At 33.0% G+C, this 72,089-nt stretch overlaps 3 protein-coding genes across 7 annotated transcripts; all 3 read left to right on the plus strand.

Annotated features, from left to right (window-relative positions):
- The first annotated feature begins 5,453 nt into the window (after positions 1–5,453).
- Positions 5,454–13,936, plus strand: LOC133678935 (DNA mismatch repair protein MSH2). Its single transcript, XM_062101457.1, has 13 exons — positions 5,454–5,695; positions 5,780–5,829; positions 5,997–6,029; positions 6,685–7,758; positions 8,434–8,988; positions 9,061–9,171; positions 9,266–9,355; positions 9,452–9,523; positions 9,791–9,901; positions 11,307–11,433; positions 11,978–12,180; positions 12,752–12,904; positions 13,464–13,936. The coding sequence occupies exons 1-13, from the start codon at positions 5,641–5,643 to the stop codon at positions 13,662–13,664; spliced, it is 2,835 nt and encodes a 944-aa protein (XP_061957441.1). The 5' UTR covers positions 5,454–5,640; the 3' UTR covers positions 13,665–13,936.
- A 13,449-nt stretch (positions 13,937–27,385) lies between these two features.
- On the plus strand, positions 27,386–44,200 carry LOC133678930 (uncharacterized). 4 transcript variants are annotated; one of them, XR_009836063.1, is made up of 16 exons: positions 27,386–27,664; positions 29,349–29,439; positions 29,533–29,617; positions 29,782–29,866; positions 30,501–30,570; positions 31,082–31,151; positions 32,820–32,865; positions 32,997–33,246; positions 33,326–33,531; positions 33,667–33,741; positions 41,165–41,234; positions 41,441–41,521; positions 42,645–42,724; positions 42,817–42,950; positions 43,681–43,791; positions 43,907–44,200. XR_009836063.1 is itself a non-coding variant. In XM_062101452.1 (14 exons), the coding sequence occupies exons 1-14, from the start codon at positions 27,546–27,548 to the stop codon at positions 42,893–42,895; spliced, it is 1,407 nt and encodes a 468-aa protein (XP_061957436.1). In that variant the 5' UTR covers positions 27,387–27,545; the 3' UTR covers positions 42,896–43,321. The 4 variants fall into 4 exon arrangements, 1 of the variants encoding a protein (XP_061957436.1); XR_009836062.1 differs by having other exon boundaries at positions 43,684–43,791; XR_009836064.1 differs by having other exon boundaries at positions 43,715–43,791.
- A 16,006-nt stretch (positions 44,201–60,206) lies between these two features.
- LOC133678586 (uncharacterized) lies at positions 60,207–65,071 on the plus strand. 2 transcript variants are annotated; one of them, XR_009835999.1, is made up of 5 exons: positions 60,207–60,569; positions 60,856–62,598; positions 62,740–62,932; positions 64,241–64,614; positions 64,703–65,071. XR_009835999.1 is itself a non-coding variant. In XM_062100954.1 (4 exons), the coding sequence occupies exons 2-4, from the start codon at positions 60,977–60,979 to the stop codon at positions 64,460–64,462; spliced, it is 2,037 nt and encodes a 678-aa protein (XP_061956938.1). In that variant the 5' UTR covers positions 60,207–60,569; positions 60,856–60,976; the 3' UTR covers positions 64,463–65,071. The 2 variants fall into 2 exon arrangements, 1 of the variants encoding a protein (XP_061956938.1); XM_062100954.1 differs by having other exon boundaries at positions 64,241–65,071.
- The last annotated feature ends 7,018 nt before the right edge of the window (positions 65,072–72,089 follow it).

The following is a 72,089-nucleotide window of genomic DNA, read 5'->3' on the forward strand; positions in this document are numbered from 1 at the left end:
TATTATATGCTCTCTCACTTTCAAATTTTCCCTTGAGTAAAAATTTATAAAAGGAAAATTTCAATAAACTAACCAAATTAACATAAAAATATTTAAGTTAATACTAACCTTGAACCTTAAAAATCATGCATCAATCTATGGTTTTCATTTAGGATGTTTGGAAAGCTGGCTCCATTGAAACAATGGAATTTCCATTGACAATTTAAAGGTCGATGTTATTATTATCGCAGCCTCAATGCTTGTAAACCTAAAATTGTATTCATCAAATGAAATTATTTTCTAAAAAATTATTAAACATGTTGATATGAAAGCAAAACAAACTTACATTGAAAGGTCTTCTTTCCACTATGCCTCATACTTGTGGATAAATAGATCTTGCTGTGAAGGGACCTCTCTCGACGTTGCGGCATCACACTAGATGAACCTACATCGTGAGTCAATTTTTGTGCCTCAAGTGCCTGTTCTTGGTTAGCACATAATGACTCATGAACGTCAACATCGCTACTAGAAGAACTAGTAGCAATCATGTTCTTGCGACGTGCAATAAACTTTCCCCTAGGCATCTACACAAATTAATGGATAAAGAAAATTGAATGATTTTTATTTTAAAAACAAATTCGGCAGCACATTTCTTATACAGGAGACTGCCCAAAATTTTTAAACCTGCAAATACACAACATATATGCCACAAACTAGTTGATTTTATTCAATTTATTCTAACAATTTAGCATAATTCAATTTCTTAGAAAATTCCCATTTTCTATGTGATAATATTTTTAATTCTAAATTTATAAAAAATTATTCTAAATTTATAAAAATTCAAAATAATAATTAAAATTAATCCTATATATTTAATTAAAATTAATTGAATAACAAAATTGAAAGAAAAACAACAATCAAAATATTACAAAACGTATTACAACAACAACTAAAATTCAACATAATTATTTGTAAGTGATAATATTTTTAAATGGAATAAATACAAAAATAATAATTAAAATTAATCCTATATATTTAATTGAAATTAAACAAAAAATTTAAAAAAACAAATAACTAAAATTCAATAAAATAATAACAAAATTATCTCAATAACAACTAAAATTCAACACATTCAACAAAATAATTGTTTTTCCTCATCTTAATTAGCGGATGGATCGAGAGAATATATACAGCATATTTGGCATGCAAACTTTTCAGATTTTTTTACTTGATTTTTTTTATATTTGGAATCCTTATAATCAAGTATATATCTCTGTGAAATTATGTCAAATAAATACTAACATAGACGTCAAATTAACACGTCAGCTTGCTGACATCGCTATTGCGTACGTGTGCATGAACATTTCACTTTTATTTTTTAATTAAGTGTTTGTGTTTTTATTTTTTATTTGGGTGTCTGAGTTTTTATTTTGTAATCTTATGAAGGCGGCCATGTTTGTTATTAACTTTGGAATCTTACATAGCTCACGCGTGTACGACCGACCTCGTTCACTATGGTCAAGACTTAAAACAACATAATAATATTAATTTATTCAAATTAAAATAACATGACAACAAAATGTGTCACACAAATTAACCATAGCTAACAAGGTAAGAAAATAAAAATTAAAAAAACAATAAAATAACTAAAAGTTGTATGATTTTATTTTTGTTTTTGTTTTTGTTGTTATTGTTGTTGTAACTTGGAATATTTTTGTGTGAGTGAATTCGAAACATACGTAAAACTATAAAAAAAAAAAGGGGAGGGGTTTTCTTGTTTAATGAATTTCTAGAATTTCAAATTCTGTAAAAAACTTATTCCGTTTAATTCTAATTCTAAGTCTAATTCTGTAAAAATATAATTGTTTTTGTACCCTTTAAAATTAGTGGTGGAAATTTGTTTGATTTTGTGAGAAAGTGGAAGAAATTGAGGAATCTGAGTTTTTGTTCTTAATTTGTTTTCATTAAATTTTGTTGTTTTTAAATTTCTAATTTTATTTAACTCACGGACTACGTACATAATCATGCAAAATGGATATTTGTTAGCTTTTAAAATTACAAGTACTTAATTGATAACTACTTAAAATTATAGATACTCAAATAGAAAGAGTAAAAGTATATTAACAAAAATGCAAAATGGTGCAGTGGGCCTCTTTCTCAATTGTTTGTTTTTTATTATTTTTTTAAAGTGTTTTTTATTTGAAAAATATTAAAATATTATTTTTTTAATTTTTAAAATTTATTTTTTAAATAGAATATTAAAAAAATTTAAAAATAATTTAAAATAAAAATAAATAAATTTTAACAAAAATAAATTGAAACTCAGATGTGCGATGGTTGTGCATTTATTAAATGCACACCCTGCCTCGTATTTCCTTTACTCTTTCCTGTTCATTGAGAGAATGGGTGGGTTTTTTTTTTTTTTCTTTGATGCTGAGTTCGATTCTGACCGGGCTGTTCGATTCAGACCCTTCTGTTTCCGGCGAAGTATGGTCTCGGTATTTGTCTAGAATTGTTGCTGTCAACAGATAATCTGCGGAGTTGAGCTCTCGGAGCCACGTATTTGTCTTGATCACTCATGAACTGGTGACGTCTTTTCCTGCTTATGCGATGTAGAGTTAATTACACTTATCAAAAGACAAGTGTTCTTACAAATATTGTCAGTCATCTTACGTTGTTGTTGTCTGGTTTTTATCTCTCTCAGGTAAGAAACTGTAATAATTACTATGTGTTTTCTTTTGTTTTAGGGGTGTACGTGTCCTCCATAGGATTTCATCAGCGCTGGGCTGTTTTGTTCCCCGGCCTCACTAGTACTTTCCATTGATCTTTCAAGGTCCCTAGAAGAATTTGTGTTAGTGTTTTTTCTTCTGTTTTTTTATTTTATTTCCGCACAATTGCTTAAGTTGACATGATTCTCCTTCTTGCTCTCTAGCAGTCCCCATGCATGTACAGGTCCGTAACTTCTAGAGCAGTGATTAAAGAATTACAAGATTTTTTGCCGTAGATGGACAGTGCTTCTACTTCTTTTAAAGGCTAGCTTATAAGAGAAAATGCATGATTTATGCTGTTAAGATGGTTCCTTTTGAAGCAGCTAAAACGATCAAGTAGAGCAGTACCTAAGAAACTCGACAAAAAACTGAACAACTCTTTGTTCATGCATGCATGTGGTTTCTGGGCTTGCCTGTTTGCATGAACTTAATTGGGATTAGCTTGGGACTCGAGGCCTCAGATTACTTTGATTATGAGAGAAAACTCTTTCTGCGCAAAGCTTTTAGATAATGTATTCTCATGGGGGCATGTCTTTCTAGATACGGTAAGCATGTTATTTTTATTAATTAGTGTGGGTATTCGGATGAGATTGTATATATTTTAACTAATTTTATAAATTTTGAAAGTAATAATCATGTATACTTTTAATAGCATTGAAATGATTCAAATTTATAATTATTAAAAAATTAAATTTAAAATCTTACCGGCTACTTTATATTTTGTTAATCCAATCATCTAGAAAATGATTTCTCAAGACACGTTACTTCTTTCATCCGCCTCTCTTTTAGACTGCAAGTTCTAGTGATGCTGGCTGACGAAATATAGGAGCTCAGGCTGGCAAGCACCTAGACAACTACTCCATAGACATCAAACAGGTGCGTTAAATGGTTATTATAACATTAGATTGTTCAAAACTGAGATATCTTATAAACAAAGTTGGAAAAAAAGAGAGAAAAGTTCTTGTTATGGAGATGATACGAATGTTACTCTCTCTTTTTCCAACTAAACTAGCTAGGTTGTTTCCTGGTTTAGTTGGAAAAACATTCAATTCTTGGGCTACCTTTTTTTTTCCGGAAGTTTGTCCAATAGCCCAATAATTATAGTTAACAAAATGATTCTTTATTTTTTTAAAAGAAATATATTAAAATAATATTTTTTATTTTTAAAAAATTATTTTTGACATCAATACATTAAAATAATCTAAAAACATAAAAAATTTATTTTATACAAAAATAAATTTTGAATTTCAAGGGAACGCGGTTTGCACCGCGTTCCCAAACATACTTTAATGCTCATGCTAAATTGCGGTTGAATTATTAAGTAGGTTTGTTTGGGATTGTAATCGCGATGACGGTTCAAAGTTGTTTTTACTTAGAAATGTATTAAAATAATTTTTTTAAAAATATATTTTTATTATCAGCATATCAAAACGACCTAAAAAATTTAAAAAAATTATTTTAAATAAAAAATTTAAAATTTTTAAAAATACAATTTACTTCCTGTTGCCGAACAAACCCGAGTCATGAAATACTCTATTTTTTTTTTATCATCTGTTTGTAAAAGGAAAGGCTTGTACTAATAGGCCTTTCCCTTTTCAAAAAATTTATCCACTCAAATTTAATTTTATTTTATAAGGAAATAAACAGAAAATGCATTGGTTTTTTTTTTTTTCTAGTTCAGTTGACTACTCTCATGATAATTATTACTGCATTGTGCGTCGAACCAAAAACAATTTGGACCTAACAAAAGAATGTTCAAGTAGTGAATATATATATATATATATATATATATATATATATATATATATATATATATATATTATCATTTATCTATTTATAAAAGGAAATTAAGGCCCGTGCATATAGGTTTTTGTTTTTTTCAATTTTTTTCCGTCAGTTTTTTAACAATAATTATCGTTATTGAAATATAACCAATTAAATTCTCTTTCTTGAATGGAACACATCAACATTAAAATTAATTTTTTTATTATTAAAATATAGATAATTGATAACTTTTTCTTTTCTTTATATTTTTCTAGCGATTATCTTTCTCAAACTAAGAAATAATATGTAAATAAGATAAAGTTTTAGATTAAAATATAAAATATTAATATTGAAAGGACTAAAGATAAAATTGGCAATGCTACATGCCCCTTTTTTTAAAAAAGCGTTGAATAAACAATGCAAAATAAAATCTCATATTTTTTTATTAATTTTAATTCTTTTATTTTTAATTTTTTAAAAACAATTAAACATAATTTTTTTTAAATCAAGTATCAATCCAATATCATAATATTTTTTTACACTTCAATAACTCTATAAAAAAATTATAATAAATTATCAATTTTAATCTCCAATTAATATAACTTACAACTATAAAATTGATTTTTTTTTAACAATAAGAACAAAAAAGAGAATTATATAACCAAAAAAAAAAGAGACAAGCACCGTAAAAATAGTAACAAAAGGGAAAACCATAATTTTTGCCTCATTGTCAATTCTGATCTTCTTATTCTCAGTTTTTTTTTAAATAAAACTTTTGTTTATTAATATAAACTTAAACAAACTATCAAAATCTAATCCTCACTGCTCAATTTAATGTGTAAAGATAAATGTTTTTTTAAAATCAATTAAAAAAAAAAACATTGTTTCAATCTAATCTAAAATGCTGTGTGTTTATCAAAATCTTCTTATTCCCACGCTTTTAATTAATGTTTGGAAGACGAAGCAAAATTAGGGCCAATTCCGAGCGTGATTTACACGCGCCCACAAAAGCCCGCCAGTTTGCCCCTTCCTCTCCCGCCATTACAACACCAGATTATATAAGGCCACACTTCAGTTTCTTGAGCTTTTGTAAACCCCAACAACGAAACCCTAATTTTTTGATAATCAAATGGGTGAAAATAACAATTTTGAAGAACAGAACAAGCTCCCTGAGCTCAAGCTAGGTAAAATAATCAATGTTTTCGTTTTGCTGTTTTTTTTTTTTCGGGGCTGAGAAATGATTTGATTTCTTGGAATTTTTGTATCAGATGCTAAGCAGGCTCAAGGGTTTCTCTCTTTCTTCAAAACCCTACCCCATGTAAGTCCTAATTAATCTCTTAATTGCTCGGAAAATTAAGCGTTTCTTAAAGAAAATAATTTTGAGTTCTGGGTTATTTATTTATAGTTTTGTTTTAGTGTTTTGAATTTATTTATGAATTATTTATTTTATTTGGGCGTGTTTCGTTTTTGCGTTTGATGTTGCAGGACCCTAGGGCGGTTCGGGTCTTTGATAGGCGGGTCAGTTCATGTTTGGCCTCTTATTGAACCTCCGAATTATTTCTATCTTGATCTGATATGGAATGAGTTCATCTCCATTTGGCATTAAGTGTTGGATTTTCATCTTTAATTGTGAAACTTTACTGTTTTAGTATGGAATTAGTAGTATGATTTAGGGAATCCTTTAAGGGGTCAATGGATACTGTTTCCTTTTGAGGTATTCAGTATTCTTACAATGCAATGACGATACTGCTTTTATAGGAAATTTATCTTTGTTGTTTCTTGCATTCTATCACCTATTCAATTTTGTTTTGCCATCAATATTTCAACACCAAGACATTCACAAGGAAAACAATATGCCTGTGTTAGAAATGATCTTGATGTCCACCACTGGTGGCATCTCCGAAGAAGTTTGTTTCCTAAGTAAGGATGCTATTTCAAACTAGCTCAGATACACACATGTATAGATTATTAAAATGCAAGCCAGAATTATAAGGTTTTCTGTAAATGCTACCCTTTTTCTTATAACATGCATGTTTTTTTTTTGGTTATTGTGATGACTATGATCTCACAAATTATTGTTCTTCATAAGTAGAATTTATAAGCATTTCATTTTGGTTTCTTTGTTTGTCTTAACAATTGTCAACTTTGTTATTAATCTTGTTTAAACATGCAGGACTATTATACAGTTCATGCTGAAAATGCGACCTTCATTGCAAAGACATACTACCACACTACGACTGCTTTGCGCCAGTTGGGGAGTGGATCTAATGGTCTTTCTAGTGTGAGCATTAGTAAGAACATGTTTGAAACAATTGCCCGAGATCTTCTTTTGGAGAGAACAGACCATACTCTTGAGCTCTATGAAGGGAGTGGATCCAATTGGAAACTAGTGAAAAGTGGGACTCCTGGAAATCTTGGCAGTTTTGAAGATGTTTTGTTTGCAAACAATGACATGCAGGATTCTCCTGTGGTTGTTGCACTCTTGTTAAACTTCCGTGAAAAAGGGTGCACTGTTGGGTTGGGTTATGTTGATTTAACAAAAAGAGTTATTGGGCTGGCTGAATTTCTAGATGATAGCCACTTTACAAATGTGGAGTCAGCTTTAGTTGCCCTCAGTTGCAAGGAATGCCTTTTGCCCATGGAGAGTGGCAAGTCCAATGACTGTAGAACTCTGCATGATGTTTTGACCAAATGCGGTGTGATGTTAACTGAGAGAAAGAAAAATGAATTCAAAACAAGAGATTTGGTGCAGGATCTTGGTAGGCTTGTCAAAGGCCCCCTTGAACCAGTCCGAGATTTAGTTTCTGGTTTTGAATTTGCACCTGGTGCTTTGGGAGCATTATTGTCCTATGCAGAATTACTTGCAGACGAGAGCAGTTATGGCAATTATAGAATTAGAAAGTACAATCTTGACAGCTACATGAGACTTGATTCTGCTGCCACGAGGGCACTGAATGTCCTTGAAAGCAAAACTGATGCAAACAAAAATTTTAGTTTATTTGGTCTCATGAATAGAACTTGTACAGCTGGAATGGGAAAAAGATTGCTTCATATGTGGCTAAAACAGCCTTTATTGGAAGTAGATGCAATCAACTCCAGGCTAGATTTGGTGCAGGCATTTGTGGACGATACCGGGCTTCGCCAAGATCTAAGACAGCATCTGAAAAGAATCTCAGATATTGAACGACTGATGCACATTGTTGAGAAAGGAAGAGCTGGCTTGCACCATATTGTGAAACTTTATCAGGTGAAATTCAATTTTCTGTTTCCTGTACTCATTCCTTAATGCATGTGCTTGATGTAGGATGGCCGGGTTAGTGATTATTTGACTAGACAATTAGTTAAAACGCTGACTCTTCTCCATTTTCTACCAAGCTGGTTAATATTTCATGCCTATTTCTGCTTATTCTCACTCTCCATCTTTGGTTGAGGAGAATTATATGGTACTTTTAGAGTAGAGTAGCTCCTGGTATGGAAAGTGTAGGTTGTTTTCAGCTGAAAAGCTCGCTAGTGTTTGTATTCTTCCTTTTTTGGCACTCTCTTTCCCTTGATGCTACGGAGAAGTAGTATCGAAGGTGGCCTAGTGTTACATGGAACTTGTAGAGTGGAGTTGCAACCTGTTATGGAACTGAAATGCTGATCAATCTTCAGAAAAGAACTTGCTGGTGTCATCTGCAGTTCTACTTTTTGTTTGTTTTCTTTCTTTCTCGGATTTTTTTGCTCTTTTCTTCTTATGCTATGTAGTAGTGTCCATGCTGCGAAGTTCATACTATCCTTTAAATAATTATTCATGTTGCTTTTTTTAACTACTTAATTATCACATGCACTGTGTTCTACGCTATTTTTATACAATAATTGTATTTTAATCTCAGTTAATGTGCCTCTGTTTTTCTTTTTAACTTGATACATTTTTGGGATGCAGTCCATCATAAGACTGCCATACATTAAAGGTGCTCTGGAACGATATGATGGCCAATTTTCATCCCTTATCAAGGAAAAGTATTTGGAGTTCCTTGAGGTGTGGACTGATGATAACCACTTGAATAAGTTCATTGCTCTTGTGGAAACTGCTGTTGACCTAGATCAACTTGACAATGGGGAATACATGATTTCACCTAGTTATGAAGCTGCCTTAGGTGCACTAAAAGCTGAACAGGAGTCATTGGAGCACCAGATACACAATTTGCATAAACAAACTGCTTCCGATCTTGACCTTCCTCTAGATAAGGGATTGAAGTTAGATAAGGGAACGCAATACGGTCATGTCTTCCGAATTACAAAGAAGGAAGAGCCAAAAATACGGAAAAAGCTGACCACCCAGTTTATTGTCCTTGAAACTCGTAAGGATGGGGTAAAATTTACAAACACGAAACTTAAAAAATTAGGTGACCAGTACCAAAAGATAGTTGAGAACTATAAGAGTCATCAGAAGGAGCTTGTCAGTCGAGTGGTTCAAATTACAGCAACTTTCTCTGAGGTATTCATCCTTTATCATGTACTGACTTCGACAGAGCTCTTATTCTTGATTAATGCAAGTTCTATGCTGCAGGTGTTTGAGAAATTATCTGGCTTGCTTTCTGAAATGGATGTCTTACTTAGTTTTGCTGATTTGGCTTCTAGTTGTCCTACTCCATACACAAGGCCTGACATCACTCCATCTGTAATTATTTGCTTCATTTACTTCCTTCCTTTAATCTATCTTCTTCTTTTGGAAAAGCTTTATGGTATGATATTTACCCTCTTTGCTGTTATAGGATGTGGGAGATATTATATTAGAAGGGAGTAGACATCCATGTGTGGAAGCTCAGGATTGGGTGAATTTTATTCCAAATGATTGTAAACTTGTGAGTATTCAATTGATGAAGGAGAGCATGCTCCTTCTGGACTTCTAATATCCAAGTGCCCCATTAATGTTTCTTTGTTATCTTTCCATGAATCAGGTCAGGGGAAAGAGTTGGTTCCAAATAATCACAGGGCCTAATATGGGTGGGAAATCCACATTTATTCGGCAAGTATGGATGTTTTTATGATTCGGTTTGATGCCTCTATTCGTTACTTATTTTGTCTTTCATTATATCACTCTCACCTCTAGAATTTTTAGATCTTATTGATATTTCAGTCTGTCAATGCATTTGACTCAACACAAATTGAGTTGATGTTCATCAATGGGAGACACCGAAGTCCCTCTCAATTTCTTGTTTCACAAGATCTTCAATCTATCAAGTTAATCGACAATTTTCCAGGATTGCTATATCTGTATATTTTGGTTTCATTTGCAGATAGGTGTGAATATTCTCATGGCCCAAGTTGGTTCTTTCATTCCCTGTGACAAGGCTACCATTTCTGTACGTGATTGCATTTTTGCACGTGTGGGTGCTGGTGATTGTCAAGTGAGTCAGTGAAATAGTCTTTTAAAGTTCAAACTATTGAAAATGAATGTCATGGATGCAATGAATTTGGAAGTTATCTGCTTTTGCTTTTTAATCCCCTTTTGCTCTTTTCTGCATATTTATTATCTTGATTTTTACTCCAGGATTGTAAAGTTCTATGCTCAATAATCACCAATTTCAAAGTTCCTACACGCTTCATGTCTGCTGTTGAAATGCTCATGTACTCATCCTATTATTTGGCTTAGGAAACCTATTATTTGCCTTAGGAAAGGTCACCTTTGCAGGATGTAGCTGTGAACCTATGTTATGTTGTATCAATGCACAAGATTAAATCTAGCTGCTTTACCCTGCTCTGCTATTTTAAAATGTAATATGTTTGTGTGTTTTGATAGGGAAATATTTGATAACGAGATACAATCGGAAACATCAGCTGTAGCATGATTTATGTGTTGCATCGAGTTTTAACTACTTGTAGAAATAAATTAGAGTGCATCACAGGAAGAGCAGAAAAAAATAAATACCTGAATTGTTGATACCATTTACATCCAAATGCTAAGGTACAGAGCAAATAGATCTGCTTTCCTTTTGTGCTTCTGAGGATGTAAACAATAAGATTTCAATCTCAAATAGCAGTCTATTAATGCATCGACAGCAAAAAATTCAATTTGAAATCTGTTTGGTATAAAACTGTCTTAGCTCAATATTTTTATTAAGCCACTAATTTGATTCTCGTCTCCTCATCCATCTAAATCTATATTCATCCTAGACTAGTTGAAAAACTTGAGCTAAACCCTCTACTCTTTAGATCTTTTTTTCTGGCATTAGTCATTAATTTGAACATGTAAAGTATTTGTAACACCATTAGATATTGGATTATTTTAGCAGCATAGACTTCAAGATATATAAAATCTTTGGACCTAATCAAAACATGCTACAAAATGCCTGTCAGATAATAGATGTAGTTGATAACGACTTAATTCCAAAAAAAAAAGTCATTCTGTTGTCATATGCTGATAGTATCAGGAAACTTTTACTAGTATATTTGCTAGTACACTTAAAGTAGTTTAACCATGTGATAAGCATGGACCAATTTGATTTATGCCTGTAAAATTTACCTGATTAGTTTTTGTGCTTTTTGCTTCTTCTTCTTTTTTTTACCTGTAAAATGTGTCCAGAGAGTTTGAAACTGAACAACATATTTAGTGATTACTTGGTGTCCCCTGTAATTAGCTCTAATTAGATCTCACTTCTGTACGGTGCTGTGTCTTGAGTATCACATTCACTACTCGACTGTTTGACTGTTTTGTTTATGTAAAGTAGATTATATTACTTGCTTACAATGAAAGGATGGATGTTACATGTTTCCTTGCTATTGAAGTTTATGCATCTGTTTCCTTTCTTTTAGATGCGTGGAGTTTCTACTTTTATGCAAGAAATGCTTGAAACTGCTTCAATCCTTAAAGGAGCTACAGATAGGTCATTGATAATCATTGATGAGTTGGGCCGCGGGACATCAACTTATGATGGATTTGGTATGTTTCAACAATTTCCAGAGCGTTGGGATAGTTGGTTTTTATGGGTTTTTTATTTGAAGTTGTGGTTGAAGCTCTCTAAATCATCTAATCTAAAAAAGTTTCAGTTAAAGTTTTTTAAAACTGTTAAATGGATGTTTTGAAATTTTCTATCTTTTTTTTTCCCTTTACATTCCTGTTATTTGAAAAGCATGAACTTTATCTGCTCTCCTTACTTTAAATCAGTATGGTTTAAAGAATTGTTCTGCCATTGAAGTTACAAGCATCCAATTTGACTTCTTTGGGGTTTGAGAGTTTCTGAAAATTAGCCGTCTCTGCTCTCCTTTTTCTTGATGAGTTCGGGGATACTACTTTTCTTCATTTATTTGTAGTTTTGACTCTGGATTTTTCTACTTTTAAACACTGCTTAGAGCCTCTTTTCACCTTTGGTTGGAAGTGATGAAGTAGCTTTATTGTTTGATCCATATTGGAATTTATTGTTTGGTTTGGTTAAACCTCATAGATAAACATAATTTTGTTTATCATGTTTTGTTCTGTTTCCCAGGCTTGGCATGGGCCATATGTGAACACCTGGTTCGAGAGTTAAAAGCACCTACTTTATTTGCAACCCACTTTCACGAACTGACTGCATTAGCTCATCAAAAAGCTGACCAGGAGCCACATGCGAAGCAAATTGTTGGTGTTGCAAACTATCATGTCAGTGCACACATCGACTCATCAAATCACAAGTTGACCATGCTGTACAAGGTAAATGCATTGAGGCATGGCCTAAGCACTTAGAATTACAGGTGCTTGATTGTATGCCTTTTGTTTTTTTATTTTTTCAAAGACTAGCTTATATCATAATTTTGTAGCTGTTGTTTCTGCCTTCCCTTCGATCTTTGTAATTAACTGATTGGATTAGTGTAAAGAGTAATAGGACTATAAATGACGTGAAGGAGAAAAGACCTTTGAAGGAGAGGATTTTAGAGTTTTCCTTGGCCTCGCTTCTTTCAATTGCTCTCTTTGTCGTGTAGCAAGCTTTGCTTACATAATGAAAAAACAAGTGGAGAAAAAGGAAAGAAAATGAGGAACTTCAATTTTTATTTTATTTTATTTTTTTGGGTTTTGTATTTTCTATTATGATATGAGTTCTATTTGACACAGAAACAACAGTCTTCAATCATTATTCTTAGTAGTGGTATATATCATTGTTGGACTAGCAATTTTAGGATTAGTTTCTGACTAGATGTGATTCTTCTGCTTTTGAGTGACCGGGTTAGCAAAAGTAAGTTTAAAATGCTTACACTAATGACCTTCATACAACCTTGAATTCCAGGTTGAGCCAGGGGCTTGTGATCAAAGTTTTGGTATTCATGTTGCAGAATTTGCAAACTTTCCTGAAAGTGTAGTCGCCCTTGCCCGAGAAAAGGCAGCTGAATTGGAAGATTTCTCACCTGCTGCAATCATTTCAGATGATGCTAGAGAAGAGGTTTGTCTTTAATGAATCCAAAAGCTTCTAGCTCAGCATCGGCTCTATACCATCTGTATAGCCTTCTAGTTATATGAGCTTTCTGATCATTTCTGTTAATAAGCCTTAGATTGATACAGTGGTATGTAGGCCAATGTTATACAAGCCTTGACGTTTCAGTTAGTGTCAACATTTGAAGGGATGTGCCACTCTGGTTTGACTTCTCCTTCTTACTAAGCAAGCCATCCAGAGTTTACATGCTAGAGTATCAAGACCTTTGGCTTGATGCTCCACTACTGTAGTGTGAAAAACAACTTCGAATTCAAGTTGATTGACTGAGATAGCACTATGGAGTATAGATTTCCTGTCAGTGATCTCCAGTGTTTGATCCAGTCTTGAGGGGAACATCATGTCACTCTTTGGCAGTCCCAAAACTTTCATGCTGTATAGCATTCTCGAAACATTTTTCTGTTTCTGATAGCAAAGTTTTCACGTGAACTGAACTTGGTAAAATGATACCATACTATCACAAAGCATTCTATTAGGTTGGAATATTGACTTATTCATTTATGATTTGTAGGTCGGATCCAAACGAAAGAGAGAGTGCAATATGGATGATATGTCAAAAGGTGCAGCTCGGGCTCACCGGTTTCTGAAGGACTTCTCTGATTTGCCATTAGACACAATGGACTTGAAGCAGGCTCTGCTACAGATAGGCAAACTGAAAGATGACTTGGAGAAAGATGCAGTGAATTGCCATTGGCTCCAGCAATTCTTCTAGTTGTCCTTGGATGGAGCAATATTTGAATTAGACATTGCAAAGTCTCAACGAGCACAATATTTGAACATTATGCTTGACCCAGGTATTGGGTTTTGTAATCAGTTCTTGGCTGGATGAGTGGTCTCTTAAAATCTTGTTGGGGCTCAGATCAATTTTAGGCCATGTTGTAGGAGATTGGTCTCTTGTATCTGAGCTTATGTAATTTATCCTTGTTGGGGCTCAAACCAATTTCTTTTATTTACGTATATAATATATGATCTATTCTAAGAAAATGGAAAACGATTTCTTTCGTTCGCATTTAGCAATCCGACCGACCAAGTTTATGCATTGCCTCAAACAATATAGCTTTTGAGTAGTTTTTCTCATGTAGGATTAAAATCTGAGCTTTCCCCATCCCTCTTTTTGTTGGCTGAAGTGCTTTTCTCACTCCTTAAGAGATGATTGTTTATTTCTTTTATCTTCAAAACGTGTTTTATGTTACCATTACCATGACCTCGCCAGCGGCATCAAGCTTTTCTGAATGACCCAATAGTTTAAAATCATACTTGTGTGGGAGAATTCATAAACTGATTCATCCCTGTCCCTATTTTTTTCATTGATAGAAATTATGGCAAAACTTTTATGGCCATTGAATCATTGCTCGTACTTCTTGCAATCAGCTACGGAGATTTGTGCCAGAAGATGCATCGTTTCTTCTGATTTAATGTCTGGAAATGAAGCGAGGAGGGGTATAAGCTGATTGCAAGAGCCAAGTTTGTTGAGGAAAAGAAAGAGACGGTGAAGATAAGTTATAGAGTTCTTTTTTTGAGAAAGCAAAGATAATAAACACATGCATTAAATTTAAGAGGAAAAAATACCATGAAGAGTTGTATACAAAAAAGTATTTGCTAATAAAAAACTAGATATAGTCTTATTCAAAACCATGTAAAAAATTAAAGATATTTTATCAAATAACACTCCAAAAAGTTATCTAAATTAATTTATTTTAATGAATACCCACCGGAAGAACATCTCAAACATATTATTAACTAATTTATTGTAATTAATCTTAATTTGAATTGAATGGAGAAAAAAGGTAAAAGAAGGTCATGTGGTTAGCTTGGGTATCATCCACCCCTTTATTTTTTTCTAAAAAATTATAGATGGTGGGTTGAAAAGCTAACTTATGGTAAAAAAAAATGTTCTTCAACCTATTTTAAAATAAAAACATCTTATAAATACTCTTAAAATCTCATAAGAACAATTTCTCAACCTAACACAACTCTGAATCGGTCCAAAAACACACAAAATTAAACTAACAAAATTTTTTTTGAGTGAAAAAAACAGCTGGCACTCAAAGTGAAAAACAATTGGTTGGGCCTTCAATGGGTCTGGGTGGGATGAAATTTATGACTAAATTAAAGAATTATTAGAGAATCAAGGGTTGAATTGAATGAAGAGAGAAAGAAATTTATGACACGTGTAACACACATGCTAATGTGTGAGGAAAGTTGTCGTATTAGGAGGCCACATACAACTTCCTCTGAGCTCTAATGAAGGTTGTAATTGATATCGTTGGAATCGTCTCAGTGAGGGCTTTCTTCTACGACGACGTGTGTTGATGTTTTACCTCTAGTGTGGCTCTAATGATCCAATTATCGTTTCTTTCTTTTAATATCTTTTTCCTCTCTTGTCTTCTCATTTTTTGCGCTTGATTTTTTCATTTTTTTCCATTTTAGGGACAAAAATGTCAAAGGTGGTTGTCATTTTTATAATTTTCAATTCTAGTTCCATAATTTTAATCTTTTGGAAAACAAAATTCTAAATAATTTTCTACAAAATCAAGCGCTTGTCAAATGTCAAGATTTTTTTGACATCTCGAGAACCTAAGATCAAATTCATCGAAACAAACTATCAAGTCCAATGTTGAATTCATTCAATGTAAAAGAATAAAATTGAAAAAAAAAAACAAAAACTTGATGATTGAAAAAAAAAAGAAGCAAAAAAAAAAAAAAGGTACTATGTGAATCTATAATGTCATTAGATATGGGCGTGCAATAAAAGGAATATAAAAAATCCAAACTCTTTTAGTGTTTTGTTAATAAAATTAAAAAAACATCATCATTGAAAGAAAAAAAAACAAAAAAAATAACATTAAGTGAATCCACAATATCGTTGACCTTTCCAACTTCAAAAGGTTAAGTTGAAAATGAATGAAGAGAATGATAACCTATTTGTGCATAAATTCAAAATCACTTTTGTTTTTTTTTTGTCAATTTGAAAAAGTTGTAGTTTTTATTGCGGATGTTGTTGTAAAAGCGTAAATTATAAGTTAGTACTCATAGCTTCAAGAAAGGAATTAATTAGTACATAACTTAGTCTTTTTGTCAAAATTACCATTACTTACCAAATCACTTGTCGTTAATATTTTTATCCATAAGGTATCTTTCTTGTAAAACCCCCGCATAAACCGAATGTGGTCACACGTTACAAACTAGTAGAACATCATTATAATAGCATGGGTTGTTTTTTATTTAACCCTAGTGAATACATATCCACCTTTATCCCTAGCCAGACCTGACCATGTAATTAGAAGACAATCAATTTAGATAGAATAACACAATATAAGATCAATAAACTTTAAAGATCAATATCACGTACTTAAAATAAAAAAGCAAACCACAAATTATTGAATTAATTGTATAATGTTAATGTTATTGTAGTCATTATAATCATTACAACTTCATGATAAAGGAAATAATATTAAATCACAATATTTCTATAATTTATTTAGTACAATCCTTCAAGATTATCAAAATAAACATAAACATAAAAATTCTATAACTAGATGAAAATATTCATAAATTTCTACACCTAAATTTTTTGTCAAGTCATCTAGTTTCATGGAGCACATGATGAGCATGTCAGAAATAAAACATGCTAAGCAATAAGAATATTAGTTATTTTTCATAAAACAATACTAACTATTCAACATACAAAAAATGACATTTTCTTACGTATACACATGCTGCTTTTAAACTCTTTAGCTTCTCAACATAATATTACCTTTCATTAACATACACCTTACCTCTACCAACTATTAATAGTATTCATAATACCTTAACATATTTATTATTGTGTTTAATCGATGGGTTATCCACTTAACTCTAGGATTTAACATAAATCACATAACCCTCAATCTTTTAGCCTACCCTTTTTATAAGGCTAAGGTTTGTAATGACGTTTCTTACACTAACATCAATGAGTAGCCTTAAGCATAAATGTATCCACCCCGAGACCCTTTTAATCATCCTTTAAAGGTTTGATAACATACTTAACAAGTAGTCATTATCCACCCATATTTATGCTGCAGATGTATACCTAACATTTTCTTAATCTCTGCTCATGTGGTTGACATTGAAATAACTACCCCAACACATGTGGTAAATAAAAGAAAATTGAAATTAAGCCCCAATTCCTAATGGGCGACCTGAAATAACCATTGAGAGTCTAACTTTTATGGCTTGCTCTTATCTATAATTATGCATCTCAAATTTCTTTATAGGGACCTCAATTCTAGCCCCACTCATGTATTTGGCTTCCATGTTTATAACATATACCTATTTGTATCTTTAATACTTGTTTACAACTAAATCCCTTCTTAAAGTTAGCTTCTATACAATCTCTTATTCAACATAACATTATCATATATCAATCATAGCCTCACTCATGTGGTTGTCTGCCATACCACAACACAAATTTCATGATACATATCACAATAAAATCCCATCAGTCATTTACCAATGTCTTACAACACAACATGAAATTCATTATCAATATGCTACTTAAATAATTAAGACTTGTGTATAATACTGAAAATTAAAAAGGATGAGATGACAAGCACCTGCATTTTCTTTTTCCTGGTCTTGTCCCGTTTATCTAGGGTCTCGCAGTCGATGCCTCAAGCATTACCCAAAGTCTTACATCAACTTCACTCTTTTATATATCAAGAATATATGTCTCAATATTCCTTTAAAAATTTGAGTATTTTTTATATGCGCGCGCGCATATTATGTTTTTGTTTTTCAAATAATAATCACTTATATTTCTTAAACAACCCAAATGATTCAAAGAAAAACCAAGAAAATATCAAAACACAAAATTAGGCTATCACAAAACAATAGCCAAAATGATCTGATCATTTCTTAAATCAGTCTAGTTGTTTCTCAAAACTGCTAGCCCGTTTCTGCAATTAGAAAATTTCTCTCCTCTTTTTTTAGGCCAAAATCTTCACCCTTACAAAAATTTGAGTTTTATCATCAAGATCAATCCTTGCATCATACAAGTGTATGATAATTTCAAGAATTTAAGAAACTCATCTTTCCTTCTAATTTTCCCGGCATAACTAACTTTATCACATTCTTGATATTTATATCACCATAACCATGCATAATTTCAAACAAAGATTACATCTAGAAAATTTTTTTAATTGGCTAAACATATCCCTCTTTTCCTAGAGATTTGTCTTCAATTTTAAACAATTTTTTACTCAACACCACTCCATTTCTATGCCTATTGATCAATTTTCTTATTACTTTTTAGTTTCCCTAAATTCTCAATATGAAACCTAAAATCAAAATTATGATTTTTCCTCATTGTTTCCAGGTAATGGAAATTCTTTGATCTTACACCTTTTTAGGTTGTATTAGCATCGTTAATTCATCAAGATTTCCAACAAAACACTTCCTCTCTAAATTTTTCTTCTTGGTCGAACCTCTTTAAGGTTCCTACCTAATAATTCTCTTCAAAATGCTTGCCTATTTCTACCAATTAAGTCTTTTCTTAAGGTCATACCATGCAATCTTTGCAAAGAACATGTTGTCTCTAATTTCTTATAAGCCTTAATTTTTTCAGGGATTCTTATTTTGCTTTTTACCCAACAATCTCACTTCAAAATACATTATTGAAGTTTAATAGATACTTTACCTTATTTCTTGAACTCAATTGAACCTATCTTGAACAAGTTATTAATCAAATATTTTTTTCCTTCTATTCTTGATCTTTCTTTGAGTTCTTGTTTTCCTCTATTGTGTTTTTGATTAGATGTGTTTTTTTTTTAAAAAAAAAACTCTCTTTCACACAATATCCTATATACTCTTTTCTCAATCCTTCCTTACCATAATTTTCTTTGGATGTGAGAATATAAGTTAAAGGTTTAAACTTGCCTCTCCTTCCTTAAAAAAAAAAATTTATCGGCCTCCTCTCTTTCTTTTTAAAAGAGAGCTTATTTCATTTTTAGTTCTTAAATTTCCTATTTTTCAATTATGATCCTTGCCTACTAGGTCAAAACTTAGTGTTTAGCCTTAATCCCTTTTTCTTTATACAAATTTGGCCTTTTTTTAATGAGGGATTTTACATTTCTTTTCCATTCAAAATTTTCAATTTTACTAAAACTTATACATGTTTGGTATTGTGGTGCAGAGTATTTTTCAAAAGTGTTTTTCACTTGAAAGTATATCAAAATGATTTTTTTCAATTTGTTTTTATTTTTAACATTAGTACATCAAAATTATCGAAAAACACTAAAAAACATCAATTTGATGTTTTTCCAAAGCAAATGCACTTTTAAAAAGCACTCAAAAGTGGAAGCTACTGTACTTTCAAACATGACCAAAAACACTAAATAGCCTTCCTCTTTCTTCTTATTTTTGCTTCCCTTTCTTCTTTGCTTCTCCCTCCTCTTTTCTTGCCTTTTTCACTACCTTTCTTTCCTGATTTTGCTATTTCCTCCACCAATACAACAACCGTCTCTTCCTTCTACCTCTTTATCTCTCACCTCTATCTTTTTTTCTTTGTCATACTCTCTTATATAATCCATTTTCTCTATCTCTCCTTTAATTTCCTTCTGCCTCCCCCTCCCCCCTTTTTTCTTAAAAGATATCTTAAGCATTACATGTATATTCCACAGATTTTTCAGGTGCTTAATGATTAAGGACTGATTTATAGGGTAGTGTTTGGTTATTGTACCAAGATAAAAGAGATGGAAATAGTGAATGTAGAAATATGTTTAGTTGAAAAGACAAAAATAAAGATATAAAAATAAATTAGTTTCTAGGATAATTTTGGAGTAAATTAATGTACTTCTAAGACATGAGATGCATAGAGAACATGACTCCAAATACAATATTTATTAGTTTCTTATTCCTAAAATATCCTCATAAAAAACTATTGATTTTAAAATTATCTAACTAAGACATATAAAGATACAAATGGTTATCATCATACCCAACTCGAGGGTTGATTCGGGGAAAGATAAGAGTTACAGGGCGAGAGGGTAAATATAGGTTGACCCGAGTCAATATAAGAATAAAAATGGTTATTATCATAGTTTTAAAATTTAACTCAAGAGTTGATCTAGGCCAAGGCCTCAGTTACTAATTAGGAGGGTCAACCCTGGTTTTTCTAGGTCAACATAATGAAAAAAATGATTATTATTATTATCATAGTCTTAAAACCATACTTTAGGGTCAATCCAGGGCAAGGCTCGTGTCACAAGTCATAAGGGTCAACTCAGATCAGTGCATGAATAAAAATGGTTATTATCATAGTTTTAAAACCTAACTCTTGAGTCAACTCGGGGCAAGGCCTTGGTCACGGGTTGGGAGGGTCAACTCAAGTTGACGTTATTATTATAGTTTTAAAACCTAACTGAGGAATCGAACTGGGACAAATCCTTCGTCACGAGTTAGAAGGGTCAGCTCAAGTTAATCACACAAGAATAAAAATAGTTATTATTATAATTTTAAAATTTACCTTGGGGGTCGACCTAGGGCATGACCTATGTCATAGGTCAAGAGGGTAAAACTCGAGTTGATCTAAGTCAATGTATAAATAAAAAATAGTTATTATCATAGTTTAAAATTCAATTCGAGAGTTGACCCGAGGCAAAACTAATGTCATAGGTTAGGAGGGTCAACCTGGGTTGACCCATTTTCTTAAAATAAAAAAGATTTGAGTTAACTTAGGTTGACACATTTTCTTTTAAAAAAGAAGATTTGAGTCAACTTAAGTTAATTCGTTAATCTCGTGACCGTGAGCATATGATTGAGATAACTTCATAGAAAAAAAATGATAAAAAAAGAGAGAGCATGAATACCAATTCTCAATAAATCAAATGTTTAATGATAAAACTAAAAAAAAACACCTAAAAAATCCAAAGTCAATATTCAATAAGCAAGGCAATTGATTGTTTATGAGAAAAAAAATATTCTTTATACTATTTCAATCCACGTATACTTATGAGATCTCGTTTAGTTTTTTTTTGTTAATGGTAATGTAAGGGTGAGTTTTTTATATATTGTTTACATTCCATGCTGTGTGTTTGTCTACGCGGCAGCGTTCTTGTTTCCAAAAAATGCACTGATATAACTGTTTAGTTATATATTATCAAAAAAATAAAAAAGTATGGGTCCCACCATTTATATGCGGCAAGACCTTAATTATCAGAAAGCAGTAAAATACCGCTTTTTGCAAGTTCAACCTGTGGTTGAACTTTCTAGAGATGAGTTATGGGGAAATTTACCAAAAAGCATCATGTTCTCTTCTCGTTTGGTAAATTGTTTTGTTTACCAACCTTAACAACAACAGACAAGTGTCCTCTTTAAAGTCAACCTAACCTTGAAATATTCTTGCCTTCACTACTTTTAGTGTTGACTAGTTACATGACCCGCGCGATGCCGCGGGTCAATAGTTTTTGTATAAAAAATATCAAAAAAAGTTAAGATCTAAAAGTATTAGGTCATTTTATAAAGTTATACCCAAGAGTCTTGGATGTGGCTGCAATGCCTGATCCAAGAGTAATATTTATAATATTAATAATAATATTAAACTTGCATGACCCAAGTTTAAGTGGGTCTGACTGCAATACCAGACCTAATAGTCTTGGATGAGGGTCTGGCTGCAAGGTCGTGTCATAAAAGTGTGATAATTAAATAAATTAAGTAAAAAAGAAAAAAAACCAAAATAAAGAAAAAAATTAATGAAGAAAAAGAAAAAAAATTGAATTAACTGGGTTAACCCTTCAAACCAGGTTAACCCATCAAACCTTGAATTCATGTCGTGAAAGTTTGATAATTAAATAGAAAAAAAAAATTGACGGGTTACCATAAAATTAACCGGGCTAACCTGTCAAACCCGGGATTCGTGTCATGAAAATTTGATAACTAAATAAAAAAATTGAACATTAACAAACTAAATTAAACAAAAGAAATTAATTAAAAAGGAAAAAAACAAACAAAAAGGCATCAACCTCTTTACTATGGATTGCAGTGTGCAGTCCACAGTTAAAGGCATAAAAACAACAAAAAAAGAAAACGAAAAAAAAAAGAAAAACTAAAGGCATCAATCGATAACTAAATAGAAAAAAATTTAATATTGATGAACTAAATTAAATAAAAAAAATATTAAATAAAAAGAAACAATAAAAGAAAAAAAATTTATAAGAAGAAAAAAACTAATGAAGAAAAAGAAAAAAAATCTAAATTATCTGGGTTAACCCGTCAAACCTGAGATCCGTGTCATGAAAGTCTAATAACTAAATAGAAAAAAAATTAATATCAACAAACTACATAAAAAATTAATTAAAAAAAAAGAGAAAGCATCAGTTTTTTTACCGTGGACTGCACTGTGCAGTCCACAGTGAAAGACATAAAAAAAAGCAAAAAAAAAAAAAACTAAAGGCTTTAGCCTTTTCACTGTGGACTGCATACAATATTAAAAGATGAAATCATAAGAACAAAATTAATGAGGAAAAAGAAAAAAAATCTGAATCAACCTAGTTAACCCGCCAAATCAGGTTAACCCGTCAAACCTGGAATTTATGTCATGAAAGTGTGATAACTAAATAGAAAAATGATTTATTATTAATGAAATAAATTAAAAAAAGTTAATTAAAAAGAAAAAAGCAAAGAGAAAAAAAACCTACAGGAAGAAAAAAACTAATGAAGAAAAAGAAAAAAATCTGAATTAACTGGGTTAACCCTTCAAATCGGATTAACCCGTCAAACTTGAGATTCGCATCATGAAAGTTTGATAACTAAATAGAAAAAAAAAATTGATGGGTTAACTCATCAAGCCTGTGATACGTGTCATGAAAATCTGGTAATTAAATAGAAAGAAATTTAACATTAGAAAACTAAACTAAACGAAAAAAATTACTTAAAAAGAAAAAAAGCAAAAAACAAATTCTGGGTTAACTCATCAAACTTTAAAAAAAGCAAAAAAAAAATTTCAGGTTAACTCGTCAAATCAGGTTAACCCGTCAAACCCAGAATCCGTGTTATGAAAGTCTGATAACTAAAAAAAATTAACATTAACAAATTAAATTAAACAAAAAAATTCATTAAAATAAAAAAAAAACACAAAGAAAAAAAACCCATAAAGGTATAAAAACCAAAAAAAAATAAATAAAACAGAAAAAAAATTAAAAATGAAAAAAAAACAGCTTAGCGTTTCACTGTGGACTGCACAGTGAAACACTGAACAGTTTTAGTATATGTTATTAATTATATAAAAAATTCAGGTTAACTCGTCAAACCAGGTTAACCCGTCAAACCCGGGATCCGTGTTATGAAAATATGATAACTAAATAAAAAAATTAACATTAACAAACTAATTTAAACAAAAAAAATTCATTAAAAGAAAAATACACAAAGAAAAAAGCAAAAAAAAAAAACCCATAAAGACATAGAAAAAGAAAAAAAACAGAAAAAAATAGAAAAAAAAGGGAGAAGGCTGCTCAGCGTTTCACTGTGGACTTGCACAGTAAAACACTGAGCAGTTTTAGCTTATTCTTAATTAAAGAATTCGACTGGTAAATTAGTTGTCATGTGATTTTGATAAAAGAATATATGGTAAGGAAAAAAAAATTAATACTATGCATAATGGCATATCAACATAAAAATAAGAAAAAAAAATAAGCGAAAAGATATATATATATATATATATATATATATATATATATATATATATATATATTTATTGCCTTGATATAGGAAAAAAAAATTTTTTGCGAATGGATTACGTACGTGATGAAATTGCTGCAAGTTTAATGACATAATTATAAAATATTATTCTAATATGTTTAGGTCTATTTGCAAAAATTTATTAGTTGTAATGTTACTTTTATTTAACTGTTTATTAATATTATGAATGAAGTTCTTTTAAGTAATTATACCATAACATGAGATTGAACCATAATTTTTAACTAAACACATTAAATAATTTTTTATTCAATCTCAATTTCAACTATAATTTTAACCAAACATATATTTTTTTAAACCAACTTCAACTAAAAATATTTTTTATAAAATTATTTTTTTAAAACTACACTCACAGCAGTGACTACAATATCAAACACACTCAATATTACTGGCTAGTGGGCTGACAATTCATCGTGGGTAAATACTTTTTTTTTACTCGACTAGAATTGTTGATTTTAGCTGCACGCTGATGAAGTCACTACACAAACCCTTGTTGAATCTCTCTTATGTTGGTTCTCCAACACACTCTGTTTTGTTTAGACAGGTCTGCAATATTTTCAATTCATAGAATCTTTCGAGTGAGTAGCCACGCTATATGCTTAGATAAAATACAGTATTCCTGTATTTTCAATTTTGTATTGGAAGAGTTAATTTGACAGATGTTAGACCAAGAAGCTACAACAAGGCTAGAGCAAAGCGAGTAAGAAAGGCATTAGGTTTCATACCTTTCTAGCCATGGTGTTCTCCCTTGCTGTAATATCCACATTTTCCATTAGGAGTTTTGAAGCTGGCGAATTTCTTAATAGATATACGGGTGTTTTTGGGGCAATGATTTTCGTCAGCTAAGGGATAATCCTTGGTAATGTCATTTTTAGGGCAATGACATTTTTAAGACTTTTATTGGATCTTCACCTTCTCCTTGAAAAGTCATCAGCAAGTTTCCAAATAGCCTCAACCAAGAACATGGAATGGGGTCCCTGACTGGCATACACAGAATGTAAACTTCTTGACATTGCAACAACAAAATCTGTTGTTTCTTCAAGCATTTATGACAATTTTCCTTTCTACTAGAGAAGACATAAAATAACTGATAAACTTTCATGAGAACAAACCAAGTAGAAAGTTGAATAATTCCATAAATGACAACAAGTGGGATCTATAAAAGCTCAGATTTTACTTGGATATAAACACAAGGTCCTCCGAGTTGAATCGATGTTGGCAAACAACTTCACAGATCTATAGCAACTCTATCAAATTCTCAAATTTTAATTGAAAAAAAGGACAGACATTGCAAAATATTCAACTTTCTTATTAAACATCCATCAACTTGTTTTTACCTTCTTTGAATTGGCTTTCCACACATCCATTCTGCATTTGTCTGGCATGAATTTGCTTCCATAGTCGCTCTAGAACACATTCTTCATGCATGGATAGAACTGTTCCTGGGTTAGTAACTTCCAATTTCTTCTCCTCTCAACCAAACTAGACATTTTTCCATATGAAGCATAGATATTCAGTCCAACACACTGCCAAACATGCTCCATACACCCCTATTCTGCACGTCCACACCCATCCAACAAACCATTCCATAAAAAGAGAAAAAAAACCAAGTTGCCGAATGCAGAGTTCATAACTCATCACAGCAAAAAAAAAACCTCTTATACACTCTCAACCACTATAATGGATCCTTCCAAGGATGCTATTGTGGAGCTGCCGAGTGTTGAAGTGGGCAAAGGGTTGGAGAACAAAGAGAATTCATGAAGCCCTGCATATAAAATTGACCATACTATTTTATATACTGACAAACAAATAAAAAAAAAAAGATGAGCTACAATAATTTTATCTACATGCAGACATAAATGATGCCAAATTTCCCACATTTTGCATTTTCGGCAGTTTTTCCTATTGCAACTCTCGAGTTTGGTTCAGGTTCGCTATGCTATAGTGAATAGACCTAGTGATCTATGAGCCACATAATTCTACAGCCTAGAGTTCATTTGTTGCCAGACAATGCCTACCATTAGATCTACTCTACCAGCCCTAACTAATCATCAGCCAATATCGAATGTCTTAACAAGGATAAAACAATACGTACATTCCTTCTCTGTCTGCACAAAACACAGAAAAAGAATACTGCAAGACATTTAAAATGCTCTATGCTCAGCAGGGCTAGCTTATGAAATCGGAATTAACTTCCCTTCAAATAGAAATTGGGAAAAAAAATATGCAAAACCAGGTCATAAAAGATAATTTTTAAGCATGAAGAACATGGAATACTATGATAGCAACACAAATAAAATAATTTCTCAAGAAACCATTGCTTACATTTTTAACAATAGATCATGTAATTGTCAAAAAAGCCCTCGCTTGCATTGCTAATTACATGTGCTGGATGGCTGTTAAGCAATGGTGGTTGTTGTATCAAGGAGAGAGTCTAATGTATGATGGAGCAAGATGGTGTTTGAACAAGACATGGGATTATGTATAAGTTCAGGTCTCATAAATCTTAGGGTTACTGAAAATTTATATGGTCGTTAACTTTAAAGCCCGTGAAATTAGTTGAGATTCGCGCAAACTGACATGGACACCCATATTAAAAACAAATCATGGAATTATATGGGCCGATAATGCCAGGGACAAACATAATCCCAAACCATTAATTCAAATAACAAACTACCTAATATCACAATACCCCATAAAAAATCAATCATAACCCTAAATCAAAACCAAACTTTTAATAAATAAAAAAATTATATAATTTAACACAACCTAAGAAGAAACTGTTGTAAATATTAGATACAATAAATAGAAACAAACTATAATTTCAGGCATATATATATACTGTTCTTCAATGTATTTCTTTAACCCAAGACCATCCTTCAAGATCCAACAAGTTCTAACACATTCATCATACCCATATTACTTGAGTTTCACTAGATTTATAATTTTTTGGGTTTGAAATAATTGCTAAATCTAAAGTCTTGTATCATTCAATTCATATTAAGATTTACTATATAAATATTAAATAAAATTTTTTTAAGATAGTTTTTATTATTTATAACAAAAATATACCAAGAAAAGGGTAAAGGTAAAAGGATGAGAGATAGAGTTATGTGATAGAAACATATTAAAAAAGTGTCGCGGGAGAGAGGTGAGGGATAAAGCTATGTGATAGAGACATATAAGGAATAATATTTTTTTTTAATCTATTTTTCTTGAAAAAAAATAGAGTAATACTATGAAGTTTTGACCATGAAATTACGCTTGACTTAAACTAATCATTAATTCAATTAAATTCATTTTATTTTTTATGTTTTTGATTGAAATTTATTTTCCAGATTATAATAAGTTTTTATTAAATAATAACGGTTAAGATAAAAAAAAATTTTTGTTAAAAGAAACGAATATATAAATATAAAAACATATTTTGATCGAAGAAATATTATTTCTCCTTAGTCTAAATGATTAAAATATTTATTTTAATTGCTTTAGTTTTTTTTTAAAACATGCTAATAATAAAAAATATATTTATTAAAAGATACATGAATATAAAAAATAAAAACTTTATTAATAAAGTTTTTATTTTAAAAACAGAATTTAAATTATTATCTTTGTTTTTATAAATATCTATTTTAATTTAATTGTGAAAATATATTTGTGTTTTTTAAAAAGAGAGGAGACCATACGTTCCTTAGCCGTGAAAGCAAAGTGGGAGAGTAAATGCGCTTTGTTTTTTATTCATCAAAGAAAGAAAGAATCAAATAATAGAAGGGACTTTTACTTGTAACTGAAACCTTCGTTGTTTGACTTTTACTTGTTCTACCAACAAAGAGGATTCAATTCTGCAGAACACAAAAAAAAGATGATGGGCTGGCGAAGAGTATTGAAATCTTTACAGGCACTGGCCGCCCACAGTCTTCTCTTTTCTTTCACTCTCTTCCTCGTCCTCAAGCTTGATCACGTCGCCTCCTACTCCTGGTGGTCAGTTTTTTTTTTTTTTGGATGAATTCTCCTATGGATTTTGAATTTTACTGAAATTGGTAGTATTCTAGATTCAAGGAATCTCTCAAATTTGTGGGTTTTTTTCCGGGTAATTTTTTGTTTGCGAAACTTGAATTGCATACATGGTAGTTTAGTGGAAACTGATTTTACCCTTTCAAAATCTCAACCTCTCTTCTGCGAAGAAAGTCTTTTTTTTTTTGTTTTTTATTTTTTCTTAAAAAAGAAAGAACCTTCAGTTGTATTTTACGATTAGTGTTACAAACCAGGGCAAATTTCTGTTTTTTCAAAGTTTTACTGTCGTTTCGTTGCGTGTTTCAGGGGATAACAGAGAGACAAAGAATGAAAAGTAGAAACTCTATATTATACCCTCGACCATGTTATTCCTGATGTCGGTGCTTATTTCTAACTCAGATAGAAATGCTCCAACCGATGAGGCAATGGAATCTTTTTGGGTGTTATTTTAAGTTACAGTCTCGTGTTTATGAATATAGAACGTTCTTGTCTATTTCTTTTGGTAAGTGATCAATTCTAATGGAACAGGGATGGCCGTGAAAACTTTAGATTGGGCTTTCAGGCTGTGATCTTACGTTGGTCCGCGAGCTTTTTTGCAAAATAAGTTCTCTTGTGCGCACAAGAGATACTCTAATGCTTAAGTTAGTAAAATATAAAAGTAAACAATGTACTTGAAAATAAGTGAAACTATAGGGAGTGTGTATCTATATGCCGTGTATTTCTGTCTTAAGTTTGTAAAATATAGGGTGGTTGATGGAGGTTCTAGGAATGAAAGGTTGCTTGTTGTTATAGGAGATTGTATGGCCAATCCTTTAATGGTTGTGTTTGGAGTCCAAGACTGACGACTTTTTTTCTATTCTTACCTGTGACTAGGCATTTATACATCTAGTCCTTGAACTTACTCCATGGAGAAGAAAATTATTTTCATGGAAAATTGGGTCATTGTGTGCTTGCCATTGATGGAGATGTTGGTGGCATGTTGTTGGTTGTTGTGCCATACATTATTGGTGGAGATGAGTTGTGTCATTGTCGTAGAAGAGTGCCTGCTCTACATAGAAAAATTGTGTATAGAAAAAAATTGTATGCATGGAAAGTTTGTGTGTGCGACTCCTGGGGAACTTGAAAAAATACATAGAGGTATGTGTTGGGACAGTATTTGGACAACTTGGGACTTGAAATACCTGGATTCTAGTCGTTCAGGGTCAAACAACTATGATTTCTAGCTGTTTGGGTTGAGAGGCCAGCTGTTTGGGCCATGCCCAAGCAACTGGAATGTTGGCGCATGGCATGCACGCACAACCTATTTTTTTCTTATAAAATTTTTGCGCTCCATCAGGGATGAAAGTCAAAGTTGTTATTAGTCAAAGTAAAGAAGTTTGAATATTTGAGTGTTTGGATTTTGTGCTTTTAGCTGGTTAATTTTTAGAGAATTTTGTCAGAGAAGAAGTGCACCATTAGGTAAAGTAACATAAGAGAATGAGGTGGGTTGGGGAATGCAAGATTTTCTTTTCCTAGCTTAATGAAGTGATTTTATTTTAAACATATATGGTTCTTCAGTATCTAAATTTGTTCCTACTATCTTCTGATTTAGATGCTAAGTATTTAATGTTTTGCATTTTAAAGTTTACAATATGGATAATTTTATTTTCAGGTTAATATTCTTCCCACTCTGGACATTCCATGGAGTTGTTGCTCGAGGAAGATTTGCATTACCTGCCCCATCAGTTCCACATAATCGTCATGTAATATTTCCTTGTTTTATTTTGGGTTCATGAAATTTTTAAATCTATCATTATTTGTGAATATGAAGTGTTGAGCTTTTGTTTCATGAACAGTGGGCGCCGTGCCATGCAGTTGTGGCAACACCATTGCTTATTGCATTTGAACTGCTTCTTTGTATATATCTCGAAAGCGTTTATGGTATATATACCAAAAGCCCTCTGGTATTTTTATGCTGTTGAGAATTGACACGTGATAATAACCTTTTCAAGTCTCTTAGTTTTTCTATTTCTCATTATATAATCATGTATGTCCTTAGGCCTTCAAACTTTCAAACTTTCTTAATGCTTTATCCTCGTTTGCAGTTTATCATATTCCAGCTGTAAACTTGAAGATTGTCTTTATTCCATTGCTGGCATTTGAAATAATTATTTTAATTGACAATTTCAGGTATTTTCTTTGTATTATTAATTCATCTCAGTAATTTAAATTACAAATAAGCAGCTAATATCCTACACTGCTTTTGCATAGTGCAAATTGGCACTGAGAACTTTTTGTAACTGGCCATGCTTTTTCTTTTTTAACAAGTTAGCTCTAAGTCATTTCCAAGCTTAAAAAGTATGCATTACTGTAGTGGTCAAATTTTAACTTTTCCTTCATTTTTGATGGACAAATAGAATGTCAAATTATTGCTACAAGGGCTTAAATTAGCACAATATGCTCTATGCTTGCCTTGATTGTTCTTTTACACTTAAATACTTCTTCCTCCATAGAATTCAACCTTTTCAGACCACGAAAAGATAATTATACCAATTGTACTAATAAAAGATCATGTTCAGAATTTCCAACTAATTGTAAGTTGTGTTCACAATTATGCTTGTCATCATATTGTCTCTGTTGGTAACTAGTGTAGCATCATTGCCATGTTTGTAGATGTACTGTTTTTCCAGTTTACATTCAACACATCAATTAGCCTCCCTTCCTCCACCCATATCCAAGTCTTCTTTCTAATTGGTAATTACTATTGTGCGCCCCATTTCATTTATTGTGTAATACTGTTAATGGAGTTTTATTTCTTCTACAGAATGTGTAAGGCTCTAATGCCAGGTGAAGAAGAAAGCATCAGTGATGAAGCGATATGGGAAACATTGCCTGTAAGTTTGTCATAGTACTAACTTGGAGAGCTGTTCAAAGCATGCCATAGTTTATTATTTTGTCTGTAGCTTGGAACTTATTTAGCAACATTTACTGAATTTATTTATCCCTTTCTTTCCCAAAAACAAACATATTTACTCTCTTGACTGAGAGTAGATATTGGAAATATTAACAAACACATTGATTTGGAACTGTTTAAACTTCAAGGACTCAACTTATTTGTTGAAAGTAAATAAGTTTTTGCTAAGTTAAAGTTTTTTGGAAAAAAGAGAGATGTCTTTGTGTTCTGTGGTTTGCATAATTCCAAAATGTTTATCTTACCATAGACACTATTTTCATGCAGAAATGCTGCATGCAATGTTTGCAAGTTTATAGCATTTTTTATATACCTATGATCAGGTGCCACTGTCACAAATTTGACATTTTCATTTTGGTTTGCAACTCCCATGATGGTTTAGGTTGTATATGAATCTGTTCAAGGATTAATGAACTTCCATACTATTTTTGTAGCACTTCTGGGTTGCAATTTCCATGGTTTTCTTTGTGGCTGCTACAGTCTTTACCCTCCTAAAGCTGTGCGGTAATCTTTCTTAACTTTGTATTATTTTTAAATATAATTACATTGGTGTATTCAAATTAGTTAGGGTTGTTGTTTTTTCCTATTACCTTGTTTTGATTCCAGAATTGGTACTATAACATTTATTTCATCTTTTCAGATAGTTATGTTTACCACCCAAATTTCTATTAATTTGATTTTTTATCTTACATGTATACATCGTAGTTGTCAGCATCATGTTGTTATTATTATTAGTATCATCATCGTTGTTGTCGTTATTGCTACTATTTTACTTTTGTGGAATGGAAATGGAGTAATTGGACATCAAAAAGCCTCTTTTTGGTTCCACAAGTAATGGTGATTAATTATTTAAAAGCTGTTTCTTGAGAAAACACAATCTAACTTCCTCTGGAATGGGCTAAAGACAACTTTGTGAGTTGGAGTTGGCATATTGGAGCTATGTGTGTCACTAGGGTCATTTCAGGCTTTGTAGAGGAATTGAATGTTTGGCAAGTGCAGGTTTTTGATAAAGAAATATGGAGCTGTGGAATTGTACTCGCTAAATTTTCAGTTTCTAGAGGTATATTCTTAAAATGCTATTGATAACCACATAAATGATCCATTAGAAAGGATCCTATTTACATGGTCTGAAAGTCATGTGTATCTGCAGTGAAGGTTTTTTTCTCAGCAAATGATCATTTATCTGGTGAAAATGTCATTGGATCATATTTCATGATAAATTAGCATCCCAAATTGAGTGGTGTGACAGGGTTGAAGGTTCTTTTCAATGAAAAACTTCACGGTCCTTGCAGAATATTGAGTGTATAGTGAAACAGTAGTTCTTTGAAACATATCTTAAAAACCATTATTTTTCACAGTTCATGTAGTTCATGCTTTTACATGTCATTAAAATTGTGTCTGAGTGCACTCCTCGCTTCATTGGATACCAACTCTTCCTCACTGACATTCCTTATCTGGTTCCTATACTTGTTACATTGGGGGATCACTTTCCATATAAATTAGCACCCCAAATTAAGTGGCTTGATAGGGTTGAATGTTCATCTCAATGATTTGAATTTTGTGTTTGTAATGCTAAATGTATAGACAAGCTGTTGTTCTTCAAAACATAGCTTAAAAATACAAATTTTGTGCAGCTCATGGGATGCATATTTTTACATGTCATTAACATTTTTGTGCGCACGCTGCTGTGCATAAGATATGGCATTCCTCCCTTCATTGGATGGTAGCTCTTCCTCACTGACATCCCTTACTTGGTTCCTGTTTTTGTTATATTGGAGATCATAATTCAGATATCCCTTCCCATCATATGATGGTGGTCAACTGCTTGGCGTCAGAATTAGTTCATGTACTATATATGAGACTACACTTTAGAGAAAAAATTACTTTATTTTTTCAAATTTCTAATTGATACTTTGAAGGCTGTGTAGGTTTATTCTTGGAGTAATGCTGTGATGTCTTTGCTTTGTCTAATATAAATTCACTTTGGGGGCCTGGTTCCTAACCTGAATAGTGGAAATTGATTTATGTACTTTCTTTGCCATTGATCACACTGTAACAGCTAAACTTGTCCTTTTCTGTAATGAGGGCAATCCTATCTATACTGAATCCTTGCATGTGATGGTTCCTACCAATATAATGACTGCTTTCTGTTTCTTTCTTAAAACATTTCAGGTGATGTGGGTGCACTTGGCTGGTGGGACTTGTTCATAAACTTTAGGTTAGGTTGTATTGATCCTTTCTTTCCAATTGCTGTTTCTCTGTACTGCTTCAGAGTTCAGACATAACAAAGCAGGAGACATGCTTTTAGTGCCACAGCAAAGTGATAAATAACAACATTTTTTTCTGCAGCATTGCAGAGTTCTTTGCCTTTCTCGTTTGTACTAAATGGTCTAATCCAGCGATCCACAGAAATTCTCGGACAAGAGAAGTTAGTTCATCTTCAACGACCATTAGATATCTTGATTGGAATGGTGGCTTAATGGTTTCTCCCGAGGAGAATCAACACCAGGACAGAATGTGCGGTCTGCAAGAAATTGGTGGCCATATTATGAAAATTCCTTTAATTGGTTTCCAAGTTCTCCTTTTTATGCATTTAGAGGTACTTGTGTAATTGACTTGTGATCATGGCTGCTGGATGGGATTCTTTTATTAGCAGATAATGGCTTTTTTTATTTCAGGGAAGACCTGCTGGTGCTAGAAATTTACCGTTTCTGGTTCTTTTCTCTCCACTTTTCCTACTTCAAGGAGCTGGTGTATTGTTTGCTGCTTCTAAGTTGGCAGAAAAGCTTATTCTTTTATTGCGGAGCGAAGCTGGCACAGGAAGATATTTTAGATTTTCCTCAAGAGCTCATGACTGCTTGGGGTTCTTGCATCATGGTTCCAGGTAATCACTACCTTTCCATCAGAAAATTAACCTGTTCAGGCAAGGTTATCACTCCACTGAACCATTGTGAGTATTTGATGTGGTATGGTTACTAACAGAAGAAACTGTTCTGCACATTCCAATTTGTTAACACAGGCTGCTGGGCTGGTGGTCAATTGATGAGGGAAGTCGAGAGGAACAGGCTCGATTGTACCATGGGGGAGATGCTGGGTTAGTATATCATTTTTTTTCCATACATTTAATAATGACCCATAAATTGCAAAAGTATTTTTTTCTTTTTTGAGCATGTGTCATGTTGGATGACATCCTTTGGTGAGGTCAAGCGAAGAAGGACAAGGACAAGGATATAACAATAGAATTGAGATATTTGAAACTGGATTTTGCACATTTAAACCTAGGAATCTGTAAGCTTAAATTTGAATGGACTGCAATATGAAATTGAGGAGCTGATAGATTATATATATATACACCCTTGGAAGTTGCCAAGTGTGGAAAAGTAGGGATGGGAATTTCATCGGGGGTGTTGTGATTAGTTTATATTATTATGTCAAGGTTAGTTCCCAACCTACACCACAATATGTGTGTGGTATTTAACAGATTTGTTTGAATTGCCCCTACCTTTTGACTAGGCTTTCATTATACATAGGAAAAGTAGTGTTGTTGTGCTGTACACAGTAATTACAAAGAGGAAATCTAGGAAGCTAAATATAGTAAAAGGTAAATTTCCTATTTAAGCATTTATATTCCTATTTAAGCATTTACAGCTGTATGCTTGACTTCAACCTTTCTATTGACATCCCCCCTCAAATTGATGCGGGCTTATCCATAAGCATCAATTTGGTCGTAAGAAAATGATGACGTTGTCGTGTGAGAGTCTTGGTAAAAACATCAGCCACCTGAAGATTGCTGGACACATGTGGAAGTGATATAGTTTGAGCTGCAAAGGCGTCACGAATGAAGTGGTAGTCCACCTCAATATGCTTTGTGCGCTCATGGAAGATAGGATTGGCGGTAATGTGTATAGCACTTGTATTATCGGCAAAAAAAGGAGGAGTGCACTGCTGAAAACCAAGCTCAGCAAGGAGCCCGTGGAGCCAAATGATCTCGGAACAAGCTTGGGACATAGCCCTGTATTCAGACTCAGTAGAAGACTTGGAAACATGGTCTTGTTTCTTGCTCTTCCAGGAAATAAGTGCAGGGCCAAGGAACATACACCAACCAGTAGTTGAACGCCGAGTGTCAGAACACCCGACATAATCAGCATCACGATAAGCAATAAGATCAAGAGAACTACCAGCAGGATAGCAAAGTCCTCTTCGAATTGTGCCATGAACATAACGAATTATTCTTTTAATAGCAGCTAGATGGAGGTGCCTCGGAGAAGTCATGAACTGACTAACCTGTTGTACTGCATAAGAAATATCAGGTCTAGTGTTTGTAAGATAGATCAAGCTGCCCACGAGTGTACGATATGCTGCCGGGTCTGATATTAAATCAACCTCATCTTTGTGTAGCTTGAGATTAATTTCCATCGGAGTATCAAGGGGTGGCGAATTCTGGAGACCAGCAGCTGTCACCAAGTCCATGGCATACTTGTGTTGGGATAAAAATATGCCATGTGAACCAGCATGAATCTCTAGACCAAGAAAATATGTTAGAGGACCTAGATCCTTCATGTGGAAGGATTTCTGCAAATGCTGCTTTAGTTGATAAATCAGAGCTAAATCAGTACTGGTGATAACTATATCATCAACATACACCAATAGAAACACAACTCCATGTGCAGTCTTACGTAGAAACAAAGATGCATCATATTTACTTTTGAGGAAATCAAATTGAAGAAGGATAGAAGTAAATCTCTCATACCAAGCACGAGGAGCTTGTTTGAAACCATACAAGGAGCAGCGTAACTTACACACAGCAGAGGTAGGAGTGGAAAATAAGTCGGCTGGTGGTCGCATATATATATCTTCAGTGAGATCACCATGAAGAAAGGCATTCTTCACATCTAATTGGTGTAAACACCAATGTTTAGATGTTGCAATGGCCAGAATTGTTCGAATAGTACCCATTTTGGCTACGGGAGCAAAAGTCTCCTCATAATGTACTCCATATTTTTTATGGTTTCCAAGAGCCACCAATCGTGCTTTATATCTGTCCAAGCTGCCATCAGCCTTGATTTTAACATAATAGACCCATCGACACCCAAGAGGAGTCACACCAGAAGGACAATCAACAATGTCCCAAGTCTGATTAGCTTCGAGAGCATGTAATTCTTCTTGCATAGCCTGCTGCCAGCATGGTTCTTTAGCTGCCTGTGAATAACCAGTAGGAATAGCAATAGAGGATAAAGTGGCAGAGAGAGCAGCAGTCGAATTATGTGCCACAGAGGAGTTAAATCCATACTTAGCAGGTGGTACAGATACTCTAGAGGAGCGGCGTAAAGGAGCCAAAACAGTTACCTCAGAAGCCACAGAAGGGTGCAAAGGAGGAGCAGATGACAAGACATAAACTGAAGGGGGCAGCACTGGAAGTCTTCTCTTGTATACCATATGTGGCTTGAACCTGTCAACTTGAGCACTTTGCAGATGAGAAGAGTCATCAAAAGAGGGTAAAGAGGCAAGAGAAGTGGCTGAGGATGAAGGCAAAGGAAAGAAACAGCTACAATGGGAAAAGGATACATCACAATTATTGTCCACAAACTGACCTACAGAAGCTAGATTTACAGCAAGCTTAGGTGAGACAAAAATATCCTTTAAAGGAGGTATATCACCAACAGCTACAATGGGAAGAGCATTGCCATTAACTGTTTGAATATGTGAGGATCCACAATATTTGCGGATATTACTTAAGCCACCAAAGGAGTTTGTCATGTGATTGGAAGCACCTGAATCTAAGATCCAAGGAAGTGTTGAAGAACCAGTACCTTGAAGATCAAGTGTGGAGAAAGCACTCACAATCATTTCTTACACCATCTCTCTGGTTAATAAATGTGCTGGAGGCTGTGAGAGAGGTGAGCCAACAAGAGGCTATGGAGCAGAAGGACTAGCATTGGTAACAGCAGTGTGATAGGCTTTGTTGATGCGAGGAGGACGAATAGAACATTCCTTAATAATGTGTCCTGGCTGTTTGCAGTAGTTGCAAAACTTATTTGGACAATGAGGTGCAATATGACCATACTTCTTACAACTATAGCATTGTGTCTTGCTCATATCATGGTCTTTCCCTTTTCTGTAAGCAACATAAGCAACTGGGGCAACTCTGGTCTGCTCCATAATGGTCTGAGTATGGAGACGCTATTCTTCACGCAAGAGTTCTCCAAAACAAGCATCCAAGGATGGAACAGGATCACGATTGACAAGAGAGGCACGTACTGGTTCATATTCAGATCGCAATTTCATCAAAATTTGGTCGCGTTGGCTAATCTTATGGACTTGCTGCATTGCCAACACTCCTTCGGCAGATATCTTAGCTGTAACAAGATCAGAATAGTCATTCCACAGAGTCAAAAATCCAGAATAGTAATCTTGAATAGAGAGATCTCCTTGGGTATAGTTGGCAATAGCCAACTCAAGCTGAAACCGCCTAGCATTGTTATCTTGGTTATAGGCTTGTGTGAGGTGATCCCACATAGCCTTTGCTGATCCATGAGGGCGCAAAGACAGGATAAGATGTGGCTCCATAGAACTGAGAATCCATAACATGATTTGTGCATCTTTGGCTGCCCATGTTGCCTTAGCAACAACATATCCCTCAACAGCCAAGTTTCCTTTGTTGCTGTCATCTATATGGCCCTATAACTCCTTTTCCTCGAGAAAGATCTCCAGCTGAAATGCCCAAGTAGTATAATTTTTGCCAGTAAATTTGACACAAACATTATCTGACTTTTCCATGAGGCTATGACTGAGAGGAAAAAAAAAGACTAAGATTTTAGGAATTCTATGAGAGAGGCTCTGATACCATAACAGATTTGTTTGAATTGCCCCTACCTTTCGACTAGGCTTTCATTATATATAGGAAAAGTAGTGCTGTTGTGCTGTACACAGTAATTACAAAGAGGAAATCTAGGAAGCTAAATATAGTAAAAGGTAAATTTTCTATTTAAGCATTTATATTCCTATTTAAGCATTTACAGCTGTATGCTTGACTTCAGCCTTTCTATTGACAGTATTGTGGTGTAGGTTGGGAACTAGCCTAATCTTTAGCCTCTTTTCCTCATTTGCCTCTCCCTTTTGTCACATCTTTCTTCTCCTTCTCATATCTTTTTCTAATTCTTAAATAAATCTTTATAAAACGACATTGTATCAGAGCATAACAATCTAGATTTAGTGAGTTCAATCTCAAAACTCTTCTAACAGCCTCAACAGTTCCCTCGCTGACTTCAGCTATATCAGCATGACATCATCACACTTCTCAGGTTGTCGCCTTAGAAATGCCTCGGCTTCAAGATCAAAAGCCCCAATGTTCTACTGTCAATCATTGTTCCCTTAGCTGCCAATTTGTCAAGTTAGGTGACAAACTTGGAAAAGTGACGAATCTTGAATCTTGAGAATTATAGGGTTGTTTGTTGGAGTAATTAAGCATGATTGCATGTGATTGAGTTAGTAAGGTGCTATGTAGTTATTGGCTGGTTGGGCTCTTGTGGTGTTTAGTTATTTGGGGGTCAAAATGGTTTGGATGCCTCTCGATGGAGGATCTCTTCTCTTTAAATAGTGAAGTATCAACATAATTACATTCTACAATCACTCCTGAACCATAATTACAATTGTCTATCAATCAATTCCCTAAATTAAGTAATTACATATCAATCAATCTCCCTAGATTAAGCTCTCTAAATCAAGTAATTACATATAAATCAATCAAGATATTATAACTAACATCCACCACAAATTGATGCTGGTGGATTACAAAGCATCAATTTGTAAATCATGAATTAATGTCAATGATGAGTTAGAGCCTTGGTAAACACATCAGTTGTCTGGAACTCAGTGGAAAAATAAAGGAAAGTAATCACATGTCGGTCAAGTGCTTCATGAATAGAATGATAATCTACTTCAATGTGCTTGGTGCGCTTATGAAAGATTGCATTAACAGCAATTTGAATGGCACTGGTGTTATCAGCATGAAGAGAAGGAGTAAGTTAAAGAATACCTAGTTCACTTAACAGATTCCGAAGCCAAACAATCTCAGAGCATGCAAATGACATAGCATGATATTCAGACTCGATTAAGGATTTATAAATTCTATGCATAGCTTGTTTCCATCATGCTTAAGTAGAAGTCCAAGAGTAAAACTTAAGTACAATATTAGTATTAAAAGTATCTTAAAGAGTTGTATGAGAGAACCAATACCTATATGGAGGATGTGAAATCTGAATGACCGAAGAGGTTTAGTCGAGACAAGATCAAGTGTCGGAGCTAGGTCATGCAATGGAACTGATGGACGACGTCTCTAATACACAATTCTTGACTTAAAACATTCAATATAACTCGACATATCATCAAAATTAGGACGCAAAACTGAAGGGGAATCATGAGAAGTAAATGACTAAAAGAAATATTGATTTTCAAAGAAGACCACATTTTGAGAAATACAAAGTTTGTTAGCATCCGAATCATAACACACAAACTCCTTATAGACATTACTATATCCTAGAAAATCACACTGAACAAATTGAGTAACAAGCTTGTGTCGTTCAGTTGGTGGCAAGTGACCAAATATATCAAGAGAGTTATACTCTGGAGCAACACCAAATAAACAGGAATTCAAAGAATCAAATTTGAGAACTTGAAAGGGTAGCGATTAATCAAATAAACAATTGTAATGCTTCTAACAAAAATCTAGTTGGTACATCAAACTTAATTAACAAGGTACGAACAACATCTAAAAGGTGACAATTCTTATGCCCTGCAACCTATTTTGTTGAGGAGTATATGGACAAGAACATTGGGAGAGAATACCTTTCATTTGTAGATAAGATTGAAAGTCATTGGACATATATTTCCTCCAGAATTAGATCTTAGAGTCTTAATACAAGTAGAAAATTGATTTTTAACAAAGGCAACAAAATTTTGAAAAACTAAAAACACAAAATATTTATATCACAAAATATTTATACCGAGCATGTGAAATAACGAGACTAATGCGTATACATTGGTATGAATGATTGCAAAACTAGTAGAAGCTCATTGCTATAAAAGCAAATTATCACATTAAAGGGGGTGAAGGCAAGGTGGTGGAGAAAGGGAGATATTAAAGGTTGGTTAGTTGATTGATTTATCCTTCACGCTTGTCCTGATATAGTTTATTTAGTTATTGTAGTTGTCAGTTTATGCTTGGTCCCTATACATCTCACTTAGATGTTGTTTATCACATCTTATGTACCTAAAATCAGGTCCTGGGAATGGATTGTTATTCTCCAGTTATACATTTAAAGGCAGATGCCTTTTTTTATGCTAATTAAGTTGGATTACCAAATGATAGAAGATCTATATCAGGATATTATACTTTCATTTGCTGTAATCTAGTCTCATGAAGTGTGAAATTTTATGGTTTAAAAACCTGATCTATGAGTTGGGAATAACAAATGATGATCTTATATCACTGTGATGATCTCATAATTTTGTTCAACATGACCGGATGAAGAACATCGCGATTGCTAGGTGCTTTATTAAAGAGAAGTTGAATGATATGACTATTTGTATTCCCTTTGTAATGTCTAAAAATCAATTACCAATATGTTTACCAATAGACTTGTTGTTTCACTCTTTTACTTTACTTGGTAGATGGGCATGAAATATAATTATGCTCCACTAAATTGTTATATTATAATGTCAAGGATAGTTATGTAATCTCGTGCTCTTTCTTTTATATATATATATATATATATAATTTTTTTTTTTTTTTGCGGTGTAGGTCGGGCATTAACTTTGCCTCCTTTCCTTTTCATCTCTCATTTTCCTTTCCTTGTTTTGCTTTCTCACATCCTTCTTCTCCTTCTCCTTCTTGTATCTTTCTCTAACTTTTAAACAAACACAAAACAACAGAGGTACCCAACTTAGTACTTTTATTATATTTTAGATTTTTTGTTCATACATAAATAATTTTTTATTTGTGAATTTGCATTTTGAACTTCTTTTTTTTTTCTTAAGGATTTTATCTTATAGTGAAGATTTATTAATTTTCATGCTTTAAATTTTTAGGATGTGATTTCCAAAATTATTTCTTTTTATTTATTTTCTTAAGAACTTGGGTTGGATCGAATACCCAACAGGTGGACAAAGCTCTCCACCTGACCTAACCTGATCACGTCAAATGTGGAACGGATAATGGTTTTAGGTATTCTGGGTAAGGTTCAGCTCGTGCAGGTACACTAAAAACCCGCTCCGCTCCAATCCAACCCTTCTCTATCTCTTAATAGAAGCAAAGAACTCTGAACCTGGATTCAGTAGTATATAAGCAATACAATTTTTCTGGAAGCATTCCTACAATTTCAATTATCCATGTTGACACCAGATATTCTTTAATGTCATTTGATCAAGCATCCTCAATTTTGCATTTTGAGTTTTCTCCATTAAGTGTACAAATTTGTGCTCTTTACTAAAATTTGTAAATTTGTTTCATTGATCTGCAGTTATAATACTTTCTGTGGTTATCCTCCTGAGATAGTGAAGAAAATGCCTAAAAAGGATCTCACTGAGGAGGTGATTTAGTTTTCATTTTTGTTCGTTGAATGTTATTTGTTGCAATGGCAAAATTTCACACATACATATAAGCATACTATCTCTCTTTCTCTAGGCATTTGTTTAATATTTGATTCAACCATGGATTTTTATTGGCCAATGCAAACATTGATGATGACCCTCTATTGTCCACTTTTGCATTAGTATACGATTCTCTTATATTTCAGGTGTGGAGGCTGCAGGCAGCTCTTGGTGAGCAGACAGAAATCACAAAATACAGCCAGCAGGAGTTTGAAAGACTTACAAATGTAATATTCTCATCTTTTGCTGATGGTCTCATAATCAAGGGACATGGTTTGAATGTGTGAATATTATAATGTCTGTTATTTGGAAACCATCTATTTTTTTTAAAAAATAAGGATAGCACCCTTGTTCCATGAATTTGAACATTCTTAGTTGAATTACTCATTTCTGACTTGTGGATAAGTTTGATTCACTTTTTACCTAAGGGTTGAAAATTAAATTTTTTAACTTTTCGTTCCAGTGTTCTAGGTTTATTGATGAAGTAAAATAATTTTCAGAATGGTTAACTTTCAATCTAAAGTAATTCTGAACTTTTCATAATATCCATGTGAAAATCTGTTAGTCCCCAATTGGAAGATGGAAAGGAGCCTGGAAGAAACGTTCAGCCGTGTTTACTTGTGGAAAAGTTACTCTACAAAACAGAAAACTAAAGAAAACATGTTTACAAATTGAAAATTAAATGTTTTTTTTCTTGAAAACGTGCATTTTCTATTTTTCTAGTTCTGTGGAAAACTGAAAAACTCAAGAAGGTTGTTTTCCCAATTATTCACTCTAAAATTAAGAGCTTCCTTACGTTTATCTAATTTCTTATGTTCATTTCTTCTATTGTTTTGAATGTAAGCCAAATAATGCTCTTGTTTTCTATTTTAGAAAATTTGTATTTAATAAACATGTTTAACTGAACTTTGATTATCTCAAAGAAAGATATTTTAACCAAGAACCTGAAACTCAGTCTCCAATTTGTCAATTGCAACGTAAAATATGCATGTTGAATTACAATAACTGTAATAATACTGTCACAACATTACACATACTAGAAAAAAGTGCTAAAGGTCCAATTAGTTATTAAACTGAAATACATCATAATGCACTAATATCTTGGAATTTAGATCTACAATGCAATTTTCTTAAGCATAGATTTTCAAAGGAGATCAGTGTATCACAATATCACACTATAATTATTTGAAATAAGTCACAGAAAAGCTTAATGCATAGCAAAAGATCCTGCTGTGTCTGTTCTGTTGTCTATAAATGATGGGAGTTTGCTTGAGATATTCTGTTGCTTGAGTTTGCATTATTCTGTTGTCAGCATGAGTTATCTAAATACTATTTTGATGTACTGGTCAGGAAAAAGTTTTATGTAGGGTGTGCTTTGAGGGAGAGATCAGTGTGGTTCTGCTCCCCTGTAGACATCGTATCCTTTGCAGGTATGGTAACTTGGTATCTGCTAAAATGTACAGCTCATTGTTATTGTCCCTTCCCTTTTGGTCATGCTCATTGATTCTTAAATTTATTGCAGCACCTGCTGTGAGAAGTGTGAAAAATGTCCAATTTGTCGTGTCTCTGTCGAGGAGTGCTTATCTGTGTATGACGTTTAGCTTCTAACTCAGCGGTTTTGTAATATGAATGATCAATTCGAGTCCCACAGATAAGGTATGACAGTTTTAACAGTGAAGTTCTTTTTGCAGCTGATCATAACTTTTACTTCTGCATGCGCTGCTTGTTCAAATTAACATGATCATGCATTAGGGACATACAAGGGACACGGTTGCTTTACTTGTATTTGTACCTTTATTTTTCTTCAAAGAAAACAAATGTAAGTAGTTTTTAGTTTTTTATTGGTAGAAGATGCTGATATGTTTTTTCCATGCCACATATACCCTCTAGACATTTAAGAGCTGTATGTCTGTGTATAGAAGTGAGTGTTGAGTTGGCTGGGACCTATTTTCTCTTGGCATTGGAGGCTTGAAATACACCTTTACGTTCTAATGTAGATACATATACCCTCTTGGGAAACGTTTGTATATTACCTTGCAAGTGATAGTTTGAGGATCCCCATCGTAGTTTCAACATAACTCTCTATAGTGATACTAATTTTGACTTGTGAGATATAAGTTAAAGAAAGACTTCAGGGATGTCAGAAAATGAGATCATAACACCTATACGAGTTTATTCTACAAAACAGCCAAAGATGTGCCATCAGGCATTCCTGTAATATCAGAGGTTTAGTCTTTGTTTTACTCTTAACGTAGATTTTGGAAGTTGATTTTGAAGCATTTAGCACGAGTTTATTGTGTTCGATTAATCTGTACTATCAGCTGCTGCTTGGAACCTATACTATTTGCATTTACCAATTTGTTACCCAAGTGCCATTACTATTTAGCAGCAAGTCCAGAGGTCTATCACATTATTTGCAGACGACAGGGACATGTCTTTCTTGGTAAACAATCTGAAGCATGCCAATTTGAAGGATTCACAACTTTTAGAAATCCAGGTAATTCAAGAAATATGCAGTATTATTGCTAATGCGGCATCCTCGTTACGCAATTAAAATTCTGCAATAAGTAGTTATTGTTGCTAAAGTTGACAGCATCTTCCTATCCTAGCAGCTAGGAAGAATTTTCAATAGATTTGCCGTTACAAACATGAAATCACGAGAGCGAATGGAAAATCTTCTCCCATATATCATGCTGTGACAAATGAAGCTTCTGTTTAGGATTTGGCATTATGATGCCATTCTTGGTAGCTGGCTTGTTAACTAGTTTCGAATTGCCCGTTAGCTGAATTGCAAAATCATTGAAGCAGTCATCAACGGTTCAAAATGGTGTCTGGATAGATTATGCACACTTTAACACCGGTTGGCTGATCCATGCCGTAGTTTATTTGGTAGCTCTTTATGAAAATGTCTTCGAGTAATTGCAGCAACTATGCTCTGTGGGATCCTCATCTCTGCTTGCATGAAAACTTGGTGTAAGAATGCTTGCCCAATATACTTCATGTGCTTGCTCTAATCAGGGGCAACAAAAATAGATGGACATTTGACTCTGGTTTTACTCTTAAAAAACGAAAGCCCCAAGTTCACTCGCTTTCTTAGTTCAATTCAACACTGATTTGGAGAATTACAAATATATATATATATATATATATATATATATATATATTAAACCAACCTTTGGCAGCAGCAAGTAGATCGTCTTCTGTGATGGTGACTCTAGGAAGCTTGTATCCATGTTTCTCCTCCCATAAGGAGGCAGGTTCATTAATGCTCAGCAGATTGCTCGGAGGGCTTCTTAAATAATCGTGACTTGTTCGGAGTTGTCAATACAAGCCCAAACCATTTTGGCCATGGTAACTTCTGCGCTATGCTTTTAACAGACTACTTCCCCTTGAGAGTTTAGACACTATCTTAACAGTACCAGCTGCCTTCATAGCATTAACAAGCGTGACTTGTTCTGCTATGCCTTTTACCACCAACAGCTGATATCGCACTCAATCTTGTGTTCTCCAGTCACCTCTCCTGATAGAACCTAAAACTCACAATCAAGAATTATAGAACTCTAGAATTATAAATTCATTGAAAACATTTTTTTGTTGTGAATCTTGAGGGCAAAACCTTAAAATTCATAATCAAGAATTATAATATTTATCCAAAAAAAATAAAAACAGGTTATAAAGGCCCGTTGATTACTTAAATCAAGAACAAAAAAATATATAGTTAGAATGTCATAAAGATGATCTTCTTGATAAGTCTTGAAAGTTCAATGAAAAACTAAAAGTAAAATTGCCCATAATTTTTATTTAAAAACTAATTTGTCTTCACATATTTATATGTTTGACTTGAACACAAATAAACTATAATTAACTATGAGCTAAAAATTAATCTCAAACAACCAACTAACTTAAAAGTATGGGTAAAACAAAATACAAAGCCTTAAACTTGTATAAATAAAATCCCAACCAGTATTCTAGGCCTTATCAGAAGGTCTTTCCAATGTTTTATTTATATGAAATTATAACTCTATAGGAAACAAGGTTTTTGAAATTTTCTATAAAAATTTAAGCTTGATCCAATGATTAATTTGTAAGTTATGACCGTTAACATAAATCGGTGCAGCCAAGCTCTAGCACATGTTAAGCAATCTCATCTCTTGCTTAGATCAAATTGATTAAGACTTGATCCTCATTTGAACTCATATTCATGCTTTACGTTAATTTAGAATGAATTCCCGAAGCTTACTCAACCTAAATGTCATGAATCAACCAATTGAATGCCTCTTTGATCCAATTGGTTCTTGTCCGTATAATTAGTCCAATCAACATATGTAATGGATCTTGTAGTGTTACTTGTTGATTCTCACAATCTTTGATAGTGTCATTGAACTTAATCTAACGGGTTAACCTTGAAACCTTTTGACCCGACTTCTTTTCTAGCTTAGGCTTCAAATTAAACTGTTTGGAGTTGCCTCGACATGACTTAGTTGATTTTATAGGTCCAAAAGCAATACAAACAAACATTAAAAATATGACTTGGCTTTAAAAAAAAAAAAACTCCAAGATGACATTTATTTTTAAATATTAAGACAATGACACATCAGATCACTTTTGTTTCGTAGCTTAACCCACTAAACTTGCAACCTAAGTCATGGGTTCTATTGATTTTAATAATTTTTTACTTAATTATATGACCACAAAAATATACACTTATAAAATTGAGCTCAAACCAAATATTGAGATATTTATTTGAGACCATTATAGATAACAAACCAAAATAAATTATGAAGCCCGATTCAACTAAATTGATCTGATCTATTTTTCCAGGCATGTTGAGAGAAAAAAACACCACAATTGAAATTCTGTCATCGAATGGAACTCATTGACAACAAAAAATACCATTAACCTTATTAACTAAATTTGCAAAATGACTTTAAGGTATCATTTTTAGTTTTTTTTTTAATTCCAAAATATTGAATGGAAAAATATAACAATTTAAGAAGGGATTTCTTATTCATTCTCAAACTTTCAAGTGCTATTAACGTTGCAAAATATAAATAAGAATCACTTAGACACCCTTTTTAGCTTTAGTTATAGAGAATGATAAAAAAAAATGATGTTGGTGATGATATGTAATGACTGCTCTAACTTTTTAACAAATGTGGCATTCCAAATGAGGTTTAATTATGCCTAACCACTAACTAAATTCATGAATTCATATGTTGTGAGTACGAAGCTTGCTTGAATCTTTATTTTTACAAGTTAACATAACAACACCTACTTGAATGCTAAGTTACAAGATAACATGATAGGTGTATGGTTATTATATAATAATTACATGGTGACTTATAAGATAATTGTGTGGTGGTTCACATTAAAGCAAAAGTTCACCATTATTTCTCCCACAAATTGGTTTATAAATCTACTTTGCATGACAAGTAATCCATATGATCGTTCACAATAAAATATCAGTTCACCAGTATTATTTCTATAAGTAGGTTTGTAATCTTAACCCTTTAGGTAATGCATGTGAGCTAAAATGTAAAAATTCCAAGGGTTAATAGGTATAAAGACAATTGAAAAACAAAACCATATATAAAAACTACTTGATTATTATTCTCCCACATTTTCATTTTCATTCATTTCCTCTCTTCTTGTACAATATGTTCTTCCCTTATTTTACTAACTTAAACATCAAAAAATCTTTAGTTTAATAAAGGGAACTTGATTCACTAGAGAAGTACAAATTACAACTCAAGCTCAAGTAGAAAAAATATTCAAAACCCACCAAAATAGATGTGGGAAGGCCTGATTCATTTAAGGTTTAGACTTATGACTTTATTAATGGAACCAGCTATAAAGGACTAAACAAAAACTAGTTCATTTCTCTTCTTACATATTTTAAAAGTTTTTTCATAACCTAGAAATGCTACAACACGAGAGAGTAATCTATCTCCTTATTATTGGTATATCAGCCCCTCAAGACCTTCACCATATGGCACATTAAGTGAGAGTACTTTATGAGGTTGTTCTAGCCAATAAAGAATAGCTAAGAGTCATTCCTCTTTCATAGTGGATTGTGTAACTAGTAACCCCACAACCTATGCCACTGATTGGATATATACAACTTCAATTTCATGAAGGAACAAGGCAAAACAACATATAGAAAAGTAAACAAGAGTATTATTGTACTCCAAACCTATCTAGAAGTTACCATAATAGCCAAGACAAACTTTCTTAAACTAGGTTTTGTAAACATGATCTCTAAAAGTAAAAAAAGTAAAGTATCAAGAAGTCACAACCATAGTAATGGCCATTGCCATCATTCCCTTTCAAAATCCTACTCAAATAGTCCTAAATAGGAAAAAAAACCATAATATAAGGAGATTGTGCATACCCTATAGAATAATATCATCCTTATAAAATAGAAGATTCCCCGTTATGTAATACATGTCTTCTAAAATAATTTGTCTCAACATAAATAAACTTGGACTATTATGACGAGCTCACAAATATGAGATAAATGTATAAAATGTACAAAACAACCTTAAGCTAGTTATATAGGATAACAATGCCATGTGTAAAATCTTCTCCACCATGTTCTATGAATCTGTACGAGCATGGTTCCATAGTTTAGAGCCTGATCCCATCTATGACTTCACTAATATGTGTGCCAAGTTTATTGCTCATTTTAGTACAAGTATATTAGTTTAAAAAAAGCTCAATTAAGCTCTTTGTCATTATCCAATGGGAAAATAAAAGCACTAGAGCCTATTTGAAAATGTTTAATGATAAAATAATCAAGGAAAAGGGTTTAGTTAAACCCATTACCATATATGATTTAATTAATAGGGTACATAACTATACCTTATAGGAAAGATTATATTTTCTCCTCAAGGTAAAGTAGGCAATGAAGAACCATATTCATGTAGAGGAGTTGAGTGTAGCTAGGTATGAACACCTTTAATCTCATAGACAAAGAGAAAAATCTCCTAAACACCATCGATTTCCTAGTAGTTTTAAAGATTTAGGAATAACCTAAAAGGGTTAATTACAATAGGCTAGTATACCCTAAACTAATTACCACTTATTTAATACCACTTACATTGATATGTTTATTGCTATTAAAGGAAGATAATTTATCAATACTCACCTCTAATAAAGGGAGATGCTAAAACATGCAATCCTAATAAGTTCTACCTTTTTAATAAAGATACGAATCATGAAACTGAAGATTGTTATGCTCTTAAGAAAGAAATAGAAAGGTTAATTGCTAAGGGCTACCTCTGATAGTTTATAAAAATAAGACAACCTGAATAACAGGAAAAATAGACGTTAGAAACCTTTACCTAAAATCAATGAAATGTTAGGCAAAAATTCAATAGGAGGCCACTCTAATAGAAGCAAAAAAGATGATAGAAAGCAAGTTTTACTTACCCCACACCTTTCAAACCTTTGGCATAGAGCCTATTGTGTTCACCCTAAAAAAAGATAGAGAAAGGATGACCTTTCCTCATAAAGATGCATTGGTAATCACCATTGTCCTTTTTAATTATAAGGTGCATAGGGTATTGATGGATGACAAAATACTATGAATATCCAATGCCGAATAAGATATGGTGTACATAGACATTGACCGCTCTAAATTAACACTAATGAAGACTCCCTTGATTGAGATTGAGGTGTACCAGAAAAAGTTGTGCTAAATATATTGATCACCATTGGCACTAATCTAAGATGCCATACTCTCTAACAAATATTTATGGTGATCGTGATGAATTCTTCTTATAACACCATACTTAGGAGATCACTCCTTCACGAGACAAACACGATGATTAGTAACACGTATCTAGCTATGAAACTATCCATTAATAGCGTAGCAATAGTGAGGGGGAATTAGATAGTTTCCAAGAAATGCTTCTCTACTTGCCTAAAGAGAAATAATGTTTATTGGAAGATCAATGAGGATCTCTCAATGAAACACCTAAAATACAGAAAAAAGGCCATAAATGTTTTAAAAGAAGTTAGTTTCTATCAATAAGAAAACACTGTCACTACAATAATTGGGTCTACTTTGGATCTCTAGCAAGAGAAAGCCTTGATAGAGCTCCTTAATATCCAAAAGAGAATTTTTCCTTCAAGCCTCCTTACATACATGACATTATCCAAGACATGGCCTCTTCCCAATTAAATGTTTGTCCTTATTTTCTCATGGTTAGCCTGAAAAAGAGAAATTATAGAGGAGAATGATAAAAGGCCATCTTTGAAGAAATAAACAAGTTATTAAAGGCTAATTGCATTCATGAGGTGATATATCTAGAATGGCTTGTGAATGTGGTCATGGTAAACAATCTCAATAGAAAGTGGCACATATGTTATAAACCCCCACGTAAATATAGGTATGAAAGTAACAAGACCCCTGTTGAGTAAAGGATATTGATGAAGTTGAAAAGAGAATTATGAATTTTAGGTTTAAAATTTGTATTGTCAACAAAACCGCTAACTAGTGTCGACGGGTAAAAGAATAAGGACAATGAGAAAATGATTCCACAAAATTAGTATGGTATGATGGTACAAAAAAGTGATGATATAAGCACTCGTTAAAAATCGGTAATGTTACTATAAAACAATAATAAGTCTAATATATATATTTGGTTTTGAGAATTTAATGGAATAACTAATACAATTCATGCAAGGATTGAACAAGAAACTTGGATTTTGGTGTAAAATCACCTACTGCCTAGTTTTATGCTATTGCGCATAACTTTTAATTCAGACCGTTGGATTTGGCTGAAAGCTTATGAGGAGTCTCCTAACATACTGTTATATATTAAGTCAAATTTTAAGTCTATCGGAGTTTGGAAAGGCCTTATGATTTAGATCACCATCCTAGTATGTTATATGAAAAATACATGAAAGCATTATGAGGGGTGAAATGGTAAAATAAAAAAAATTCCTCTTTATAAACAAATGAAAGTTGGCGTAAAGTTCCAGTAAATAGGGAGAACAAAAAAATCCTCTATCTATCATCAAATTTTGAGTGACTTCTTGCTTAATTGAGAGATTTTTGTGAGGATTAATCATTCTCTTGAAAAATAAACATGATCTAAGTAAGTTTTGGAGTGACAAATCAAGAAAAGAAGATGAATGTGTAGAGAGAGAAAGTGAGAAATCTTGAAGATAAGTAAAAAGAGTTTGGGTTTTCTTGTATCAAACTCTATGGATATAGTGTTTAAAATGGCAAGCAGGCATTCTTCTTCATTTATATGCAATCTTTAATTGGCTTTAGTTATGGGTATAAAATGGGTATATGTTTAAGCTTGAGTTTTGATTGAATGATGAATCATTGTTGTTTAACTTGTGGTAAAATGTGTTCTTAGAACTATTTTAGAAACGGGTAATGTGAAATTATAGGAAAAGTTAAAGGAAAATCCATGGATTTGTTCTATGGTGGCATTCGGACAAAAAAAAGTACTTGAAGGGTTTGGGTTTCATTGATTGATTAGGCATGTTTTAGTTATTTTAAGATGGAATACATGATAAAAGTTGAAGTAACAATCATGGTTATACCATAGAGGATATTCAACCAAAATAGGAAATGGTGGATGAGGGATTTTAAATGTAAAGTTATGTTGATATATAGTTTAAGCTCAAAATTTCTCCTTGATTTGGTGTGGGTAAGTAATAATAAACATTCTTTTCAAGTTCTATTAAGTTTTTACATGATATCCATGAATTGGTTGCTTATGGGTTTGTGTTAAACCTAGGGTTTGGAAAAGAATTGATGTTAATGATGAGTTTAGTGCATGTAAAGTTGTTGTTTTATGTTGGAAACATGCTAAACGAGGTTGGATAATGTTGGAATTAGAAAAAACAACCCTTAGTTGTTAAGGGAGAGGTTTAGCCAAGCTAGCAATTGAGGGAGGTTATTGATTTGTGTATTAATGTTTACTTGAAAAGGATTATTCATTATATAATTAAAAATGTTAGATAAGTTTTGGATAAGGAATTGGGAAAAAAAAACATTGAATGTTCTTTGGGTGAAAGTTTCAACCATAATACATAGAAAAAGGGTTTAAGATTTTGTCAATTGAATATATAAACTTAAAGTGTGTTTTAGATGATGTAAGTCAAAAACTTAAAATAATTGGAAAAGAAAACTATAGGGCAAATGATTTGAAGGTTTTGGCCATTTTAGGAAAATGGTAGGAAAAAGGGTGTTGGAGTGGATCATTGCCTTGGATTATTGTTGAATCTTGGACCCGAACATGTTAAAAATGATTTTAGAATGAAGAAAATGGAAATTAGTACCTTGAAAATTTAAATGTTAATCTTCAACCAAAAATACATGATAAAAAGAAAAGAAATGATATAAGTCATTGCATTAAATGAAATGGAGCTGAATATCAATTTTATATATTGATATAACATCTATAAAAAAAGTTATATTAAATGGGTTAAAATATTATATAAAAAAGACATATTAAGGTGGGGGAATTGGCTAAAATTAGGTATATGAATCTTAATTGATATGTTTAAATACATGGTTGTGTGTTGTTGTGTGAATAAATGAATATTCTTTAAGTAAATGGTACAAGATAATGTATAATGTGATATGCAATGGTTTTATTAGATGTGATGTGAAACATTGAAATACAATGTTCATGTAGTGTGAAATATAAGAAGCTAGAAATAGAGTTAAAATTGTAATCCCAATGAGATGAATAATAAAGTAAGTGAAAGTGAAAAAAAAAGTCAATTTATAAAAATAAAATGACAAAATAAGATGATGAATCCACAAAATAGACATAAGACTTTAAAAGCATTCTATTAATAGTTGAAATAGGTAATTCAGAACTGAATGTTATGTTGGTAACTAAGGTGGGTATCCAAAAGTGAATGATTAAGGCTGATATTTGAAAGAAGTGTTGGCTATACAATGTTGTAATTTATGATTTGGATTCAAGATTAAGGAATTTGTGTAAGTATAAACATATAAAGGTAATGGATAAAGAATGATGTGATAACAATAGGTTTCAAATAGGGTAACCAAACGAAATGTGTAAGACTAGTGGGTAGAAATTTAGTTAAACAGGATGTGGTGATGGATATGTTACGAAGAACGTGTGATGAACTTGGTATGGAAGGTCAAAGAAGGAGATTTGACTAGCTATTCTAAGTGGAGTTGGTGGCATAAGTAAAACTAATGGCTAGGGTGTTTAATTGACTAGCTGTCCTAAGTGAAGCTAGTGCCATCCGAGTGACTGAATGTCAAGATATGAGATTGACTAGCTATCTTGAGTAGAGTTAATGGTATTAGTGTGATTAACTATCCAGATACTTAAATTGACTAGTTGTCTTAAGTGAAGCTAGTGGTATTTAGGTGATCGAATACCGGGATATGAGATTGACTAGCTGTCCTAAATGGTGCTAGTAGTGTCATTGTGATTAATTATTGGGATACTTAAATTGACTAGTTGTATTAAGTAAAGCTAGTGGCATCTAGGTGATTGAATGTTAGGATATGAGATTGACTATTTGTCTTAGGTGAAGTTAGTGGCGTCAATGTGAATGACTGTTAGGATACTTAAATAATTGACTAGCTGTCTTAAGTGGAGCTAGTGACATCCAGCTGACTAAATAAAAAGATATGAGATTGACTTGTTATCTTGAGTGGGGCTGGTGGTGTCAATGTGATTGACTGTCAGGATACTTAATTTAACTAGTTATTTGGAGTGGAACTAAAGGCATTGGTGTTATTGCTTACCAGTGTTATTTGACTAGTTCACCACGAGGTAGGGTTAGAGGCGTTAGCATTTCTAACTTTCTAGTGTTACTTGACTAGTTCACCACGAGGTGGAGACTAAAGGCGTTAGTATTACTAACTTGTCGATGTTATTTGACTAGTTCACCACAAAATGCAGACTAGATGCACTAATTTTACTAACTTGCCAAAATTATTTGACTAGTATGCTATGAGGTGGAGGCTGGAGCCATTAATGTTTACTAACGACTGAAATTATAAGGCTAGCCATATGTAAAGATGGTAAATTAAGGAGTACTTATCAAGGAAATACCCATGGTGGGATTTTGAGTATTCCAAGGAAATGATATGCTCTATTCTTAAGAAGGATAAATGAGGGATGTAAAATTATGATGAGAAAGAAAGCCATCTTGATAACACGATAAAAGGATTGAGATTAAGGGCTTTTCGATAACGTAATGTGTCAAGATTAAAGGTTGTTTCAGTAACATATTAAAGTGTGTTTAAGGGTTGTTTTGAATAGTAACTTGAGGGGCTTGGAGGGCTTTTTGACAGTGTACTGAAGTGTGTTTGAAAGTTGTATTGGCAGAAAGTCTGGTGGTTATTGGTGGATGTTTTTTACAGTATGTGTATAATGCATTTCAAAGCTATTTTATCCCTTAGTTTTTTAAAGAGTTCATCTATTATTCCGCTTCTTATATAAGGGTGGTAGTTCTTTAAATATTTACCATTGATTGATTGAAAATACAGTTCTCTATCTTGGCTTGTTAAATGATATGCACCTCCTCTTAGGACTTTGAAAATAACATATGGATATTTTTAACTAAGGGACACCAAATTTTGTATCCAATTGATAATATGGCCTTCCACACTACTATAACATCTTCAACTTTTGAATGCAATTTCTACATAATTTTCTTTATAATAATGTTAAAAATGAGGTAATTGTTTTTTATTTGTGACTGTACATTGTCAGTTTATCGGTCAACTAGATTAATTTGGTCCAACAATTCGGTCGACCAGTTTCTCCAATAATTCTTAACTCTCTTACCAGTTGACTGGTCAACCAATTTCATTGATTAATTAAAACAGTAGCAATCTTCATTGTTCATTCCATCAAGTGGTCGACTAGATTAATTGGTAAACTAAGTCAATCAATCAGTTTAAGCAGAATAATACAATTTTCAATATTTGTCCTCTGATGCATCTAAGTAAATCTAGTCTAATAGTTATTATTACTTATTTCCGTGAATTGACAACATTTCTATCGAATATTTAATAGATTTTCCTTTACTTTTGGATTATACCAATTCATTAATAACTTTTTCATGTTATAATTGCCATCACAATTATAGTCCAATCATCCTGGACTTTATCCTTTTATACAACCAAAATCAACTACACATCCTTTTCATTCACATCATTATAATCAAGAATAAAATTTGATGGAAATGAATATTTTGAATTATATTAAACTATCATGCATCATCATATAATTAAAAGAAACGTCATAAATAATAGAAATACATTTAATAAATAAAGGCTTACTAATATTCCTAAAACCTCCAACTTAATCAAACAAAGATAAGATTAAACTACATTTTAATAATTCTCATTTATACAAGTATCATCCTAATAAAATCAAATACAACAATAATTTATATAACAAAAAGTTCCCTAAATACATTAACCTTAACTAAACAAAAAGGGTTAGGCATATCTATTGCTCCACTCTAATATGTGAAAGACTTGACAAATTAAATCATTCATTACATTAGAAAATTTAAACAATATTTAGAGCAATATACAAATCCATTATTAACTTCTCACCAAACCAGCTTTGAGAATCTTATAAATCACTTATTCTAAAAAATACATGAAGATTCAATAACCCAATCATCAGGTACTCTGATGCCACTAGCCCTATTTAGTTGGCTAGTCTAAACACCATCTATTTTGTAGAGGTTGTGCTTCCATGATGATCTTTGTTTTATTTTTGTATACCTTTATACCATGTTGATACATAAAAAATCCTAAGAAATTCCCTACTTGTTCACTAAAAGCATATTTTAGTGGATTCATCTTGAGATTATGTATTATCATGTGTTCAAAGGCAGACATAACTCATCCAAGTGATTGACTTTAGATTTTGATTTAATCATAATATCATTAATATGGATCTTCATATTATGATTTATCATATCATGAAAGATTAAATTCATGGCTTATTGGTAAGTAGTAGCAACATTTTTAGGTCAAGTTGCATTACCAACTACTCATACATTGCTAGTGAGCTAGTATATTTAAAATCAATTTTTGATAGATTTTCTTCTACAATAAAAATCTTATTATAATGTAAATGGTCATCCATAAAGTTAAGGATTTCATTGTTAGTTGTTGAATTGATTAAAATATCAACTCTTAGTATTAGACACTCATCTTTAGAAGTTGCAAGATTCAAATTTCTAAAATATATGCAATTTCTCAAATTGCCATTCTTTTTTAACACTAGTACAATATTGGATACTCATTCAACATGTGTATTAGTTTTATAATTCCAATTTTTAGAAGTCATTTGATTTCCTCTTTCACTTAAAAAATCATATTTAAAGCTATTATTCTTAGAAGTTGTTGTATGGCTTGGACTATAGCTGAAATAATAAAAATAAAACTCATAAGTTAATTCCCTATGCTGCTATGAGAAGAGAAGAAGAAGAAGAAGAAGAAGAAGAAGAAAACAATACAAGTCTAATATAAGGCTTATTTATAGCCTACAATGTTACCCAATGATCCTAGAAACCAATTTATCATTAAATACTACCAGCTTTTCTTTCCCTGTGTAGCTATAATGAATAAACAATCCTTGTAAAAAAATTTTTTGAAACATTAATGAATCCTTGTCACACTTGAAACTTATGTTACAGGCTATTAAAGATCCTTATAGAAATAGAAAATTTCCAAAACAAGCTGCCACATCCTTGTAGGAAAATGATTATTCTTAAATAGAAAATCCACAAGTTAAAAAGAAGCAAATAACAAAATTTATACAACTTATTCTGACCTATATTGTAAAGTCTTCTTGAACTGCAATTCATCTAAAATTTTACCCCAATATAGAACAATACATATAGAATCTTTCGATAAAGTTTCAGCTCGATTCAACTGTTTGATTTGGAGTTATGCTCAATAGAAAATTTTATATCAAAATCCGAATCTGACCTTGCTTCGAACATATCAAAAACCCATTGAAAAAAAATGTTAACCCGTGTTAGCTTTTTAAACTTGTCACATGAGTCATTAGACCCAAATAACCCTATCTATAAAAATCATGAAACCCAATTCCTAATCAATCAAATATTAAAGGATATAATTGAAAAAAAATTTCAATTATACAAAAGAATTTTAAAAAATAGAAATTAAAGAATGGGGATCAAAATTGAAATACAAAATAAATTTTATATTTGATTGAAGGATGAAATTGAAAATAAAAATCAATTTAGCAAAAAAACAAAAAAATAATAATCAAAATAATAAGGATCAAATTTGATATAAAAATATAAAAACAGATTTTTGATTGAAGGGTGAAATTAAAAAGAAAAATAACTTTAACAAAAGAAAAAAAAATTCAAAGGAATGAGGACCAAATTGGTAAAAATAATATACCATAAATTTGGATTAAAGAATAAAATTGAAAAAAAAATAAAACTTTCGCAAACAGGTTAAAAAAAATTAGAAATCAAAAGAATAAGAATCAACTTCGAAAAAATAATATATGACATATTGGCATTGAAGGATGAAATTGAGAATAAATAAGACTTTAACACAAAAGGCTAGGAAGCAAAATTAGAAAAAAAAAAAGAATTGAAGTTGAAATACCAATAACAAAAAGAACCAAGGTGTCATTTTCATAGGAGGATAGAGAAAAGAAAAGAAAAAAACAAAGCCCTACTAGCAACAAACCGCCCAACCATTGCCAACATACACTACCTTAAAAAGAAAAGGACATAACTACACTCCTAATGACATGATAAAAGGGGGATTTTAGCTACCGGGAGGTGCTGTACACGTCATCTAAAGGGTGCAGACACCTCCCACACATTGGCGCGTGCCATGTATATGCCAGTTACTTGTTTATTTTTTTCTATATTTACTTAAAGACCAATTTCCCATCAACCTTCCTGATAATAATGGAAAAACCATTCTGAAAATACAAAAAATCCTGTTAAAGCTAATTTTATTTTTTTTTGTTTCTAAGAGCATTTTGGTCATTTAACTATGCATTTTGTTTTTATATATATATAATTGCTCCTCAACTAAATTGATAATTATGAAAAATATTTTGAAAATACAAAAAAGCCTATTGAGATCAGTTTAATTTTTTTTTCTTTTAATGACATTTTGGTCATTTAATTGTGCTTTCCACATACAAAAAAAACTTATGTTTCCCCAATCAATTTGGTAATGATTAATGGATCTTGTGAAAAAATCTAAATGCCCTTTATAGCTAGTTTTAATTTTTTGATAGGATGGATAAAATAGTAAAAATATTATTCTAGTGAACAGTGTTTTCACTTATATGCTATAGTAAGAATCCCTCATGTTTTAGCTTTTGTTAATAATGAACATAAAGTTAAATTTGTAAAATTATTTACATGGGATTAATGTAGAGATATTACAAATTCAATTCTCAAAGTAGGGTTCTTTCATATGTTATAATTATTGATTTTTGACCTTTTTGTTTTAGATTCAACTAGATAGGTGACTTGTGCTACGGTACAGACTAACCCTGTTTTTTACTAGGAAAAAAAAGATGCTAAGACTACGCAAATGTTTCTAAAAAAGAAAAAAAAATTCTAAGACTTGGGTTATTGATTTAATTGAGTTTAATAAACTCGACTAATTTAATAATACGAATAAAAAAATACAATGATAGTAAATAAAGTGATACGAACCTAGAAGAACCCTTAAACCCACAAACAAAATAGAAACAACCTAAAAAATATAAAATTAGATTACGGTACAGAACCTAACATAATGATTACTTGAACTAAAACACTAGAGTTATTAGATGAAAAGGACCCTAGCCCTATGACTATAATGAATCACAAATTAGGAGTATAAAGGAAGAAAGCTACAAAGACAATTGATATTTGATAAGTTCAAGAAAAGTTCAATGAATAACCAAAAGAATGAGCAACCCCTCCACACATAAAATATTATTATGAGATAATCCAATCTCTAAAAAAATACAAGCTAAATAATCTTATTCATAATAGGTAAAAAGGTTGTAAAAAAGTATGAAAAAAATATTAAAAGAGTAATAATTCAAATAGGAAAAAGAATTTTAAATCAACTAGGAAAGTAATGTAAATCTCACACAATAGTTTCTAAACTTTATCTCAAAGCCTTTCTAATCTTTGATCACTATAAAATTTTAACCCTATAGAATAAAAAAAACATTTAGAAATGTTTAGTAAAAGTTTTTACTCGATCCAATGTTAAGATTAAAAGGTAAGTTTATTAGCATAAAACTGTGTATTTGTAAAAATAAGCTCAAAACCGACTTAAACTTGTGAAGGAATCCGCAAACCATGAGGAAACCAAGCCCAAATTGCCTCTCCTTGTCCTTGTCTCTTCCCTAGCTCCTTCTCTTATGTGGATTTACATTAATTAGAGCATAATCATCCATTGTTGTAGTCTTAAAGCTTAACTTGGTCCAAATATCCTAAATAAACCCATTGAGTGTCTTTTTAATTTTTTTTTCCTTGTAATCGACACCTCTAATTGATCTTTTGATAATACTTGTTAATTCTCATATTAAAGTGAAAAAAAATTGACAATGAAAAAAAAGTAAAAAAAATAAACTTGACCTAAGCTCATCCAAGTTAGCATTTTGAATATGTGACTCAATTATGACAGCATACCCTATTGCAATTATATTGAATAAAATCACGAAGCTTGATTATCGCATAACTCAATATTGAAAGATGAAACTGAAAAAAAATAAAAAGCAATGAAAAAACCCGATTCAAACTAGGTTAACCCGCTAACCCTACAATCATGGGCATAAAACTAGAATAACCTCATAGAAAAAAACAAAAAAAAAAGCATAAATACCAATTCTTAATTAATCAAATGCTAAAGGGCGCGAAGGTCGCTCATGTGTAGAAGCATGCAACACATATATCAGCTATATTTTTTATATATAATATTTATTTTTTTAAATTATCAAATAGAACCTAAGTGAACTTGATTATAACAAAAAAATATATATAATAAAAAAAGGCATAAATACCCTTGGATGCCAATTGTTTATTAAAAAAATATTGTATGGATAATTACATCATTTCATTGCATTAAAAAAAATAAAAAGACAAAAAAAACCTCTCAATACTAATTTAATTATTATTCTTTTTTTATTTTTAATGATAATTAAGTTATTTTACTTTGCTAAAAAATACAATAAAACTAATTTATTCAAGTATATTTAAAAATAACTAATGACTCACGTTTAAAAAATTATTTTACTTTGATAGCAAGATGGTTGGCTTTTTTTTAAGATAAAATAGTTATTTTATTGTGTAATTAATCATGAAAGGCTGGTGAATATAGTTTTTGTTTTTTTTTAATTTTAATTATAATTTACTATGGATGATTTGTGACTAATAAAATGTAAAAAAAATTATTTTTTTAATTAATATTTTTTTATTTTTTTATTATTTTAATATGGTGGTATCAAAAATAATTTTTGTAAAATAAAAAAAATATTATTTTAATATGTTTTGAAATAAAAAACATTTTAAAAATTAACCGTTATAATTTTTCTAAACACGCATTTATCAGGTTAAAAAAAAACGCTATTATATGGCTTTTCTAAATATATATTTAACCAAATACAATTATTTATAATAATAATAATAATAATTAATTTTAAAAAGTATAGTTTAAGTTTTAGGTTTGTTTTTTTTTTTAAGTCTCATAAATTTTAAGTTATTTGAAAATTATTGTTAATTTTAAAATTTATAAAATTAGTTAAATCGTATATTTACGTTAATAAATAATAATAATAATAATAATAATAATAATAATAATAATAATCTTGTGACACCTAGACAGAAGGAGGGAATTTAACTGGAGAGGACAAAGGACTCAAAATAATTAATTACCAGATATAGATGCTTTCCCAATTCAAGCAAGAACGTACACTACAGGAGGAGCTTGAAATTGAAAGCGGCCTTATTAACAAATAATTTCCTTGCCATATATTTCATACATTTATTTCTCCCTCAAATCTATAGCCTTACTAACCACGTTAGAATCTTTAGAATTATAGTACTGTAGTTGCTTCCAAAGCTGCATACAAACTCTCTGCTATCCATACAGTTACAGAGGCAACTCCAAGAAGATCTCAACTTTTCTGGTTTCTAAAGAGACTCATTTGTTTTTGGCCAATTGGGTGCTGGTATTTTGGTTTATCTTCTTGCAAGAACTGAATCTGGTTGGGTTTTTCGGTTTAGGTAAGCCAAATGTTTCTTTTTTACCCATTTTCTTGGATCTTCTTTTAAATTCAGATTTGCGAAATTGTGTTTTCTTTTTATTGCTTTTTAATGGCCAGTCTTTGGTTTTTTGGATTCAGTTTATTGATTTCTGTTTAATTTTAAGATTTTTCAATTTTAATTACTTATCTTTTAATTGATTCTCCTGGTTGCCAAACAAATTATTGTCGTTGCTCTTAAAAAGTTTGTTTTAAACTGACTTCTTTTGATCTGTTATTCATTGTTTGCTTCTTGGTTTCTTTCGTAGGCTTTGATTTTGTTACCGCAATTGTTTAATAGCCAGAAATCCCAGAAGATTTTGACTGGAATGGTAGCTCAAGCGTGCCTCTTAGATGAGGTGAATTGGCTTTTTTGATGGATGTAAAAGGATGCTGATTATCTCGGAAATGAGTCGATCACCTTCATTTTCTGTTAAACAGGAGCTTAGTTTAAAGACTGATCTGGAATCTCTGCAGCAATGGGCTGTTGCCTTCTGCATCATTAGATTTGATCTTGAACAAGGTCAGCTCATTGAAGAGTGTTATCCACCTGGTTCTCTCTCAAATGAAGAGGAACTTGATGTTGCTTTTAGTTCATTTCCAGATTCTGTTTCCCAGAACCAGAACCGTTCAAGCATTCATGACTGCATATTCTTTTTTCGCATCCAAAGGCGGAAGAACACTGAACAAGGAAATGTGACTTCTTCTGAGGTAGTAGGAATTGATGATGAAGAAGAATCTTCAAAGTCCATGAAAGGGAAGGTGATTAATAGGAGAAAAATTAGAAATGGTACCAAAGGTTTGAAATACTTGTATGGTTTTGTATTTAATAGGCAGCGGCATGATGAGAAGCTAAAGCGAGGTGGAGAACAGAAATCTGTGGTGATATTGTCTCATAATCCTTACTCTAGTGTGTTTAGGCCTTTGTTACAAATTATGGGTCCTTTATATTTTGATGTAGGAACGAAAGCTCTTGAGCATATTGCTGCTTATGTTTCAATGTGGCCTACTCCTGTACCCGGTAAACAAATGGAGCTTCATATTGGGAATGCCATGCTTAAAGTTAGCCTGCCACCCGCTCATAGTCTGCCCTTTGAAATTGGGATTTTTGAAGAATCTGCTTCTGCCATGGCACCTTTTCTTCCATCCAATCAGTTAATTCCACAGGGTCTTTTTCATGATTCAGATATTTTTGGTACATTCCGGGGGATCTTATTGCAGCTCTGGTTGTTATGGGAGTTATTGCTTATCGGTGAACCTATTCTTATCATAGGACCTACACCTCCCCAGTGCTGTGAGGCAGTTGCAAGTCTAGTCAGTTTGGTCGCACCACTGCCATGTAGTGTTGATTTTAGGCCATATTTCACCATCCATGACCCTGACTTTAAGCATTTGAATTCACTTAAAGAAGGAGACGCATTCCCTCCAATGGTTTTGGGTGTGACGAATCTATTTTTCCTTAAAGCACTTCGTAATATTCCCCACATTGTTTCAGTTGGCAGCCCTGCTTCTAATTCTAACCGGGTTAGTAGGTCTTCTGCTAGCAGAATTCCTGGAAGACCAGAAGGATTTGGTCTTCAGCAGCTTTCCTTGAAAAAGTTCTCTCCTTCAAGTTTGTTGAGTGCTGTTAAGTTGAGGAGAGATGGTCCGCTATGCCTCATGACAGAACACAAGGAAGCTGTTTGGAGTACCTATGTAGCTTCAACTAAGCCTGACACTTCTATCTTGAATAGGCTCATTGATGCTGGGAAGTCACCGAGGGTTGAGGAGTCAATGTCAGTTGTTAACAATGAAATATTGCGCCGTCATTTCTTGGAGCTCACCACAAACTTCTTGGCTCCTTTTGGCCCATATTTTAGGGCGAGCACTCCTTCTGAAGGATCTCTTCCATTCATTGACCCTCCCCCTCTTCCTCCATTCGACGTCGAAGAATTTCTGGCAAACTTATCAGCAAGAGGTGTGGGGAAATTTTTGTCAAAGCGGATGAAATCTAATTGGCTGGATTTATACAAGTAATAATTGTTCAACTGCTATTAATATTGCATATGACTTCTGTTTTTCAGTTTGTTTGATTGCTTCTCAGTCCTTCATTCAATTTTGGTCAAGTTCTCAATGCTTGTTGTTAAGATAAGATGGTTTACATGGCTGTTCAGGAGGTTCCTGAAAGGGCCCAACTTCATGCCATGGTTTCAAAGGAGGCGTACTGTTGTTGAACAAGAACAACATAGGCTCTGGAGGCAGGCAAGAATGAAAGCTGACATACAGCTTCTCATGTCAAAAATGTCAGAATTGGAAATTGTTGATTCTTTCAATTCTATTGAAAGACATCTCCATGGAGAAATTCTGGTAAATTGTTCTGTTTCTTCTAAAATCTTTATTTCCAAGGACTGTACTTTGAAAACCAGTATGCCCTTAGCTTTTTTCAATCTGTTGCAATTGTGTAATAATTGCTATGCCTGCAAACATCTAAGTGAAGGAGGTGTTTTTTGGATTTAGGCACAGGACACCTCCCCCTCCCCCCAGTACTTACTATAACTTTCAGGGACATGTTAAGGCAGCAGCGATCTATTTGTACAAGAGGTTAACAAACCGGCTCATGTATTTATTGTATCTAAGTGAATTGATTTAAGCCTGAAAGTATTTGCAGATCTAAGCATTTTGTAATTCATGGTTTGTGAAAAATTCGTTTTCAAAAAGTGGTCCATGCTAGTTTCTTAAATGTCCAAGTAGAGGTATATTGCAATTTCTTCTAGATGGTTAGTAGACTGTCTTGTTTTGGAGCCGCTATGAGATGAAAATACACTTTGCTCTTGAATCTGTCCTGAAGATTATAACATGTAATGTGTTGTGTTGAATAGTGGTCAGATGTGATGTTTTCACATGTGTATGCGTGTATTTTTGGCTGCTTCTTGAACAATAAGTTTCTGCATTTGTGTTCACCGTCATGATATTAGCGTCTGGAAGTAATTATCACTCTGAAAATATTTATAACTTAATGGAAGTTTGAAAACCTAATTTTCATTTTACTGTAGTTAAAATCGAGACTGTGATGCATGCCTAAATAGTGAGAGTTCTAGATTGTCTGAGAAAGAGGAAGTGTGTCATGGTTTGGAGGCTGCAATGCAGTGTAATTAGTGCTGCTGGCATCAGAGGATTGTTTTTCTGGCAAAACTTCTTGCCAGCACATTTTGCACAACTTTGGTTCATTTTGTGCGGGTTCAATAGCTGTGATAACAAGGCTAGAGGAAACAAACAACCAGACAAAGTACATGATGTGCAATGAAGTCAAGATGAATGCTGAGAACCAGCACTAAAAGTAGACCAAATTGCTTATTGTCCTTTAGTGTGGATATGAACTAGGCCACAAGTGTTTGTTACTTATTAAGGGACCCTATTCTTCCACGCAATTCCCTCTTGTTCTTTTGGACCTCTTTGAGCAGGATTATCCCTTGAGTGGAATTCTATTTTTCAGAAGAGCAAATATTTGTTTGCAGTGCTGCTCCTTTATTAAACTCTGGTCACATATTTATTAAGGTTATACACATTCCGATGATTGAATGGTAAATTGCAATATTTTCCATGTTTTTATCAATCAAAATAAAAGAAAAACATTCATCTGTTGAGAAATAATTTGATTTTTCATAATGCATTCAGATGGAGAAGTCAGGAAGGGCTGGTGTAGACTTTGCAGAAACTTGCCAGAAATTGAAGAAAGATCTGCAGGCAGTGTTCGATGTCCTTCCTAAAGACATGCAGCAGCTTTTGCTTATGAACCCTGAAAGAGCAGCTCTTTTACAAGTAAGTTGGGAGCCAACAAAACTTACTGGCCACCCATCCTTAATAATTGGGGCTGTATCTTCCAGATCACCAAGATAAATGCAAACCATGGATTGGAACTTGGTGGCTCCTGTTATATGGAATCTTCTCACACTGCTGAAGGCGGGCATCGCATGTAACTATGTTGTAGTGTCCTTCAGTAACTGGATTGGGGATATTTTCTCCCACTTGGGACGTGCTTCTTCTTCTTGGTGAGATCACTTCATCCTCACTATATTTCTGTCTTATTACAGTCTTCCAATTTGCTTATCATTTCCCTTGTTTTGAATCTTGTTCCAGGTGTGAGAATCAAAGTCGGTCTTTCACTCCTCATTTTAGATCACTTCTTCTGCAATCCTACACATTTTATTGCTGTAACTTTTGGGGGAGATTGGTCTTTGAATATCCAAAAAAACGATGAGCATTGATGTTTTTGTTCACCAACAGTCTGTTAGGCATCAGCTATCACCTTGGCCGTTTAACCTAGGCCAGATAACCACTGTAGCTATCATCTTTCAAAAATTTGTCGGTTTTTATGGCACGGAATTTTTTTTACACATTTTCTAAAATGTGTTCAAGATAACAAAGCCACAAAAAAAAAAAAGTCTCTAGTTTCGAAAATGAACATTGTGACAGAATTCTTTATCATAAGCAGAAGAGTTAACTACACCCTCTCTCTTCTTTTTCTCCGCTAGTTCTTTTCTTACAGTAAAATGTAGCTGCAGGAGGAGGGTTGTCCTGCTTGATGCAAGCTTGTCTAGTGAGCGAAGTCTGTTATCAGACCTCTCTAGATTACTAGAAAATTCAGCTGGACAATAAAAAATTTGTGTTGAGCGTAGGTAGTTAAAGAGAGGTACTTTTAATCTTCAAAGTAATGAAGTAGTGCTATAAATTTTGATCTAAGTTGTGTTCTCAAGTTAATATGGCAACTTAGCAAGGATGTGACGGAAATACGAGCCCTTTCCTTTTTTTTTTTTTTTTTTTCTGGTATTATCTTGGAATCTCGCATGCAGATCCCCCCATCTCTAAAAGCTCTCCTATGAGATTACACCTCTTTTCATAAGATTAGAGATGACAAATTGCCAAAACTGGTCCGGTTTAGCTCTTGCTGGAAGTTCTTCGGTTTTAGTTGCGGAAACCACGAGTTGATGAAAGGGTGTTAGATACGATTAGAGAAAAATATGTAGATGCAGTTAACAACTATAATATCAATTAAATGTCACGGTTTAAAATTATAATATTCAAAACTATATTATTACATTAAAATTTGTGTTAATTAACTTTTTTTATTTTATATACTAATTGCTTAATTTATCTCTAAATAAAAAAGGAATACTCTAAACACAATTCTCAAATAGTAGTTTATGAACCTTATCACAAGACCTTCTTGATATTCAATTAACTTGAAATTTTAATCCAATATAAAATAAGATCTCTAGAATTTTTTAGTAAAATTTCAGCCCAATCCAACCGTTGGATAAAAAAATATATTTGTTAGAGTGAAATTTTGTATTAGAAAAAATAAATATTTAACTGTCAATTAATTGTCACATTAAATAGATGGATCACACCCTTTTATATTAAAAATGTAGCCTTCTTGAAATTTATATTGACCCAAATATTCTAAATAAGTCAATTGAATGTATCTTTGAAATTGTTTACCCTTGATCTTGTAATTGGCTCATCTAGAATTTTTAATGAAGTCTTTAGTGTAGTTTGAATCACATCATATTTGCTAATACAACTCTAGATTTTATTGCTAAAATAATTATAAGTCTTGTTTTACCTCAAGATTGCAATGTAAACCTTCTACTAGTTGGTAATGGATGAAGTTCGAGTCAGATTTTGCTTCATCTATTTACAACTTAGAATATCTCAATCTTTCACTTGTCTTCTCCTCCATTATAGTTGGATTAGGAGGAGGAGTAAGAGTCTCTCCACCTAGTTGGTATTCATTATACACTTGACTTGACTAAATTTTATTATCTTTTTTTTTTAATGATTCATGGATATTGATATAATTTATTTTTAAAATTAAAATTTTATGTTTTAAAAATGTATTCATCAAGTACACAGCTATGATTTATTGATGTAAATGTAATTTGTTTTTAAATTGAAATTTTAATTTTTCAAAATGAATTTAAAGAAAGTAAAATTGAACAAATTATATCTATATTCATAAATCATAAAACTATAAAATAAATTCTAAACATTAAATCCATGTATAAAACAACAAGAATCCTCAATGAACTATAAGATAAAAATCTATGTACTATATTGAAAAACAAAATTATAAGTTCACAAAGTAAAAATAAAAAAAGTTAAAAAACCAGGAGAAGATCGAATCGGCTGAACTTTTTACTCACTTTGGCATTTAACCTTGGTTAAATAAGATTAAATTTTATATGTTTATGGTTTGAGAGATAAAAAGTTGGTTTATATATATATTAATTTTATTCAATGAAATCATATATCCTTTTACTTGTATATATTGATGGCCATAGGAGGCTTGTTTAGTGGTTTTTGGTTTTTTATAAGCTTTCATCCTTTGTTATATATATATATATATATATATATATATATATATATTGACAAATGTTGGAATATTGTCAATTATGTGGCTGTCATTGTCAAAGAAGATGGCTGCAATGGTGGGTTGTTGGTGGCAGCCAACAACCATTGTCTAATGTCAAAGTTTGGTAAGTTTGGCAGCCACCATTGTTGACAAAAGAGCAAGAGGGGCTGCCATGGATGCCTATAAATAGAGGCATACATTAGAGAGCAAAATGAGAGAGTTAAGAGAAGGAAAGTAGAGCCAAAGATGTGAGAGATGTAGGAGAGAGTGGGCTGCCAAGGCAGCCAGCAGTAGCTGCCATTGCAGCACTGAAAAGAGAGAAATAGAGTGAGGTTGAGAGTTGCCAAAGAGGGGATGATTCCTCCTCCTCTATTGTTGTAAATCTTGTTATCTCTCTATATAATGTAATGGCTTCTCCCGTGGATGTAGGCGGTTTGCCGAACCACGTTAAATATTGTGTCAGTGTCCTTTACCTCCTATGAGCAAATATCAGTACATCACCGGTCGGAATTCCCTACAATTGGTATCAGAGCTTATGGTTTGAAGTGGTGTTTGATTTTTGCTCAAAAATGAAAGTTGTCAAAATTGTGTTTTGACCATACCACCGTGTAGAGGAGGAAGAGACGAAGCCAATGGTGAAAACGGCGTCGAAATCGGACGTCAGAAACTTGCGCCACGCGTCTTCTTCGCCCGGATGGGTTGACCCGACCCAAATACCAGTTGACCCGACCCATGTGACTGACCTGGATAAAGATGATGTCAGCATGTACAGTAGACATGTCAGGGATGACGTCATCCTGATGTAATTGTGACATCAGCATGTACAGTAGCATGCCATGTCAGCGCCCAGTCAGCACAGTGGGACCACATGCCACGTCATCAGCCGCGAGCTGAGTTGAGTTGAGTCGAGCCGAATGGAGTCGAGCCGAGTTGGAGCCGAGCCGCGAACCGAGGGATAGGATCAAGCGTAGCTGATCCTATGTGCAACTGGATCTGAGATTGAATCTGAGCCGTTCATCAGGCCAAAATTATTTTGATCAAATCTTAGCCGTCTGAAATGCGATTTGGACGATTTCAGACTTGTTTCCAGCTAATTGGATCGTTCCAGATGCAATATATGGTCCGATCGTTGAGATTTGAGACCGAAAATGGTAGTGGTGAATTATTGAAAGAGATTGCCCGATGAAGAGGCATCTGAAGGTCATCATGGTGGTCGATAGAGGTGAAGAAGGAGAAAGTGCACATGTTTGCCCAATTACATGTGTTGAACTGTTAAGTGCGGAGAAATTTTAATTGCCTTGAAGGAAGGCAAAATTGGGATACTCTGGACACCCGATCATGTGGACGATTTAAGGTGGAGAGTGGAAATTGATGAAGACCAATCTTGACGAATCTAAGAACTGGTAGTCTCACCAGATGTTGAGAAATCAGGTATAAAACCGGGATACCCCAGATCACTTGTAAAGGAAAGCCGCAACAAAGCTAGTAAATGGTTGTATATACGAAAAGGCAGTACGGTGGATAGATAAGTTCTAAGAAGTTCTGTCTAGGAGATTGGGTTTTAAGTGGGACCAGTGTGACCCCTCCAAATCTTTCCTGGGAACTTGCTTAGTTGAAGGATCATCCACACAGTACTATTTTTGTATATGTAACAGTTTGTAATAAAACTGTTGAAGACTAGCAAGATGACGGCACAAAGGAACAGTTGGGTTTCGTATGTTCAAGGATCTGATGGAGTGGTGATTTCTCCAAAGAAGTTAGATTCGGTGACTGTAATTTCTCGAAGGGAGAATTAATGAAGACCCTGATAATGGAAGAGAAATACAACAAGGGATAAAGATTGGCACCCTATTTTGACTTGGATAAATGTTGTGACAGGATGAGCTGCTGTCAAACATAAAAGCAAAGAATAGGGAGAAATCTGGAGAACCGGAATTGCACGAGAGGACACGGAGATTGTGCAGGAGTACCCGTAGGATCCAACGAGGTACTGTAATGAGGCGATAGGTGCAAGGAGAAGAAGAGTTCCTAGATGAAGCTCAGAGCAGAGACTGTGTGAAAAAGTTGTACAACAGAAAGTCTTTTGTGCTCTTGATAAAGGCAACAAGCGATGACCTTTCCAATGCATGCAAGGATGAAAAGATGAGTTGTTGCAAAAGCACCAAATGAAGGGGGTGCGACCGCCTATGATGAAAGGCGAAGACACCAAAGAGAGTTGGTGTAAGTGGAGTTATCAAACAGAGAGGCACAGAAGCTCCAAACATAGAAAATGAGATGGAGGATTGTGAAGAGTGCACCACAACTCTCTCTTTTCATGCGAACAGTGCAGTGATCTCTCCCAATTCCACATGGTGGTAGAGAATCTTAGAATCACTAGAGACATCCCCGATGAAGGAGGATGTGACCGCTTCATGACGGGCGGAGAAACCTCAGGCAAGAAGGTGTGTGGGCTATGAAACGAGCCCAAGTACAAACCGCCGCATGACAATAAGCGGAGACACCTCAGAGAGAAGGTGTGTGGGTCATGAAATGAGCCCAAATTCAGACCGTCTCATGACAACAGATGGAGACACCTCAGACAGAAGGTGTGTGGGCCATGAAACGAGCTCAAATACAGACCGCCACATGACGATGAGCGGAGACACCTCAGGAGAAGGTGTGCGGACCATGATATGAGTCCAAGTTCAGACCGTCTCATGACGACAGGCGGAGACACCTCAGATGGAAGGTGTGAGGACCATGATATGAGTCCAAGTTCAGACCGTCTCATGACGACAGGCAGAGACACCTCAGGAGAAGGTGTGAGGGCCATGATAGGAGCCCAATTACAGAATGCCTCAGAGCTAATATGATGGCTGGTATAAGTGGACAAGTGTATAGCCAATGAAGAGGCTATGATGAGTATGGAGACAAATGCAGGATTGACTTTCATGGATATTGCCCCCATGCTAAAGATCAATGAGCTAGAAGACATTTGCCTTGGACAATAAGTGGGTGACTTGTGGAGCATTAAGACGCGGCTGCTATGAAGAAGCAGAGGGCATACGCAGGTTCCGGGAATAAGTTGACTCTTGTCAAGGTGGTGAGCTCAGTAATGACATTGTAATACTCAGAGTATGAAGATAGAGATGGATCAACCTTTAATGGGTTGTCCCCATGGTTAAAGGTGAAGAGCTACCTGGACTCTTGAGACTAAGAGCTGGAGACTCACGGAGAAGTAAGGCGTGGTTCCTAGGGAGGAACAGATGGTAGACGCAACTCCGGTATGAGTAGACTCTTGAAAGAATGGTGAGCTCGAGATCACATTAAAATACTCAATGACTATCGCACTTGGAAATATCCGTTTGAGGAGGTGTTGTAAACCTTGGTGTAAGGCTTGATAAATCATTCCGGGCCAAGCATGGTTGATATGCTTGAAGGGGGATGTTGTTCCAGAGACAAGCGTTAAACACTCTTCAGATGAGATATGACAAACCATCTGATTGAAGTGATCCTTTGGAGTGAGCAAAGGGGTGTTTAGATGACTCTAGTGATTGAAAGGTTTGGCAAGTACCTGGAAACTTGGCCAAAGACGCTCTCGGAATGGTAAGCTTGGAAGAGCTGCGGGATGCAAGCGTGTGCTGAAGAAACAAGAGAACAATTGCCTACATAAATGGCAAAGGGGGTGATTGTTGGAATACTGCCAATTATATGGCTGCCATTGTCAAAGAAGATGGCTGCAATGGTGGGTTGTTGGTGGCAGCCAACAACCATTGTCTAATGTCAGAGTTAGGTAAGTTTGGCAGCCACCATTGTTGACAAAAGAGCAAGAGGGGCTGCCATGGATGCTTATAAATAGAGGCATACATTAAAGAGCAAAATGAGAGAGTTAAGAGAAGGAAAGTAGAGCCAAAGATGTGAGAGATGTAGGAGAGAGTGGGCTGCCAAGGCAGCCAGCAGTAGCTGCCATTGCAGCACTGAAAAGAGAGAAATAGAGTGAGGTTGGGAGTTGCCAAAGAGGGGATGATTCCTCCTCCTCTATTGTTGTAAATCTTGTTATCTCTCTATATAATGTAATGGCTTCTCCCGTGGATGTAGGCGGTTTGCCGAACCATGTTAAATATTGTGTCAGTGTGCTTTACCTCCTATGAGCAAATATCAGTACATCACCGGTCGGAATTCCCTACAACAAATCACATGGAGCAGTAACATGTTTATTTAGACATTTTTTAGGGAGGTAATCGTCTAGTTCATTCAATCATTTTTCTACCACTTCATCATCACTTGGAGTGATCACAAAGATTTAGAAAGTAAAATAAAAACTTAATCTTCTAATTAAAAATCAAATTTGTTTAATTGAAAAACGCATATTTTATATTTCTAAAAAAAACTCATAAAAAAACATTGTTTCTTAAATTTTATATTATAAAATAAGTCCGGTTCATCTAATATTTTTTTGTCCATTTGTTCTATTATGTTAAATGGAAGCCAAACAAATCATTTTTTTATTTTAAAAAAATTGTATTTAATAACAAATAGATAAAACTTGTATTTAAGAAAATAGAAAATCAGAGAAAGCAAATGATCCGTTGATTTCTTTTTCATTTCTTCAGAAGAGAGAAAGAGAGTCTCGAGTGGTCAGGGAGGAAGAGAATGAGTGTGTGAGGTGATTAAGTTTTCTTGCATTATATTATATATGAGGTCATTTTAGTTATTTTATTCTTTTTTTTAAAATTTAACCCAAGATAAAAAAAAATTAGAAATATATTTGATTAAAAATAAATTTTAACTTAAATATTTAAATGTTTGTCATCAAATTAAGTAAAATCTTGATATGGTAAAAAAATTAAAATTTTTATCTTTGAACTTACACTTATACTACATCTCTTCTTAAAAAAAAAAATTTTTGATTTGAATCATTTTTACCATATATGTTTAATAACGTTAAATAATTTGAATTTGTTTTTTTCATAAATTTTTTTATGAGAAATAACTTTTAAATTATGACATAAAATTAAAAGTTACTTGTCGTGAATTATCAACTTTTTTAAATTATGATTTAAAGTTAAAAATCATTTGTCATAAATTATCACTTTCACCTGAAAAGGGGAAGAAAACTTGATTATGATCTTT

Source organism: Populus nigra, chromosome 18 (genome assembly GCF_951802175.1).
Source record: "Populus nigra chromosome 18, ddPopNigr1.1, whole genome shotgun sequence".
Lineage (NCBI taxonomy): Eukaryota > Viridiplantae > Streptophyta > Magnoliopsida > Malpighiales > Salicaceae > Populus > Populus nigra.

Coding starts and splice junctions, on each gene's coding strand:
- LOC133678935 (XM_062101457.1), top strand. CDS start 5,641: ATGGGTGAAAATAACAATTTTGAAGAACAGAACAAGCTCCCTGAGCTC. Junction 5,696..5,779: donor GCTCCCTGAGCTCAAGCTAG/GTAAAATAATCA, acceptor TTTTTGTATCAG/ATGCTAAGCAGGCTCAAGGG. Junction 12,181..12,751: donor AGTTGACCATGCTGTACAAG/GTAAATGCATTG, acceptor CTTGAATTCCAG/GTTGAGCCAGGGGCTTGTGA.
- LOC133678930 (XM_062101452.1), top strand. CDS start 27,546: ATGATGGGCTGGCGAAGAGTATTGAAATCTTTACAGGCACTGGCCGCC. Junction 29,867..30,500: donor ATTTTAATTGACAATTTCAG/GTATTTTCTTTG, acceptor TTTCTTCTACAG/AATGTGTAAGGCTCTAATGC. Junction 33,742..41,164: donor TACCATGGGGGAGATGCTGG/GTTAGTATATCA, acceptor ATTGATCTGCAG/TTATAATACTTTCTGTGGTT.
- LOC133678586 (XM_062100954.1), top strand. CDS start 60,977: ATGCTGATTATCTCGGAAATGAGTCGATCACCTTCATTTTCTGTTAAA. Junction 62,599..62,739: donor AATTGGCTGGATTTATACAA/GTAATAATTGTT, acceptor ATGGCTGTTCAG/GAGGTTCCTGAAAGGGCCCA. Junction 62,933..64,240: donor ATCTCCATGGAGAAATTCTG/GTAAATTGTTCT, acceptor TAATGCATTCAG/ATGGAGAAGTCAGGAAGGGC.